Source organism: Arachis stenosperma, chromosome 4, assembly GCF_014773155.1.
Source record: "Arachis stenosperma cultivar V10309 chromosome 4, arast.V10309.gnm1.PFL2, whole genome shotgun sequence".
Taxonomy (NCBI): domain Eukaryota; kingdom Viridiplantae; phylum Streptophyta; class Magnoliopsida; order Fabales; family Fabaceae; genus Arachis; species Arachis stenosperma.
This window is the reverse complement of record NC_080380.1, coordinates 123,130,940-123,203,028: the sequence shown is the minus strand read 5'-3', so window position 1 is coordinate 123,203,028 and position 72,089 is coordinate 123,130,940. Positions and strand designations below refer to the sequence as shown.

Below are 72,089 nucleotides of genomic sequence, written 5' to 3'. Positions count from 1 at the left end.
AAAAGATAAAATAAAGTAAATGATAATTAAAAAATATAAAATAATATAATTTTAGACTGTTTTGTATTGATTTTTTTTCTGCAATATTTTTATATTAATAAGGCAAATTCAAATGTGCTAACTTAAAGCATTAGTGACGCTGGAAGTGTTATAAATATAGAGAGTAAGCTGGGGGGTTGTTTTGTCTCTCTGCAGTCTGCACATTACTACCATAATAATCATAATCAATCTTTGCTTTAGTGCATTAATTAATGTGTTATGAGAGGTCAACGAAGTGCTTGTTGTGTATCGGTGGAAGAGCTATTAACACTCCACATGCATTCATCATATAAAATCTCTTATGTCAGTATCAATTATAATTTATAAAAGAATATTTGGCATTTAGACTGGATTAGAATGTAGATGCTTTCAATATGAAAATACTGATTTTTTTACTACTAATTGACAAAGTAGATCCCATCATAAGTAAAATTGTGACATGGGAGTAAAATTTTATATTCACAAAAGAGTTCATTTACTATTTCATAACAATTATATATTAGATGTATACTAAAATTAGTTATCAAAATTAATTATTAAAATATGTAAAATATATATTAGAATATAAAATATATATAAAAAATATATTAAATTATATATATATTTATATATAAATATATAGTGATTGATTTTGGTAATTGATTTTGATATATAAATATTTTTTTTATTTTATAAATAAATACAGGTGTATATTTTAAAAAGGTTGATGTGAAACTAGCTTTTCTTATTATTATGATTATTTTGAACATCTAAATATAAGATGTAAGAGTGGAATCTATTTATATATCAAGGAATAGAATGATGGATATTCTTTTTCTTTCACATTTTAGTTTCATAGGAGAAAGTTACAGCATAATAATACTTCCTGGCTCCTGCACCCGATTCACTAAATTTTCTGATCTGGATAGGGGAGCACAATCAATGAAGGCTTCATTATTTCAGCCCAAAGAACAAGAGAGAAACATCCATTGTCAATTACAATTCATTCATCATAGCAAGTTTAGTTTTGTTCCTCGTTATCTTGAGCTTTATTGCTATGTACTATGTAATTTCTTAATCGTTTATCTTTTATATTTCTTATAAAAATGTAAACTCTCCAAATAAAGCGAAGAATGCAGAGAAATAACCCGTTACAAGTTAAAACCATTCATAACATGCATTTGCAACAGCTGAAGGTGTCAAATAAGCGAGGGAACGAGTTCGACGGGATTGGTTACAAATGGCGAGTCAAAATTAAGAAAACGAGTTGGTTTCTATACTAAATGAGTTAAAAATATGTCAACCTGATGACTTAGTTAGAGTGAACGAATTAAAGAGTCAACTTATTCATATATTTTTATTATAAATTATCTAAAGTCTAAAAAATTGGTTAACAAAAAAAAATTGTATATCAAAAAAGACTTTATATACCAAAAAAAAGTTAGACAAATCAACTCGTGTCTACTATTCGATCTTATTTAATTGACAAATTATACCCCATGCTAAATTGACCCGCTTCTGAACGAATTATGATTTTATTGACTTAACTCGCTGTGTTTACTACCTATCCGAGCCGACTTGCGAGTCACGACTTGTTTTGACGGCTCTAGCAAACCCAAAAACACAGACAAACCCCTCCCAAAATAATAAATAAGAAATAAATAAATAAGCAAAAAATCAGTAGCCTAGTATATTTTGGTGTAAATTTTGGCACAGGGTACCTTTAAAAATTTGTTGGAGCAGCTTATGAAACATCTTCAATAATTATCATTTGAGTACTTGCTTAATAAGAGTCAAGAGATCATTCCAACGTTCAAGCCGAACACATAGAAGAGTGAAAACTACAGATAAGGGGAATTACATTGATCTTCCTTCTAATTTGGTAATATTACACGTAATACTCTCTAATTTTTCTAATAAAGAAGTGATACAATATTTTATAAAATACAAAATTATTCAATATCATAACTTACATCTCAAAAGAGATCAATGTGGACATTTACAAATAAAAAGGTCTAAGTAATATCGTTTATCTTTGAAGGAGGCCTCTATAATTTATCTACGAGAAATGCTAGAAAACCAGTAATTTTTGTGATTTGTAGTTATCAATTAGCTATCATTAGTATTTTTAATAGTGTGAGATTTCATCAAATGGTATGGGATTATTTACTTTTCTTTTGCTGGTTAAACACTGGCCAGGTTTTAATAAAAGTGCTGCCCCTTAAACTTTCTCTTTATCCATACATTTTTTATCTACGATGTTTGAATGACTATCAAACAATGAAAAATCAAATTTAGCTAAGATAATAAAAAAATAGAGTTAAAAAAAAAAAGAGAAATATTTGAGAACCACAAGAAATTATTATTTTTTTGCAATTATTTTTAGCCATTCATCCAAATTCAATCCTTTTAATCTAGTAATCCAATAACATACTTTAACCAATATTTTTAAATATAGATAGCTAATTGATTACCAAAAATAATAAATTCTGATAACCTCTAACATTTCTATAAAAAAAAATAAATTATGCATGCTCAACTATTTTACCTACCAACAAAATAAGAGCATCTGAGCAAAAACACTTTGTTTACTACACTGATTGGCAACTTTGTCATTAAGTCCATACTGCAGAACTGATTTGATATCTAACGAACTCTCTTTATGACTAAGGAGAAAATAAACAAAAAGAAGTTCAACCGTAATTGCTTTAACTAGATATCTTCAATGCAAAGACACACTAACCCCACCATGAATATGTCATAACGTCTATGACTATGATATCTCCACTAGATCCAGATTTCAAGTCATGTATGTATATCAATAAAGGTGAATGAAATAACTTTTACTAACAGAAACCTAAAACAAAAGTTAATCAATTCAGCCATCATATATGTAGCATCTAGATCCTCTCTAGTGATGTTTCATCTTGCAAGGGTTACCATTTACCAAAAATTAAGAATCGCATTTTCTTAAGTTACTGTTAAACAGATAATAAACAAAGATTATTCTCTGTTCAAGGATTACCATTTACCATAGCATAAGCTCGAATGAAATTCCATGTTTTCCACTAACTAATGCCATCAAAAGAATTTTAATTGATCACAAATCATTAGGTTTTAATGTTTTAGCATATATGCCCCGACCAAGTATGAAGGAATTGTATGAATAGCTAAATCGAAAATATGAAACAAACAAGCTAGATAGTACACTACCAAAAATGAGAATTAAGTTACTCTCAGACCTTGATTGAATTTATGAATTGGGTGATTCCGAGATGAATTTCACATCATCAGACACTGGAAAAATGGGTGGAACGTGCATATATCCGAGCTTTCAAATCATATATGAATTCTACAAGAAGTAGAAATTATCATCCAACAATAATATTGAATATCTAGGTACATTGACACAAGCGTGGTACATATCAACAGTTCACCAATTGTGAGTTTGCAAGTTGCAACTTCCTAGAGCCTATGATTAACCCAATATACCATTTTGCACCCAAAGTCTGATCCTTCTCCCCCAATTCCAACCACCAAAGTGCAAATGCCAACCCAGTGCAACCGAATTGCCTAAAACAGAACAGGTCAGGTTAAACCTGATCATGCCATGCAAAGAGAGAAACTCTATATGTTAATTCATTATAAATCAACTTGCATCACTAGAATTTTCATGAAGAATTTTTGAAGTCAAAATGGTCAAAAAAGAAGCAAAGTTTTAGTTGAATACAATAATCATCAATTTGCTAGATATTGCTAGAAGCTAACATATTGGAAGCTTGAAGATTTTTGAAGAACATTCAAGAGAATAATACACCTACAACATTCTACAACATTGAAGAAATTCAAAATCAAATTGAGTTGAAATTGGAAGTCAAGCAAATTAGAAGATTATGGAAACTACATGAATACAAGTTTAAAGAAGATTCATGAAGCCAACTCATAAAATAGTAGTTATTACAAAATTTATTTGTGATTCATAAATTATTATTTTACTAGGAAGCATTGCCTATATAAAGGCACATATGCCTTGTGTATTAAATGTGTGTTCTATAATGAAATGTGTATGTTTTGAAATGTAAAAATTCTCTCCTTTGTTTTATGAGTGTTAGTGAGTTTGAGAGATGAAAAATATCATAGCGTCATTTATATGAGTGAGTGATCCTAGCCAATTTAGTGTAGGTATTTTACTTACACTATATCACTTGGGAAACTTCGGTCTAACCAAGTTAAAACTAAGACATCAAGTTAACAGATTTCTTGTCTAATAAGTAATAAACTCTTCACTTCTTGGAATAATTTTTAGTACTCCTCACACTTGCTACTCGATAATCTCCCTTTGTGAGCCACCCCACATCAACTCCCATTTTTCTAGTTTCTCAACCACATTTGAGTATTCTTCCATCATTCCTCTGCGCCACTCCATGGAACATGCTGCCCAGACCACCCCATACTTCATATTCCTCACGCTTGCTACTCACCCAGTACTTCATATTCCTCTGTTTGGTATTAATGTATTATGACATATATTCCGCACTGAATAATGCTACACATCCAAGTCTTTTTGTTAACTAAGTCCAACCAAGTTAGTTTAACATAACAAAAATTAGTTATGACTAGCATTATTCCAAATCTTTTTGTTTAACTTAATTAGACTTGGTTCATAAAAAGATTTGGATGTGTAACATTACTCATTGGACTGACACAAAGTTGTTGCATTTGGAATCAAATACAAAGTTCTGCAAATTGTTGCTTTTCAAGTATTGGTGAAGAGAATGCTATCTTCTTTTTTTTTTTTGGGTCAGTAAGAGAATGCTATCTTCAATGCTTTCTTATGCAATATGATTTATGGGTTTTGGCATTGTGTGCCTTTTTTTTTTATTTTGGTCTAGATATTCTAGAGCAGTTTGAGCAGGCATTCTTTTTCCTTTTAATGTCTTAAATGTTATATAGAAACCAGAGAAATTTTGACCATCATACTTGGAATTTAGTGAATTTTTGTAATGTATTGTTGACGTGTTGCTGCTAATTTTTATCTAATTTTTTGTTGCTGATGTTATTGAATATTGATGCTAATTTCTATAAACCTGTACTTCCGATATAGTGTTTTTGAATTTGTGCAAAGCTTGGAACACCTCATTTGAAGCCTTTTGTCAATAGTACCCTGTTTGTTCCATAATTCTTGCTTTTTATTGTTGATAAGTTGTGAGTTTCATCTTGACATCATTGATGGCTCGAAGGTAATAGCTTCCTTCTAGATTCTATAGTTATCTAATCTAATCGTTAGGATTTACTCTATTTAACTCTTTCAGTTTGTTCAGCTCTAAAATCTACATAAATTTAATAACACTTCTCTCTTAAAATTCCGAATTAATTATTGATTTCAAGATGATATATATAAATATGATTAACTTACAAAATGATGATGTATGCACTGTTCCTGCCTGGTTAAGTTGCATGCCACTTAAAAAAATGATTTGATTGAGGCCAAACGCATGCATGAACAGTTTGCTTAATGGTTGCAAGCATAGTTGAAAAAAACCGGACTGACCAGGGAGATCAGACCGAAAAACCGGTGACCTTGGCTGATTCGGGTTGAGAATTGGACTGCACAAAGAACAAAATCGATGAGAAGTTGAGAACAGATTGGACTCGGCGGATTTTGTAAAAATCGGTGAACCAACAGATTTGAAAACTCGAACCGGTTCGTTTTTTTTTTTTTTTTTTTAAATTCTCCACCCTAAACAATGTCGTTTGACGTTTTCTTTAAAAAAAATCCTAGTTGAACGAAGTCCCACCGCGACCGCACCCTAGCTCTCTCACTCACTCACACTCTCTACTAGTCTCTAAACGGCACACCATAGACAAAGAGATAGAGCTAGGAGTTCACCGCCACCGCATGCTCGATGCCGTCATTGCTCTTCTCGCGGGATCTTCCATGTCGTGTGCTCGCGTCTGGCCTCTCTCCTGAGGTCGGTCGGCTGCTCGCGCCTTCTCGCCTCCACGTATGCTCGAGCGGTGTTTCCTGCTCGTGTCGTCACTGCGCCTCCCTCGCCTCTCTCCCTCCTTGCGTCTGTACTCGAACTTTATCGTCTCTCGTGTGCTCGTCGCCGGCGATCTTGGTCCTTATCCCTCATGTTCTGCTAGTTCTTCCTGTTGTAAACATAAGGAGGAGGACTACCGCAATGCCGCTAGCTTATCCGCGTCACATTCTTGCTCCTTCTCTTTCATGCTCTACTCGTTGAAAGACCACCGAAGGTAACTTAAATTTTCTTACTTATTTTTTTCGGTTTTAATTTGTTGTTTATAAAAAATGTGATTTGGCTAATTTAGTTTTTAATGTGTTTAAAATGTTTTAGTTAAAAACAATTAGTTAATTTTATGAGTTTGTGAAATCTGATCTCTTATGTATGTATGTAATGTAAATATGTAATTGACTAATTGTTTTGTTATGAATGTATGATGAGACTTGAATTTGTCCATTTTGTTTTAGTTTTTCATGATATCTTTCGATACTTACTTAAACGGATTAGTAAGCTAACTATTAGACCAACTTAACTTGATTGAATTTGTCAATTTGATGAAAGGTAGACTTGAATTTATTGAATAAAAAGTTTACTAATTACTAATTTAGTTATCTTGCTGGTATCTGATTTTGTATTGGTTTGCTAATTTTGAATTTAGAAAGAAAATGTTTGGAGATTGTTATTTAGTTATTTAGTTTTATTTTGTAGTTATGATATTAAGATTCTGCTAATAAATTTTGTTGTTACAATGTAATTGTTAATTGTCTAATTAGAATTGATTGTTAATTGCCTAATTGATTGTCACTGTGATAGGGTGATTAGAATTACATCATAGGCTCTATTAGAGTTGATTGTTAATTGCTAATAGACTATTAGAATTGATTGTTAATTGCCTAATTGATTAATTGTCAATTGTTAATAGGCTTTGTTATTGTAGTGTGATTGTTAATTGTTTAAGTGGAATTGATTGCTAATTGCCTAATTAATTAATTGTCAATTGTTAATAGGCTTTTGTAGTGTAATTGTTAACAGTTATGTTATACATGATTTATAAGTCCTATAAGTTGGACCAAATTCAACAAAAATTACTCTCACCCAACTCAAGTGTGTTAAACACACGCATTACTCAACCGGTTTTCTAAAGCCCGCTATGTACTATTATGAACGATCATTCTTTTTCTTCCTCAATCAAAACCGCAACAGTCGAGATTCAAGGCACATTCGAAAACTCTAAAGAAACTTTCAAACTCCTCGTCAACAGTCGACAAAATCAACAAGCAAACATTAAAATCTCCATAAAAAAGCACACAAAAAAAAGAAATATTATTTAAGGTACTGTTTCACTAATCTTCTAGGTTTTTCAGATTTCTCTTTCTAATTTTAAAAATGAAGCATTATATTGTCGTACTTCTCTTTTATTAAGTAGATTCATTATATGTTCTTGGTTTAAATTAGATATTAAGGTTTTGGTGAAATTGTTCAAGTCAGTTATACTATTTTACGTACTTTTAGTGAATGGTTTAACGTGGTTTTTCATCTATTTTTGTACATGTTTACATTTTTGGAAGTGAGTTTGTATACATATAAATTTTGTACTGTATTTCAAGTGAACTCATATTTGGGTGTATATAGCCAATTTTTTTGTGTATATCATCGAATTCGAATGTGACTGGTGCTTCTAGTAAAATTTTAAACTTAAATATCGTTTTGAACTCATAATGTTATGTAATTCAAAAACAATACAGGTGTGTGTCTACTATATATATCAAAAGTATTCGAGTGTAACTGTTGCTGTTGTACTTGTGCTTGAGCTTGTAGTGTCATTGTATGCATGTTTAGTTGATTTGAATATCATTTTGAACTCATATAATGTCGTGTAATCGAAAAATAATAAATGTGTATAGGACTGGATTTGTGTGTGTGGGGCTGGTATTTGGGTGTATCTGGTAGTTATTTGGGTGTATATGGCTGCTATTGGGTGTATATGACTGTTATTTGGCTGGTATTTTTATCTATTGACAATATTTTTTATTCCTTACAGTAAAAATGACAAGAGTTAAGGTGAAAAAAAAATACAATGTAAGCACATATATATATCTTAGAATAAGTCAATTTTTCATATTATAAATATAGGTTATTTAAATAATTCTTATTTTGCTTTGTTTGCAGCAAACCAAGGATTTGAGATGTTCTACGCGACTATTAATGAAAAGTTTGAAAAAATGAGTGAGGCAAATAAGGCCATCGTTTGCGAATTAGGATTTGGTGGTCTCATGCACATCCGGCCGATGAATGTGCCACACAAACTCTTGAAGGAGTTGGTTAATTCCTTTAATTTGGACAAAAATAAATTAGACACAAGGCACGGTTCGTTGAAAATTAAACCCAAAAAAATAGGAGCTACCCTTGGTCTCAATGCATCAGATAACTGATTATAGAAAATCTTTATACTTGTATTTTGTAATATCTTAGTCTGATCTCATGTAATCAAGAAACAAATTTAGTTGTATATGATTGGTATTTGGGTGTATTTCAAGTGATTTGCAGTGTAATTTATTTTCTTTTTAACAGGAGACCTATTTTCCGATAAAGTAAGTTTTAAGAAACTTTCTGAGGAGAACAAATATAGATTTCTAGAAAGTTCTAAGGGAAAACATTAAAGAATCTGACCGATCAAATGATGAATATCGGTGTTGATAACGATCAAGATTGCCTAATGTTTAAGAGGACTTTCATCCTCTATATTCAAATGGCGTTTTTGTTGCTAACTACGATAAACAAAGTATCTCCTGTTCACCTGGCTCCAACTTTTCGAATAGACAACATAACGAAGTGCAATTGGGGCAGCCATGTTCTCAATTTTATCGTCAAAGGCATAACCAATTACCGTTTGAGAAAGAAAAAATCGATTGATGGCTGCCTCTATGCCTTAATGATAGTTGGTGCATGAAATTGTGATCATCAATGGCGCCATCAACATGGTACGCTCAATTGCAATCTCAACTCTTTATCACAACTTCGCACAACTAACCAGCAAGTGCACTGGGTCGTCCAAGTAATAAACCTTACGCGAGTAAGGGTCGATCCCACGGAGATTGTTGGTATGAAGCAAGCTATGGTCATCTTGTAAATCTTAGTCAGGCAGATTCAAATGGTTATGAATGATATATGAATAAAGCATAAAGATAGAGATACTTATGTAATTCATTGGTGAGAATTTCAGATAAGCAAATGGAGATGCTTTGTCCCTTCCGTCTCTCTGCTTTCCTACTGTCTTCATCCAATCCTTCTTACTCCTTTCCATGGCAAGCTGTATGTTGGGCATCACCGTTGTCAGTGGCTACAGTCCCGTCCTCTCAGTGAAAATGTTCAACACACCCTGTCACGGCACGGCTAATCATCTGTCGGTTCTCAATCAGGTTGGAATAGAATCCATTGATTCTTTTGCGTCTGTCACTAACGCCCAGCCTTCAGGAGTTTGAAGCTCGTCACAGTCATTCAATCATTGAATCCTACTCAGAATACCACAGACAAGGTTTAGACCTTCCGGATTCTCTTGAATGCCGCCATCAATTCTAGCTTATACCACGAAGATTCTGATTAAGGAATCCAAGAGATATCCACTCAATCTAAGATAGAACGGAGGTGGTTGTCAGGCACACGTTCATAGGTGAGAATGATGATGAGTGTCACGGATCATCACATTCATCATGTTGAGGAACAAGTGATATCTTAGAACAAGAACAAGCTGAATTGAATAGAAGAACAATAGTAATTGCATTAATACTCGAGGTACAGCAGAGCTCCACACCTTAATCTATGGTGTGTAGAAACTCCACCGTTGAAAACACATAAGAACAAGGTCTAGGCATGGCCGTGAGGCCAGCCCCATGATCTAAGATAGCATAAAACTACTCAAAGATAGCTACCCAGATGAAAATACAATAGTAAAAGGTCCTATTTGTAGAGAACTAGTAGCCTAGGGTTTACAGAAATGAGTAAATGACATAAAAATCCACTTCCGGGCTCACTTGGTGTGTGCTTGGGCTGAGCATTGAAGCATTTTCGTGTAGAGACTTCTCTTGGAGTTAAACGCCAGCTTTTGTGCCAGTTTGGGTGTTTAACTCCCATTATTGTGCCAGTTCCGGCGTTTAACGCCGGGCAGTTTTGAGCTGATTTGGAACACCAGTTTGGGCCATCAAATCTCAAGCAAAGTATGGACTATTATACATTACTGGAAAGCCCAGGATGTCTACTTTCCAACGCCGTTGAAAGCGCGCCAATTGGGCTTCTGTAGCTCCAGAAAATTCACTTCGAGTGCAGGGACGTCAGAATCCAACAGCATCTGCAGTCCTTTTCAGTCTCTGAATCAGATTTTTGCTCAGGTCCCTCAATTTCAGCCAGAAAATACCTGAAATCACAGAAAAACACACAAACTCATAGTAAAGTCCAGAAAAGTGAATTTTAACTAAAAACTAATAAAAATATAATAAAAACTAACTAAAACATACTAAAAACATACTAAAAAAATGCCAAAAAGCGTATACATTATCCACTCATCACAACACCAAACTTAAATTGTTGCTTGTCCCCAAGCAACTGAAAATCAAATAAGATAAGGAGAAGAGAATATGCAATGAATTCCAAAAACATCTATGAAGATCAGTATTAATTAGATGAGCGGGGCTTTTAGCTTTTTGCCTCTGAACAGTTTTGGCATCTCACTCTATCCTTTGAAATTCAGAATGATTGGCTTCTATAGGAACTCAGAATCCAGATAATGTTATTGATTCTCCTAGTTAAGTATGATGATTCTGGAACACAGCCACTTTATGAGTCTTGGCCGTGGCCCAAAGCACTCTGTCTTCCAGTATTACCACCGGATACATACATGCCACAGACACATAATTGGGTGAACCTTTTCAAATTGTGACTCAGCTTTGCTGGAGTCCCCAATTAGAGGTGTCCAGGGTTCTTAAGAACACTCTTTTTGCCTTGGATCACAATTTTATTTTTTTTCTCTTTTTTTTTTTCGTTTTTCTCCTTTTTTTTTCCTTTTTTTTTCGTTTTTCTCCCTTTTTTTTGTATTCACTGCTTTTTCTTGCTTCAAGAATCATTTTTATGATTTTTCAGATCCTCAGTAACATGTCTCCTTTTTCATCATTCTTTCTAGAGCCAACATTCATGAACCACAAATTCAAAAGACATATGCACTGTTCAAGCATACATTCAGAAAATAAAAGTATTGCCACCACATCAAAATAATTAATCTGTTATAAAATTTAAAATTCATGCAATTATTCTCTTTTTCAATTAAGAACATTTTTCATTCAAGAAAGGTGATGGATTCATAGGACATTCATAACTTTAAGGCATAGACACTAAGACACTAATGATCATGTAATAAGACACAAATATGGATAAACATAAGCATAAAATTCGAAAAACAAGAAAATAAAGAACAAGGAAATTAAAGAACGGGTCCACCTTAGTGATGGCGGCTTGTTCTTCCTCTTGAAGATCTTATGGAGTGCTTAAGCTCCTCAATGTCTCTTCCTTGCCTTTATTGCTCCTCTCTCATGATTCTTTGATCTTCTCTAATTTCATGGAGGAGGATGGAATGTTCTTGGTGCTCCACCCTTAGTTGTCCCATGTTGGAACTCAATTCTCCTAGGGAGGTGTTGATTTGCTCCCAATAGTTTTGTGGAGGAAAGTGCATCCCTTGAGGCATCTCAGGGATTTCATGATGAGTGGGATCCCTTGTTTGCTCCATCCTTTTCTTAGTGATGGGCTTGTCCTCATCAATGGGGATGTCTCCCTCTATGTCAACTCCAACTGAATAACAGAGGTGACAAATGAGATGAGGAAAGGCTAACCTTGCCAAGGTAGAGGACTTGTCCGCTACCTTATAAATTTCTTGGGCTATAACCTCATGAACTTCTACTTCCTCTCCAATCATGATGCTATGAATCATGATGGCCCGGTCTATAGTAACTTCGGACCGGTTGCTAGTGGGAATGATTCAGCGTTGGATAAACTCCAACCATCCCCTAGCCACGGGCTTGAGGTCATGCCTTCTCAGTTGAACTGACTTCCCTCTTGAATCTCTCTTCCATTGGGCGCCCTCTTCACAGATGTCTGTGAGGACTTGGTCCAACCTTTGATCAAAGTTGACCCTTCTAGTGTAAGGGTGTTCATCTCCTTGCATCATGGGCAAGTTGAATGCCAACCTTACATTTTCTGGACTAAAATCTAAGCATTTTCCCCGAACCATTGTAAGCCAATTCTTTGAGTCCGGGTTCACACTTTGATCATGGTTCTTGGTGATCCATGCATTAGCATAGAACTCTTGAACCATTAAGATTCCGACTTGTTGAATAGGGTTGGTAAGAACTTCACAACCTCTTCTTCGGATCTCATGTCGGATCTCCGGGTATTCACTCTTTTTGAGTTTGAAAGGGACCTCAGGGATCACCTTCTTCAAGGCCACAACTTCATAGAAGTGGTCTTGATGCACCCTTGAGATGAATCTCTCCATCTCCCATGACTTGGAGGTGAAAGCTTTTGCCTTTCCTTTCCTCTTTCTAGAGGTTTCTCCGGCCTTGGATGCCATAAATGTTTATGGAAAAACAAAAAGCAATGCTTTTACCACACCAAACTTAAAAGGTTTGCTCATCCTCGAGCAAAAGAAGAAAGAAGAGAGTAGAAGAAGAAGAAATAGAGGAGATGGGGATGACTTTGTGGTTCGGCCAAAGGGGGAGAAGTAGTGTTTAGGGTGTGTGAAAATGAAGGAGTGAAGATGGGTTTATATAGGGGTGGAGGGAGGGGTAGGGTTCGGCTAATGGGAGGGTGGGTTTGGGAGGGAAAGTGGTTTGAATTTGAATGGTGAGGTAGGTGGGGTTTTATGAAGGATGGATGTGAGTGGTGAAGAGAAAGATGGGATTTGATAGGTGAAGGGTTTTTGGGGAAGAGGTGTTGAGGTGATTGGTGAATGGGTGAAGAAGAGAGAGAGTGGTGGGGTAGGTGGGGATCCTGTGGGGTCCACAGATCCTGAGGTGTCAAGGAAAAGTCATCCCTGCACCAAGTGGCGAGCAAAAATGCTCTCTATGCTAATTCTGGCGTTAAACGCCGGGCTGGTGCCCATTTCTAGCGTTTAACGCCAACTTCTTGCCTTTTCCTGGCGTTTAACGCCAGTCTGGTGCCCCTTTCTGGCGTTAAACGCCCAGAATGGTGCCAGACTGGGCGTTAAATGCCCATTTGCTACCCTTACTGGCGTTTAAACGCCAGCAAGGTCTTCCTCCAGGGTGTGCTATTTTTCTTTCTGTTTTTCATTCTATTTTTGCTTTTTCAATTGATTTTGTGACTTCTCATGATCATCAACCTACAGAAAACATAAAATAACAAAGGAAAATAGATAAAATATAACATTGGGTTGCCTCCCAACAAGCGCTTCTTTAATGTCAGTAGCTTGACAGTGGGCTCTCATGGAGCCTCAGAGATGCTCAGAGCCATGTTGGAACCTCCCAACACTAAACTTAGAGTTTGAATGTGGGGGTTCAACACCAAACTTAGAATTTGGTTGTGGCCTCCCAACACCAAACTTAGAGTTTGACTGTGGGGACTTTGTTTGACTCTGTTTTGAGAGAAGCGCTTCATGCTTCCTCTCCATGGTAACAGAGGGATATCCTTGAGCCTTAAACAAAAAGGATTCTTCATTCACTTGAATGATCAATTCTCCTCTGTCAACATCAATCACAGCCTTTGCTGTGGCTAGGAAGGGTCTGCCAAGGATGATGGATTCATCCATGCACTTCCCAGTCTCTAGGACTATGAAATCAGCAGGAATGTAATGGTCTTCAATCTTTACCAGAATATCCTCTACAAGTCCATAAGCTTGTTTTCTTGAATTGTCTACCATCTCTAGTGAGATTCTTGCAGCTTGTACCTCAAAGATCCCTAGCTTCTCCATTACAGAGAGAGGCATGAGGTTTATACTTGATCCTAGGTCACACAGAGCCTTCTTAAAGGTCATGATGCCTATGGTACAAGGTATTGAGAACTTCCCAGAATCTTGTCTCTTTTGAGGTAATTTCTGCCTAGACAAGTCATCCAGTTCTTTGGTGAGCGAAGGAGGTTCGTTCTCCCAAGTCTCATTACCAAATAACTTGTCATTTAGCTTCATGATTGCTCCAAGGTATTTAGCAACTTGCTCTTCAGTGACATACTCATCCTCTTCAGAGGAAGAATACTCATCAGAGCTCATGAATGGCAGAAGTAAATCTAATGGAATCTCTATGGTCTCAGTGTGAGCCTCAGATTCCCATGGTTCCTCATTGGGAAACTCATTGGAGGCCAGTGGACGTCCAATGAGGTCTTCCTCAGTGGCGTTCACTGCCTCTTCCTCCTCTCCTAGTTCGGCCATGTGGATCATGTTAATGGCCTTGCATTCTCCTTTTGGATTCTCTTCTGTATTGCTTGAAAGAGTACTAGGAGGAAGTTCAGTAATTTTCTTGCTCAGCTGTCCCACTTGTGCCTCCAAGTTTCTGATGGAGGACCTTGTTTCAGTCATGAAACTTTGAGTGGTTTTGATTAGATCAGAGACCATGGTTGCTAAGTCAGAGTGGTTCTGCTTAGAATTCTCTGTCTGTTGCTGAGAAGATGATGGAAAAGGCTTGCCATTGCTAAACCTGTTCCTTCCACCATTATTGTTGTTGAAACCTTGTTGAGGTCTCTGTTGATCCTTCCATGAGAGATTTGGATGATTTATCCATGAAGAATTATAGGTGTTTCCATAGGGTTCTCCCATGTAATTCACCTCTTCCATTGAAGGGTTCTCAGGATCATAAGCTTCTTCTTCAGATGAAGCGTCCTTAGTACTGCCTGGTGCAGCTTGCATTCTAGACAGACTTTGAGAAATCAAATTGACTTGCTGAGTCAATGTTTTGTTCTGAGCCAATATGGCATTCAGAGTATCAATCTCAAGAACTCCTTTCTTCTGATTTGTCCCATTGTTCACAGGATTCCTTTCAGAAGTGTACATGAATTGGTTATTTGCAACCATTTCAATTAGTTCTTGAGCTTCTGTAGGCGTCTTCTTCAGATGAAGAGATCCTCCAGCAGAGCTATCCAAAGACATCTTGGACAGTTCAGACAGACCATCATAGAAGATACCTATGATGCTCCATTCAGAAAGCATGTCAGAAGGACACTTTCTGATCAATTGTTTGTATCTTTCCCAAGCTTCATAGAGGGATTCACCTTCCTTCTGTCTGAAGGTTTGGACTTCCACTCTAAGCTTACTCAATTTTTGAGGTGGAAAGAACTTTGCCAAGAAGGCATTGACTAGCTTTTCCCAAGAGTCCAAGCTTTCTTTAGGTTGTGAATCCAACCATATCCTAGCTCTGTCTCTTACAGCAAAAGGGAATAGCATAAGTCTGTAGACCTCAGGGTCAACCCCATTGGTCTTGACAGTGTCACAGATTTGCAAGAATTCAGCTAAAAACTGATGAGGATCTTCCAATGGAAGTCCATGGAACTTGCAATTCTGTTGCATTAGAGAAACTAATTGAGGCTTAAGCTCAAAGTTGTTTGCTCCAATGACAGGGATAGAGATGCTTCTCCCATAGAAGTCGGGAGTAGGTGCAGTAAAGTCACCAAGCACCTTCCTTGCATTGTTGGCATTGTTGTTGTTTTTGGCTGCCATGTCTTCTTCTTTGAAGATTTCTGTTAGATCCTCTATAGAGAGTTGTGCCTTAGCTTCTCTTAGCTTTCGCTTCAAGGTCCTTTCAGGTTCAGGGTCAGCCTCAACAAAAATGCTTTTGTCTTTGCTCCTGCTCATATGAAAGAGAAGAGAACAAGAAAGTATGGAATCCTCTATGTCACAGTATAGAGACTCCTTGAGGTGTCAGAGGAAAAGAAAAATAAAAGGAAGAAGTAGAAGAATTCGAACTTATCAAGAAATATGGAGTTCGAATTGTGCATTAAGGAGGAGTGTTAGTCCATAAATAGAAGGATGTGAGAAGATGGGAAGAAATTTTCGAAAATTAAGTAAGAGTTTTTAAAAACATTTTGAAAAAATACTAATTGATTTTCAAAAACTAAGAGTGGGAAAGAAATAAAGTGATTTTGAAAAAGATTTGAAATTAGAAATCAAAAAGATATGATTGAAAAATTAATTTTGAAAAAGATGTGATTAAAAAGATATGATTGAAAAGTTATGGTTTTAAAAAGATGTGATTGAAAAGATATGATTTGAAAAACAATTTAAAAAGATTTGATTTTAAAAATAAATGACTTGGCTAACAAGAAAAGATATGATTCAAACATTAAACCTTTCTCAACAGAAAAGGCAACATACTTGAATTGTTGAATTAAATCATTAATTGTTAGCAAGTATTTTTGAAAATAGAAAGAAATTGATTTTGAAAAAGATTTGATTGAAAAGATATGATTTGAAAAAGATTTGATTTTGAAAACTTGAAAAAAAATTTGAATTAAAAACAGAATCTTCTCTCTTATGCCATCCTGGCGTTAAACGCCTAGAATGGTGCACATTGTGGCGTTTAACGCCCAAAGCACTACCCTTTTGGGCGTTAAACGCCCAGCCAGGCACCCTGGTTGGCGTTTAAACGCCAGTTTGCCTTCTTCACTGGGCGTTTTGAACGCCCAGCTTTTTCTGTGTAATTCCTCTGAGGTATGTTCTGAATCTTCAATTCTCTGTATTATTGACTTGAAAAGACACAAATTAAAAATATTTTTGGATTTTTAATAATGAGGAATAATCAAAATGCAACTAAAATCAAATAACAATGCATGCAAGACACCAAACTTAGAAGTTTGTATACCACTGACACTAACAAAATGAGAATGCATATAACAAAACACTCAAGTCAAGAGAATTCAAAGATCAGAGCAAGGAAATAATCAAGAACATCTTGAAGATCACTTAAGACACATGAATGAATGCAAGAAGAACAGAAACATGCAATTGACACTAAACTTAAAATGAGACACTAGACTCAAACAAGAAACATGAGAATATTTTTGGTTTTTAGGATTTTGTAATTTTTTGGATTTTTTCGAAAATTAAGTGGGAAAGAAAATAAAGGTATCAAAATTCTTAATGAGAATTCCAGGAATCATGCAATGTTAGTCTAAAGTTTCAGTCTAAAGAAATTAGACATGGCTAGCCAAGCTTCAGCAGGACATTACATTCAAGAGCTAAATTGATGAGAATCAATCAGCTTTGGTGATGATAAGAACATCACCTTGAAACACTAGAATTCATTCTTAAGAACTCTGAAAAATACCTAATCTAAGCAACAAGATGAACCGTCAGTTGTCCGAACTCAAACAATCCCCGGCAACGGCGCCAAAAACTTGGTGCACGAAATTGTGATCATCAATGGCGCCTTCAACATGGTACGCTCAATTGCAATCTCAACTCTTTATCACAACTTCGCACAACTAACCAGCAAGTGCACTGGGTCGTCCAAGTAATAAACCTTACGCGAGTAAGGGTCGATCCCACGGAGATTGTTGGTATGAAGCAAGCTATGGTCATCTTGTAAATCTTAGTCAGGCAGATTCAAATGGTTATGAATGATATATGAATAAAGCATAAAGATAGAGATACTTATGTAATTCATTGGTGAGAATTTCAGATAAGCAAATGGAGATGCTTTGTCCCTTCCGTCTCTCTGCTTTCCTACTGTCTTCATCCAATCCTTCTTACTCCTTTCCATGGCAAGCTGTATGTTGGGCATCACCGTTGTCAGTGGCTACAGTCCCGTCCTCTCAGTGAAAATGTTCAACGCACCCTATCACGGCATGGCTAATCATCTGTCGGTTCTCAATCAGGTTGGAATAGAATCCATTGATTCTTTTGCGTCTGTCACTAACGCCCAGCCTTCAGGAGTTTGAAGCTCGTCACAGTCATTCAATCATTGAATCCTACTCAAAATACCACAGACAAGGTTTAGACCTTCCGGATTCTCTTGAATGCCGCCATCAATTCTATCTTATACCACGAAGATTCTGATTAAGGAATCCAAGAGATATCCACTCAATCTAAGGTAGAACGGAAGTGGTTGTCAGGCACACGTTCATAGGTGAGAATGATGATGAGTGTCACGGATCATCACATTCATCAAGTTGAGAAACAAGTGATATCTTAGAACAAGAACAAGCTGAATTGAATAGAAGAACAATAGTAATTGCATTAATACTCGAGGTACAGCAAAGCTCCACACCTTAATCTATGGTGTGTAGAAACTCCACCATTGAAAACACATAAGAACAAGGTCTAGGCATGGCCGTGAGGCCAGCCCCATGATCTAAGATAGCATAAAACTACTCAAAGATAGCTACCCAGATGAAAATACAATAGTAAAAGGTCCTATTTGTAGAGAACTAGTAGCCTAGGGTTTACAGAAATGAGTAAATGACATAAAAATCCACTTCCGGGCCCACTTGGTGTGTGCTTGGGCTGAGCATTGAAGCATTTTCGTGTAGAGACTTCTCTTGGAGTTAAACGCCAGCTTTTGTGCCAGTTTGGGCGTTTAACTCCCATTCTTGTGCCAGTTCCGGCGTTTAACGCCGGGCAGTTTTGAGCTAATTTGGAACGCCAGTTTGGGCCATCAAATCTCGGGCAAAGTATGAACTATTATACATTGCTGGAAAGCCCAGGATGTCTACTTTCCAATGCCGTTGAGAGAGCGCCAATTGGGCTTCTGTAGCTCCAGAAAATTCACTTCGAGTGCAGGGACGTCAGAATCCAACAGCATCTGCAGTCCTTTTCGGTCTCTGAATCAGATTTTTGCTCAGGTCCCTCAATTTCAGCCAGAAAATACCTGAAATCACAGAAAAACACACAAACTCATAGTAAAGTCCAGAAAAGTAAATTTTAACTAAAAACTAATAAAAATATAATAAAAACTAACTAAAACATACTAAAAACATACTAAAAACAATGCCAAAAAGCGTATAAATTATCCGCTCATCAATAGTCTATTTTCATCTAACAAAATACACAGACAAGAAATAAGAAGCAATCCCTGGACTGTCCTGGGTTAGCCATTGTAATAGGGAGAGCTACTGGTTGCAAGGATCAGAGTAGAGATTGATGGTCATATAGTAACTGAACAGAATTCATTCTCTAATTTGGGTGTATTTATTTATGTAGATGGTGTAAACTAACGTTTCGACTGTTTCAGAGCATTGTCAAGAGGGCAAAAGTGAAAAAGAAATTGAAGGAAATGAAAGAAAAAAGAAAAGAAAGAAAAAAGAAAAAGACAAAAAAGAAGAAGGTAAGTTCATCCGATAGTGATTTATCGGAGAGTGAACTTGCTTTTTCCTCAAATTCAAAGGAAGCAACAAAAAGAAGGAACCAACCCACCAAGACAATAAAAAGTAAGTAATAATTTTGGGTGTATTTTGTCATTTTTAGGGTGTTTTTTTTCTAATGATTGTTTGCTCTCATAAATGGTATCCAGAAAAAGAAAACATATTTTGGAAGATTCTACTTCAAAAAGTGAAAGTGAATCTGATAATAGTAAGATTCTGAAATTGTCATTGCACTGCTTTTTTTTTCTATTTATTATCAAAATTTGATGTAGTAACAGAGTGTTTTTCATTTAATTTCAAAAGTAAAGAATCGTCACCAATAATAAAACAAAAATCAAAGAAAAAAAATTCAAACTCCACCCAAAAAGTATGCACTGCTTTTGAGAGTATTTTATCATCAATTTTGTTGTATTTGTTTGATCCATAATTTTTTGATTTCCAGAACGCAATCCAAAAAAAAGCACATTGTTGAGGATTCGTCTTCTAAAGAACAAATTGAATCCTATGATGTGTAAGATACTTTGTAAAGCTATCTTATCCTTTATCATCAAAGTTTTTTTGTTAGCATGTTCTTTTGCATATACTGTCAGAACTGATATAAGAACTAAAGAAATAGAAGAATTCTTCAGAGAATAAAAAAAACAATGAAAAGGCTGCACATGGGTATGTTGAATTTGGGTGTATATTGTCGATTTTAAGGTGTTTTTTGTTGCTGACAATTGTTTTTGCTTTTCTAAGATGAAGGAAGCTGGGCTCCCATTGACGGAAGGTCACCATGACTCATCTGAAACGTAAAATCATTTATTTGATAGAATTTTGAGATCCTAATTTAATTAAATAAAATTTTTACTGAATGATGTTTATTCTGTTCTTAGAATGCCAGAGGTGAACTTAGGAAGCGAAAAGATTCTGTGTTTCAAACACAAACGGATCAAAGCAGCGTAAACAAATCCACGGATAGCATGTAATTTCTGTTTCTAATACCATTTGCTTAATTCTTATGTTACAATCTGCTTCTAATTCTGTATATATTTTTTTTTAGAAAAAAAGTCCTTTAATGTTTTTTTTAAGAAAAAAAAGCAGGAAAAAAAAGAAAAATTTACAACTATGAAAGTTCTCAATAAAACAGAGCATGTGTTTCTTTTCAATGCTTCAGATGTAGGTCTGGAAGAAGAATCGGTCAGTGACCTAGCTCAACAGAAGATGATCATTGTTCAGATGGAGACACATTCACAATCTGAACTGCTTGATATGTGCATTTTACAAGTAAATTTCAACCTTTTAATCATCTATTTTAAGGGAGTTTTTTAACTTTTTTATTTTTGTCTTGTTTAGAGTTCCGATTCAAGTATGCAATAAACTCACATAAGATCAAAATAAACTCACATATTAGCAAAACTTTTAAACAAAAAAATAAACTCAATTACCCCCTGTTTAAAGAACATCACTTTTACCTCGCTTTGAGCTTTCGTTTTCATTTTCTTTGAGACATTTGCAATATATTTGTCCAACTCTGAACCTAGTATATTTTTGGGACGTCCTCTTGTTCTCACCCTTGGAGGGCTTTGAAGCTCGTTAACGGAGTCCAAGTTAGCATCTTCGTGAGATAACGAACATGTCTCATTCATTTTGGCCTTTTGTTCTTACATCTCAACCACGACGTTATCATAGGCACGGTGCAGAATGACGGTGAGTTCCTCGATTTCTGATGTAAATTTGAATATATTTTGTGAACGAAACACCAATTTGTTAAACCTCTTGCTTCTTGGCTCCAACAATGGCTCATCGTGATTGCTCTTGATGTGTGTGTGTCTCCTCTTTACGTTCTTGCTCTATCGTTTCGATATGTATCTCGGTGACACTTTGTTTACTCGTTCAAAGCTAAACACACTTAGGCGTCACGACATAATATCCCTCTTGACTCGAATAATAAGCATTGCATTTCACTTGGGCTGCTACCGAGTCGTATGTAACCGCAAACTTGTTAAATGTTGAGTTGGAAACTTGTTTTACAACTTCGTATACCGAATATTCTAGAGCAGAGTTCGTTGATCTTGTGATGCAATTCACCTTTCCTCTGAATTGTGTTTAGACTTTCTTGAACTTCTGGTGAGTGTACACTTGTTGAAATTGAGCTTCTATTGAGGATTTTGTTGCACACGGTATGATGGTGTAAAAATCTGCAGCGTCCGATTTTCTCTCTCTTTGCTCTCTGCTTCCGAGGCAATTATCATATTGTTTGACGAATTGGATAAGTGAGCTATTCCGCATAATGAACTTGTTAAAAAAGGCATGCATGTTCTCGCTCCTTTATGTGTTTCTCATCTCGGCCCAGAAGTGGTGATCGAAATAAATTAGAATCCATATATTACGATCTTCGTAAAGCTCCACAAAAAATACCTAAATCAAACTATAATACACCCAAAAACATGCAATTTACACCTCTGCTACAAATTTTAAAAGACATTACCTGAAAGCCACTTGTTGTCCACAAGACTATACTTCATCAAAAAATCATTCCAATTCCTATCAAATGATTCTTTGGTATGAGAGTTCCAAACAACATGGCTCATTTCTTGTTCGATTTCTAGGTGTCTTTTATAGCCGTTTAATTTTCTTGGAATCTTTTTCAAGATGTGCGAAATACAACAACGATGAATTGTTGTGGGCATACAATCCTCGATGGCCCTTTGCATTGATGCGCATTGATCGGTGAGAATATCTTTCAGAGCATTTCATCCCATGCAATGAAGCCAACGTTCAAATAACTATTTGAATGATTGAATATCTTCGTTTTTCATCAAAGTGCATCCCAGAAGTATTGACTGGTCATGGTTATTTTCACTAACAAAAGAACCAAAAACCATATTATACCTGAAACAGATTAGACAAAACAGAATTAAAATCGTTAAATTCACCAAAATAATAACCATCTACACCAAAAAACACCCAATATACACTTCTGTAGCAGATTTATAAGATAACATTAATTCAACATCATAAACCAGAACAACATATTACCTGTTTATATTGTAGGTGGTGTCGAATGAAATAACATCTCTGAAATACTCAATGGCAGCCCTGCTCCTTGCGTCCGCCCAAAAAGCAAGCTTAATCGACTGATCGTCCTCGAATTCAAGCTCGAAAAATAAATTGATTCTTCTCTTTCATTCTTAATAAGTATTTCCTGAATTCTTTTGTATCGTCTAGTTCCGAAACATTCCGCACTTCTCTCTTGATGTAATTTCTCACGTCTTTTTCGATAAAATTTAACTCGTGGTGACCCGCGACTGCCACCACAAATTATTGGTAAGTTTTGCTTGGTATGATACCGGCTTCCTTCTTATTCTCTATTGTACGATGCACGGACATGCTTAGTTCCCTGTGCTGTTTAAGCATCTCTGCTTGATTTGCACAACAAAGATGTGAATGATGCAATGCAAGCTTAGAAATGATCCAACCACTGATGTCCTTCAATATGTGTATATAAATTCTTGCGGAAAAATTTAATCCTGCTGAGGAGTTTGTCTTCTCCGTCGGATATATTTTCAATTTCGATTTTTATTTCCCCTCTCTGTTACATGTAATTAATTGATTCTTAATTTCGTTTTCCTTCTTATTTGTGCTCCGAACGCTTGTAGAAAAACCTGCAGCTTTCGAATAATTTTTGTAGAATTTTACAGCATCTTCAAGGGTTTTAAAAGTCATCCCAATCTTGAGAATAAATTGCTCATCAACATCACAGAGGAACTGCAAAATACACCCAAAAAAGTCCAAAATACACCATATTAAACAAGCATAAACTATAAAATGCAAATACAACTATAAAACCATCATCAAAATTAACAAAAATCAGATTCATGAATCATCATCAAACAAAAACTAAAATAATTCAACTAAAAGAATAAGACAATTCATCCTCAGTCAGATGAAAAGTCATAAGCTGTAAATACACCCAAACTTTCCTAAGGTACACCCAAATATTCTTGATCTATACTTGAAAGTCTGATATAAAATGCAGAAAGTTCAATAGAACTAGTACATTACATTCAATTCAAACAACGAAATAATGAACAACAAATTTCACAGGCAAGGTTCACAACATTATTCAACTCTACAATCATAAACTGCTAACAAAAATATTAACTGGAATTAAACCACACCTCAAGAGCTTCATTGGGTTCAAATTCAAAATCCATTTCACTCTGGTTCAACTGACAATCTGAAGTTGAATCATCCATTATCTTCAAAACGATTTCAGAGCTTGATTTCAGAAACAATAGAAATCTAGAAAAATGAAGAAAAAGAACACAAAGAGAAACACATGTAAATAGCGAAGAAGAACGCAAAGAGAAATGCACGAAAGAGATTGAAGAGAGAAAGCAAGAAAACACAAAAAAAAAATTCAAAAAAGGAAACGAAATCCTTTCAAAAAAGGAAGTTATATATTTTCTCGCGCGTTAATTGAAGAATCTGTTAAGAAGCGCGTGGACTAGACGTGCCAGAAGAGGCGCATTTTAGGTATAAGTGAGTATATGGACTTGTAAGACTTGTATAGCAAAAATATTTGTATGTAGAGATTAATTCTTTAAAACTAATCATTCAGAAGGATCAATTTCAAGAACTAAACTTCCAACCTCGTTAGAACTAAATTGGGGATCAAATCGATAAAATTATTAGATTTTTGGATCATTAGTTTAACTGATAAATTACTGGTTAAATTGGCTGATCCAGCATTACTTAAATGAAAATATAAAATAATTACTTTAAAATTAAATTTGAAATATGTATCTTCATCAACACTTTAACAACAATTAAATCTCACTTTCTAAAATAACTAATACGAAAATAGATATATTGTTAGTTAATACTACAACCATATTTTAGTTTGACACAATAATAGCGACAATCAATTAGACAATTAAACAATTAACAATTAACAATTGAATTAATATCCACATACAAGTATTTTTTCTATACAAGTATTACAAGTCCATATACTCACTTAACAGATTTTTCAATCAACGCGCGAGAATATATATTTCTTTTTCGAATTTTTTCTACTTTTTCTTGCTTTTTCTTTTTTATCTCTTTCGTGCGTTTCTCTCTGTGTTCTCCTTCGTTGTTTACGTGCATTTCTCTTTGTGTTCTCTTTCTTCATTTTTTTGGATTCTATTATTTCTGAAATCAAGCTCTGAAATCGTTTTGAAGATAATTGATGATTCAACTTTAGATTATCAGCTAAACTAGAGTGAAGTGGATTTTGAATTTGAATCCAATGAAGTTCTTGAGGTGTGGTTTAATTCCAGTTAATATTTTTGTTAGTAGTTTATGATTGTGGAGTTGAATAATGTTATGAACCTTGCCTGTGAAATTTGCTATTCATCATTCGTTATTTGAATTGAATATAATGTACTAGTTCTGTTGAATTTTTTGCATTTTATATCAGACTTTTGGGTGTAAATCAGGAATATTTGAGTGTACCTGAGGAAAGTTTGGGTGTATTTACAGTTTATGACTTTTTATCTTAATGAGGGTGAATTGTCTTATTCTTTTAATTGAATTGTTTTAGTTTCTGTTTGATGATGATTCATGAATCTGAGTTTTGTTATCTTTTATGATAGTTTTATAGTTGTATTTGCATTCTATAGTTTCTGCTTGTTTTAATATGATGTATTTTGGACTTTTTTGGGTGTATTTTGCAGCCCCTGTCTGATGTTGATGAGCAGTTTGTTCCGAAAGTTAGGATGACTTTTAACACCCTTGAAGATATTGTAAAATTCTACAAGAATTATTCGAAAGCTGCAGGTTTTTCTACAAGAATTCAGAGCACAAGTAAGAAGGAAAACGAAATTAAAAATCAATTGATTACATGTAGCAGAGAGGGGAAATAGAAATCAAAACCGAAAATATCTCCGACAGAGAAGACAAACCCCTCAGCAGGATTAAACTTTTCTGCAAGAATTTATATACACATATTGAAGGACATCGGTGTTTGGATCATTTCCAAGGTTGCGTTGCATCATTCACATCCTTGCTGTGCAAATCAAGCAGAGATGCTTAAACAGCACAAGGAATTAAGCATGTCCGTACATCGTACAATAGAGAATAACAAGGAAGCCAGTATCAGACCATGCAAAACTTACCAATCATTTGTGGCTGCAACCGGGGGTCACCGCGCGTTAAATTTTATCAAAAAAGACGTGAGAAATTACATCACGAGAGAAATGCAGAATGTTTCAAAACTAATGCAAAAGAATTCAGGAAATACTTATTAAGAATGAAAGACAAGAATCAAAATTTCTTTTTTGAGCTCGAACTCGAGGATAATCAGTCGATTAAGCTTGCTTTTTGGGCGGACGCAAGGAGCAGGGCTACCTGTGAGTATTTCGGAGATGTTATTTCATTCGACGCCACCTACAATTCAAACAGGTAATATGCTGTTCAGGTTTATGATGTTGAATTAATGTTGTTTTATAAATTTGCTTCAGAGGTGTATATTGGATATTTTTGGGTGTAGATGGTTATTATTTGGGTGTATTTAACGAATTTAATTCTGTTTTGTCAAAATCTGTTTCAGGTATAATCTGGTTTTTAGTTCTTTTGTTAGGGAGAATCACCACGGCCAGTCAACACTTCTGGGATGCGCTTTAATGAAAAACGAAGATATTCAATCATTCAAATTGTTATTTGAATGTTGGCTTCGTTGCATGGGATGAAATGCTTCGAAAGAGATTCTCACCTATCAATGCGCATCAATGCAAAGGGCTATCGAGGCTTGTATCCCCACAATAATTCACTGTTGGTGTATTTGGCACATCTTGAAAAAGATTCCAAACAAATTAAATGGCTATAAGGGATACCTAGCAATCGAACAAGAAATGAGACATGTTGTTTAGAACTTGATGATTAGATTTTTGACGGTTTAGAATCTCGCTAATGAAATCTCGTTGTAAAGTATAGTTTCTAAACCAAACAATAATCCTTTCATGCAAAACTTTGTTTGTCACAAGTACAAACCCCTAAAATCTATAAACCGAAGTATTTAAACCTCGGGTCGTCCTCCCTAGGATTTACAATAAAGTGTCTTGTTATTGGTTATGAGTTATTTTTGGGGTTTTGATGAGAGGCATGAAAGATAAATGGCAAGAAAGTAAACTAATGGCTAAAAAGGTCTTGGCAAGGGTTGGTGGTCAAGGAGCTCTATCCTAATCACTAACCGCAATATGAGAATTGGCAAGGATTAATCTCATTAAATCATCCTCTAACTAGTAGTAAAGGAAAGTCAAATGAGCTATATCAATCCTAGTCCATAAGTCCTAACTCTCCACTAATTCAATTAGTGAGAACTAGAGTCAATGGCTCCCAATCATCAATTACTTGGACATTAGTAACTCAAGAGTTCCTAAGTTACCTTTCCAAGCCAAGAGTATAAAATTCTACTCTAAAATCCAACCAAGCATTTCATCAAACACTTGGAAGGCACAATAGAAAAGCATAGTAAATTGACAACAAGAATGAATTCTAACTACAATTGAATACAAAGAATTAACAACAACAATCAAGGAAATCACAATTATCATGAATTACCTCAAATTGTATTATTGAAAGAAAACAAATGAACAACAATCTATCCAAAACAAAATGAAGAATTACAATTATTAAAGCATATAACTAGAAAGAGGAAGAGGAGAATATTAAGACTTGATAAGGGAAGAGTGAATTAAAGCATGGATTAAACCTAGATCTAAGGAGAGAGATTAACATAAACCTAATCCTAATTCTAGAGAGAAGTGAGAGCTTCTCTCTCTAAAACTATCCTAAACTAATCCTAATTATGCTATGTGATAGAATGATCATCTTCCCCTCAATCCTTGATCCTTTTATTCCTTGCTCTCATTAATTGGCGCCAAAATGGGTTCAAAAACCCTTCCAAATCGCCAGGCACGTGTTGCTTTAATGAAGTCATGTGGGGCTTCGACGCGTGCGCGCACGGTACGCGTGCGCGTCCCTGGCCGATTCTGCAATGTGCGCGCGGGCGCCTTGTGCGCGTGCGTGTGCTTGGCCGAGATCAATTCTTTGTCTTTTGTGCTTCTCTCCACTTGCATGCTTCCTTCCTTGCTCCTTTGATCCATGTCTAGCCTATTTCAACCTGAGATTACTAGCAAGCACATCAAGGCATCTTATGGAATCAAAGAGGAATTAGAATTCATCAAAACAAGGCTTAAGAGGCATGTTTTTACACTTAAGCACAAATACGGGAGAGATTACAAAACCATGCTGATTCATAGGTTAAATGCGAGAAAAGGTTATCAAAATACTCTAAATTCAATATAAGATAAACCCTAAAAATGGGGTTTATCAGAACTCTCATACCAAAGAATCATTTGATAGGAATCAGAAAGATTTTCTGATGAATTATGGTCTTGTGGAGAACAAGTGACTTTCAGGTAATGTCTTTTAAAATCTGTAGCAGAAGTGTAAATTGCATATTTTTGGGTGCATTATAGTTTGATTTAGGTATTTTTTATGGAGCTTTACGAAGACCATCATATATCGATTCTAATTTATCTCAATCACTACTTTTGGGCCGGAATGAGAAGCACACAAAGGAGCGAGAGCATGCATACCTTTTTTAACAAGTTCATTACACGGAATAGCTCACTTATCCAATTTGTCAAATAATATGAGAGAGAGAATCGGATGCTGCAGATTTTTACACCGTCATTCCGTGTACAATAAAATCATCAATAGAAGCTCAATTTCAACAGGTGTACACTCACCAGAAGTTCGGAAAAGTCCAAGCACAATTCAGAGGAAAGGTGAATTGCATCACAAGATAAACGAACTCTGCTCTAGACTATTCGGTATACGAAGTTGTAGAACAAGTTTACAACTCAACATTCAACAAGTTTGCAGTTACATACGATTTGGTAGCAGCGCAAGTGAAATGCAGTGCTTATTATTCAAGTCAAGAAGGATATTGTGCCGTGGCGCCCTAAGCGTGTTAAGCTTTGAACGAGTAAACAAAGTATCACCGAGATACATATTGGAACGATAAAGCAAGAATGTAAAGAGGAGACACACGCACATCAAGAGCAGTCACAACGAGCCACTGTTGGAACCAAGAAGCAAGTGGTTTGATGAATTGGTGCTTCGTTCACAAACTATATGCAAATTTGCATTAGAAACCGAGGAGCTCGCCGTCATTCTACACCGCGCCTATGATAACGTCGTGGTTGATATGCAAGAGCTGAAAGCCAAAAGGAAGGGGACATGTTCGTTATCTTACGAAGATATTAACTTGGAATCCTTAACGAGCTTCAAAGCCCTCTAAGGGTGAGAACAAGAGGACGTCTCAAAAATATACTAGGTTCAGAGTTGGACAAACAGATTGCAAATGTCTTAAAGAAAAAGAAAACGAAAGCTCTAAACGAGGTAAAAGTGAAGTTCTTTAAACAGGGGGTAATTGAGTTAATTTTTTTTGTTAATAGTTTTGCTAATATGTTAGTTTATTGCATACTTAAATCGGAACTCTAAACAAGACAAAAATAAAAATTTAAAAAACTCCCTTAAAAGAGATGATCAGAGGGTTGAAATTTAGTTGTAAAACTCACATATCAAGCGGTTCAGATTGTGAATGTGTCTGTTGAGCTGGGTCACTGACCGATTCTTCTTCCAGAACCAACCTGAAATCTACCAAAATAATGTCAAAATACACTTGAAGCATTGAAAAGAAACACATGCTCTATTTTTTGAGAACTTAAGTAGTTGCAGATTTTTCTTTTTTTTTTCATGCCTTTTTTTTAATAAAACATTAAAGGGCCTTTTTTTTCTAAAAAAATATATACAGAATTAGAAGCAGATGGTAATAAAGAATTAAGCAAATGGTATTAGAAACGGAAATTATATGCTATCCGTGGGTTTGTTTACGCTACTTTGATCTGTTTGTGTTTAAAATACAGGATCATTTTCGCTTCCTAAGTTCACCTCTAGTTTTCTAAGCACAGAATAAACATCATTTAGTAAAAATACTATTTAATTAAATCAGGATATCAAAATTCTATCAAATAAAGGATCTTACGTTTCGAATGAGTCATAGTGACCTTTTGTCGATGGAAGCCCAGCTTCCTTAATCCTGGAAAAGCAAAATCAATTATCAACAACAAAAAACACCTTAAAATTGGCAATATACACCAAAATTTAACATACCTTTGTGCTGCCTTTTATTGGTTTTTTTCTTTTTTGATTCTCTGAAAAATTCTTCTATTTCTTCAGTTCTTACATCAGTTCTGATAGTACATGTAAAAGAATATCTTAACAAATAAAATTTTGATGATAAAGGGTAAGATAGCTTTACAAAGCATCTTACACATCATAGGATTCAATTTGTTTTTTAGAAGACGAATCCTCAACAATGTGTTTTCTTTTTTTGGATTGTATCCTGGAAATAAAAAACTATGAATCAGACAAACACAACAAAATTGATGATAAAATACTCTCGAAAGCAGTGCATACTTTTTGGATAGAGTCTGATTTTTTTCTTTGATTTTTTTATTATTGGTGACGATTCTTCACTTCTGAAATTAAATAAGAAACACTCTGTTAATACATCAAATTTTGATAATAAATAAAAAAGAAAGCAATGCAATGACAATTTCAGAATCTTACTTATCATTGGATTCACTTTCACTTTCTGAAGTGAAATCTTCCAAAATATGTTTGCTTTTTTTGGATACCATTTTGGAGAGCACACAATCATTAGCAAAAAATACCCTAAAAATGACAAAATATACCCAAAATTATTACTTACTTTTTAGTTATTCTGGTCGGTTGTTTCCTTCTTTTTGTTGCTTCCTCTGAGTCTTGTTTAGACTCAGACTCAGAGGAAAAAGCAAGTTCACTCTCCAATGAATCACTCTCGGATGAACTTATCTTCTTCTTTTTTGTCTTTTCCTTTTTTTTCTTTTCTTTCTCTTTCATTTCCTTCAATTTCTTTTTCACTTTCGCCCTCTTGACAATGTCCTAAAACAGTTAAAATGTTAGTTTACACCATTTACATAAATAAAATACACCCAAACTAGAGAAGGTATTCTGTTCAGTTACCATATGTCCATCAATTTCTGCTCTGATCCTTGCAACCAGTAGCTCCCTATTCCAATGGCTAACCCAAGGCAGTCCAGAGATTGCTTCTCCTTTCTTGTTTGTGTGTTTTGTTAGATGAAAATTGACTATCATCAAGACATAGAGGCAGCCATCAATCGGTTTTTTCTTTTTCAAACGATAATTGATTATGCCTTTGATGATGAAATTGAAGACATGGCTGCCCTAATTGCACTCCGTTATGTTGTCCATTCAAAAAATTGGAGCCAGGTGGACAAAAGATACTTTGTTTATCGTAGTTGGCAACAAAAATACTATTTGAAAATAGAGGATGAAAATCCTCTTAAACATTAGGCGATCTTTGATCGTTGTCAACACCGATATCCATAATCTGATCGGTCATATTCTTTAATGTTTTTTCCTGGAACCTTCTAAAAATCTCTTTTTTTCTCCTTAGAAAGTTCCTTAAAACTCACTTTATCAGAAAATAGGTCTCATATAAAAAAGAAAACAAATTACACTCCAAATTACATGAAATACACTCAAATACCAGCCATATACACCTAAATTTATTTCTTGATTACATGAGATCAGAATAAAATATTACATAATGCAAGTATCAAGGTTTTCTATAATCAATTACCTGATGCATTGAGGCTAGGGCAACTACTATTTTTTTTGTGCTTAATTTTCAATGAACCGTGCCTTGTGTCCAATTTTTTTTGTCCAAATGAAAGGAATTAGCCAACTCCTTCAACAGTTTGTGTGGCACATTCATGGGCGGGATGTACATGAGACCACCAAATCCTAATTCGCAAACGATGACCTTCTTTGCCTCGCTCATTTTTTCAAACTTTTTATTCAATAGTCGCGTAAAACATCTAAAATTCTTGGTTTGTTGTAAACAAAGCAAAATGAGAGTCATTTCAATAACCTATATTTATACTAGAAAAAATTGACTTATTCTAAGAGATATATGTGTGTGTGTGTGTGTGTGTGCTTACATTGTATTTTTTTCATCTTGGCTCTTGCTTGTCATTTTTATTGTAAGGAATAAAAAATATTGTCAATAGATAAAAATGCCAGCCAAATAACAGTCACATACAACCCAAATACCAGCCACATACATTCAAATACCAACAATATACCCCCAAATACCCGCCCACACACCCAAATCCAATCCTATACACATTTATTATTTTTTCGATTATACGATATTATATGAGTTCAAAATGATATTCAAGTCAATTAAACATGCATACAATTACATTACAAGCTCAAGCACAAGTACAACAGCACTAATTACACTTGAATACTCTTGATATATATACTAGACATATATACCTGTATTTTTTTTAATTACATAACATTATATGAGTTCAAAATGATATTTAAGTTCAAAATTTCACTAGAAGCACCAGTCACATTCGAATTTGATGATATACACCCAAAAATTGGCCATATACGCCCAAATATGAGTTCACCTGAAATACAGTACAAAGTTTATATGTATACAAATTCACTTCTAAACATGTAAACATACACAAAAACAGATGAAAAAGCACGTTAAACCATTCACTAAAAGTACGTAAAATAGTATAACTGACTTGAACAGTTTCACCAGAACCTTAATATCTACTTTAAACCAAAAACATATAATGAATATACTTAATAAAAGAGAAATACGACGATATAATGCTTCGTTTTTAAAATCAGAAAGAGAAATCTGAAAAACCTAAAAAATTAGTGAAACAGTACCTTGAATAATGTTTTTTCTTTCTTTTTGGAGTTTTTTGATGGAGATTTTGATGTTTGCTTGTTGATTTCGTCGACTGTTGGTGAGGAGTTTGAAAGTTTCTTCAGAGTTTTCGAATGTGCCTTGAATATCGACGGTTACGGTTTTGATTGAGAAAGAAGAAGAAGAGTCGTTCATAATGGCGAGTAGCGCATTTTGGAAATGGTTGAGTAAGGCGCGTGTTTAATACCGTTGAGTTTGGTGAGAGTAATTTTTGTTGAATTTAGCCGAACTTGTAAGACTTGTAAGCTAAAAAGGCTTGTATATATAATATAACTGAATTTTAAAATACAGAAAATGGGATTTCATTAATTAAGTGTTTTTATGTTTTAATAACTTTTAAACCTGTACTTCATTAATTGAGTGTTTTTATGATGAATGAATATCTATCTGCTGGCACAATATGACAGTACCTTTTTTAACAGGAAAGAATAAATCACAATATACATGTGTTAATAGGTTAGGCAAAAAAGATTAAAAAAACCTTATTTATAGATGTAAACCGGTTTCATAATGATAAAAAAAAGTTTAAACTGGTTTTTTTAGTGTCAAAATTGCTTTAAAAGTTAAAATTGATTTTATATATTTAAATTTGGTTTTTACTTTTAAGACCAATTTAAGATCGGTTTTTTTGGTGAATGAAATAAATTAAATAAAGAAAAACAAAACAAACAAAATAAAAAACTGCTTAAATAGGGGGACAGTTCCGTTTAAGACTACTCTTAAACTGCTCCCAAGATGAAAGAAGCTCCACATGCAAAAGTTGTAACTTCATCGCCATCTTTGTCATAGTATCTGCCACCGTGTTTGCATCTCTCATAATCAAACGAAAGTCAACATGCTAATTCCAATGCATGATATCTCTTATTTTGAGCACCAATAGATCACTAAACCCAAAACCATCTTGTGTAACAAGATTAAATACTTCTACACAATCCGTCTCACAAATAACATCTCGTTGACCCACATCCCAAGCTAAAAGATATCCTCTCCAAATAGCAAACAATTCTCCTTGAAGAATACTATTACTCTCAATCATTCCCAAATACCCCATTTGCCAGCTTTCAGTACAATCTCTAATAACACATGCAAAACCAATACTATCACTCGAACCAAAATAACTAGCATCACAATTAATCTTAAAAGTACCAATGGATGAGGGATTCCAAAAACCATTTAGAGTAGAGAGAAGAGACATACATTGTAATTCAAAAATATTTCTAAACTCATTTTTTGAAGTTAATGACAGACACTTTTTCCGGAAGAATTTAAGACCGGTTTATTACTTTAGTAAATAATTAATAACCATTTTGTTTTTTTAAAACTAGTTTGATTTACAACCGAATTTATAGTTAACTTAAATCAGATTTAGTTTTTTACTTTTTTTTATTAACCTCATCTATAGACGGTCCTTGGTGGTATGGTTAACCAGCGAGGCTTATTGCTTGCTTAAAGAAAACAAAGAAAAACAAAACCTAACGACTAACGTCGCATCTCTTGTTTGTTCTCCATTGTTGGACAGCCTCACCGTCTCCACTGCAGCTGCCAGCGCCTCTCGGCTCTGCTGTTCTGCGCTTCTGTTTCTCCTCTCTCTAGCCGCCGGTCTCCGTTTTCTCCTCCCTCAATTGAGTCCAAAGTCCTAGAGCTGACCCTAAACCCTTCAACTTAATTTTAGTCTACAGCCTTAAAATTACAATAACACATTTTATAAGGTGTGCTGTGCGGCTGTGCCATCGTCTTCGTCTTTGTCTGATTCGTCGAAGTTGCGGTGGTTGCTCCTCCTCCCTGACGTGGTGGACGACGCGGTGGCTCCTCCTCCTTCCTGACGCGGTGGCTCCTCCTGCTCCCTGACGCGATGGATGACGCAGTGGCTCCTCCTCCTTCCTGATGCGGTGGCTGCTCCTCCTCCCTAACGCAGTGGCTGCTCCTCCTCCCTGACGCGGTGGATGACGCAGTGTATGCTCCTCCTCCTTGTTCTCCTTCTTCCATTTTGCTTTTTGGTATCCACACTTTCCCTTCTTTCATTTTATCTCTCTGTTTGCTTGCTTATTGTTTCTAAATCCAATTTGTTAGTTTCAACTTCTTCTTGTTCTGTTTTTTTTTTATATATTTTTTTGTTCTGTTTTGCTTCTTGTGATCTCTTGTTGAATCTTGTTATCCTAATCCTAATTTTGTATAATGCAAGTAGTTAAGCTTTTACATCATAGTCATAGATGGCTCTGTCATGTTATAGTCCCTTTTTGGAGAGTAATAATCAGATTTTTGAAGAGTTAAGTCCAAATTCAGTATGCAATCTCTGTAATGTGAAAAAATGAACAATATGCTAATAACATTATAACAACCCCCAAGTATAGACAATCACAGACTTCAATTGAAAATATTATACCACCAGAGCAGTTATAATATACCACATTTATTATAGTGTATCCTATTTAGGACACATTAGTTTTGAAGTTGATAAATAAAGAATCTCCTATGTGTATATATTTCACAGAAGATTAATTATGCAGGGTGCCAAAACTTATTAAGTATTGTATTCATATGTATATAGATTTCACAGAGACATTCTATACTTTATTAAGTATTGTATTTGTGTTAGTTATTACTTGATTTGTTGAATTTTGGTTGATCAAGCTAAAATTCGAGCTAGGGTGCTAGTTGTATGTGGGTCTAGTTAATCTCCACCAAGTTTTAATAAGTTTTATATGTGTTGTTGAGATAGAGAGAAATGTAAAAAAAAAAAAAGGATTAGGTGGCCCGCGGGTTGGCCCTAGGGCTTTTGGTCCTGTGGGCTTTTTGAAAATTTGAGTATTTGACCCTATTAGTTGTAGGGCCTTTTGTTCTTTTGGCCCTATAAAGTAGGGCCAAGCATATTGACACCACTACTGCAAGGTACTGATCCTTCTGCCTCCCCCCCCCCCCCCCCCCCCCTCTTTTACTTTCATTACCTAATAGTGTCATTGATGCTATAGCTCCATAAGTGTTTTTGTTGCTGCTGCTGCTGCCATGCTATGGTGAAAATTCTCAATCTGTGTATTGGTGTTGAGTTTTAATAAGTTCTGTTTGGGTGAGGTTGACACATGACCTATTAGGAAGCCCTGGTTTGATTGTATGGTATGGATGAGTTCTGAGGTTTGTTACTATTGTCAACAGGAAAATGCTTCAGGTCCCTGAGCACCAAGTAGCTGGCCTGGCCATAATGTGAAAGACATTAAACTGGATAACTTATGCCTATGAAGGTCTTGTGCCTTTGAGTTTCTTGTTCTTGATTTCTCTTATTATAATGTCATCAATTTATTGAAGGTCTTGGTTTCGTGCTATCCAGGATTCAGATTATATGGAGATTTTCTTCTTTCCATGCACCTATGTATAAACCATTCTTGCACGAATGTTCTCAAGATTATAGCTCATTTGAAGTTGTGCTTCTTCATTGTTGAGGCTTGAGTAAAACAATACTAGAAGCAACAGAGCAGATAACTCTTATTATTAATTTAAGTTTGCATCAATGAATGAAGAGGTTGCACTCTCTCATTCATACCTCATCTATCAGTTTTCTTGCAGCACAAGCAGCCCATTCCCAAGCAATCAAGCTAGGAACCATATCTTGTCTCTACACTACTAATAACATCATAAGTGCTTATACAAAATGTAGAAAGTTAGATCTTGCCCACCAATTGTTCGACGAAATGTCCCACAGAGACATTGTCTCTTGGAATACCTTGATTTCCGGTTATGTGAACTTTGGTGATCTCGAGGCCTCATGGGGTGTCTTCACTTCCATGAGAAGGTGTGGACTTGCATTTGATGGCCACACATTTGGAAGCATGCTCAAAGGTGTTGCTTGTGATTGTGAGCTTGAGCTAGGGCGACAACTGCATTCTATTGTGATCAAGATGGGGTTTTCCGGGAATTTGTTCTCCGGTAGTGCCCTTCTTGACATGTATGCCAAGTGTGGGAGCATCAATGATGCACATGTTGTGTTCCAATGGATGCCAGAGCGAAACCATGTCTCGTGGAATGCATTGATTGCAGGTTATTCACAAGTTGGTGATCATGATATGTCATTTTGGGTGCTAAGGTGTATGGAACTTGAGGGTGTTGGGATTGATGATGGTACAATATCTCCTCTTTTGACATTGCTTGATGGTTTTGAGTTTTACAGTTTAGCTATGCAATTGCATGGTAAGATTGTAAAACATCGGCTGGAATCATTTAACACTGTTTGCAATGCCACTATCACGGCATACGCAGAGTGTGGTTCTTTACTAGATGCTAAGAAAGTATTTGATGCTGCTACTGTGTGTCGTGATCTGGTTACTTGGAATTCTATGATTGCTGCTTACATGAAGCATGAGAAAGAAGATCTTGCTTTCAAAGTTTTCACTGATATGCAAAATTTTGGTTTTGTGCCTGATGTTTATACCTACACCGAGATTGTCAGTGCTTGTTCTGCACAAAATATCAAAAGCCATGGAAAATGTTTACATGGCTTGGTAATAAAACGAGGCTTTGAAAAATCTGTTCCAGTTTCAAATGCTTTAATTACCATGTATATTAGGATAAATAGCAGGTGCATGGAAGATGCCACTAAAATATTCTTTTCCATGGACCTAAAAGATTGTTGCACATGGAACTCCATTTTGGCAGGGTACTCACAGGTTGGTTCGAGTGAAGATGTCTTGAGGTTATTTGTACAGATGAGATTTCTGGCTATACAGATTGACGACTATACTTTTTCTGCTGTTATCAGATCATGTTCAGATTTAGCTACTCTACAGTTAGGTCAACAAGTCCATGTCTTAGCTGTTAAAGTTGGTTTTGATACCAATAAATATGTTGCTAGTTCATTGATTTTCATGTATTCTAAATGTGGGGTCATAGAAGATGCTAGGAAATCCTTTGATGCTACCTCCAAAGACAATGCTATAGTCTGGAATTCAATCATATTCGGGCATGCACAGCATGGACAAGGCAGCGTTGCGCTTGATCTCTTTTACTTAATGAGAGAGAGAAAAGTGAAACCTGATCATATAACATTTGTTGCAGTTCTAACTGCATGTAGTCATAGTGCACTGGTAGAAGAAGGCCAGAGCTTTATAAAGTCAATGGAGTTTGATTTTGGTATTCCACCACAAATGGAGCACTATGCTTGTGCAGTGGATCTCTATGGCCGAGCCAGGCATCTAGAGAAGGCAAAATCTCTGGTTGAATCGATGCCCTTTGAACCCGATGCCATGGTTTTGAAGACTTTATTAGGTGCATGCAGAATTTGTGGGGATATCGAATTAGCTATTGATGTTGCAAAAATTTTACTAGAGCTGGAGCCTGAGGATCATTGTACTTATGTTCTGCTTTCTGACATATATGGGAGACTAAAGATGTGGGATGAAAAAGCTAGTATGACTAGGCTGATGAGAGAAAGGGGAGTGAAAAAGGTTCCTGGTTGGAGTTGGATAGAAGTAAAAAATAAAGTGCATGCTTTCAATTCTGAAGATCACTCCCACCCCCAGTGTGATGAGGTATACTTATTGCTACATCAATTAAAGGAGGAAACTAAGTTGTTCAATGATTTGGACAATCAAACTGTGTTAGTTCCATGTTTAACATCACAAATTCTATAACTATTTTGAGAGAAAATTTTCACTAATAATAACTAGCCATTCGCTTGTCCAAAAAATCCATATATATAACGATTTCTTATCACACCCCTAATAACTTTGGTAAATAGGTGAGTTTGCCAACACTTCCGATCTAATCTTGACTTTGGAGACCTTACCAAGTTCCTTTGCTTCTTGTATAATCGTAGCACATTGTAACAAATCTTTGAAGTGCAACAAGGTAGCTTCATGCGTCTAAACCTTTTTTTTTGGTTGTGGATACTTCAGGGTTAATGTAGTCTTGTATCCTGACTAAATTTTCATTTTGGTCATCCTTTGACTTTTTCCGGCGATGACTAGACAAATAGAGTGTTGAGATGGCACCTTTCTTGCCACGCTGGATGATGAGTAAACGATGTCGTTTACCCTTGACGTCCAAACAAGTCAGAAACGTCGTCCAAGTAGACAACACTGAAGCCTCAAAAGTCTGACTTGTTTAAAAGAGTTGTCTACTTAACGACGTTTCTGACTTGTTTGGGCGCCAAAAGTAAACAGCGTCGTTTACTCATCATCCAGCGTGGCAGGAGGGGTGCCATCTCAGCACTCCGTTTGTCTAGCCATCATCGAAAATCGTTTAAAAGAGTTGTCTACTTGACCAAGTTTCTGACTTGTTTGGGTGCCAAAAGTAAACAGCGTTGTTTACTTATCATTCAGCGTGGCAGGAGGGTGCCATCTCAGCACTTTATTTGTTTAGCCATCGTCGAAAAGAGTCGAAAGATCACATTGGTGTCCGAACTTAAATCTAGAAGACTAGTATAAATAATTTTAAATTTTGGAGACCAAAAATGAATAATCACGTTAGAAACTAAAATGGAGATTTAGTCCTTGTATGCTTGTGTATAACTTCAACAATAATTGTTTCCCAGTCAAACTAGTTCGGTGGTACAGATGGAAGATTTTGAAAGTTCAGTGGATCTCTCTAGGGAACGGATCCTCTCCAATGGAGGAAAAAATTGACACTGTCCAGTGGAAGATCCCAACCTTTAATAAAATCAACGGTCCTAATTATAACTATAATTATAATTTTATTTTATTTTTTTAGTATTCTCACGTTCCAGCTTCTTTCATTTTTATTATCTTTCCGCGCTTCTTTTCGCCATCTTCTCTGAAAAATTAAACTTTTGAACTTCTATTATATTCTTCTTTTCAAGTAGTTTATTTTTAATAATGTCTTGTGATGCTAATAGAAGGCCATTACAAACTCATTTTGAGGATAACGATTCTTCTCCTTTAACATTGAGGTTTTGTGCTTTTATTCTTATTCTCATTCTCTTTTATCTAATTCTCTTACTCAAGTCTTCTTTTCCAATCATGTGATAATACGTTTAGTTTGACATTAATTTTTTTTCAAGCTATAAGTTTTTTGATTGAAAATTAACAAATTGTGCTATATGAGTACTTTTGTTTTTTTAATGTTCATGTTCTTGTAATTGAATCTTTAAATTAGTTTTTCTGTTAACAATTAAAAAAACGTACTTTTTAAATATTTTTTCTTTTCATTCTTGTTTTTATTTTAGGATGTGCAACGATTCTTGAATGCCCAAAATATGGATGTAGAATTTGATTGGCTACCTAAATTGGGCAAAACTTTTAACACTGTCAATAGGCATGGCAATTTTGGATTGACTATGGTGGGAGGATGGGATTTGGTGTCCGCAAGCAATATTCTAACAAAAATGCAGATGGAAAAATTCTAAGTCTTAGGTTCGTCTGTGCCAAAGAAGGTGTTCGTAAATCAGACAAAAGAGATTCTTTGACGGTCATTCCTAGACTTGAAACAAGGACTAATTGTGGTGTAAAATTAGGAATCAGATATATTAAAGGCATTGAAAAATATGAGATTCATGATTTTTTCAATGAGCATAATCATCCTGTGCATCTTCCACATACAACTCACATATTAGCATGTCAACGGAAAATATCTCAGGTTCAAGTTCAAGAAATTGAAATGGCAGATGACTCAGGAATCACACAACGGGCTTCATTTGAATTGATGAGTAGACAAGTTGGTGGAAGAGAAAATATTGGTTATACCCGTTTAGACCAAAAAAATTATCTTCGTACCAAAAGAATGAAAAGCATGGCATACGGGGAGGCAGGCAGCTTGTTAGCATATTTTCAACAAGAATCTCTAGAAAATCCATCATTCAGTCATGCTATTCAATTAGATTTGGAAGAACAAATAACGAATATTTTTTGGGCTGATGCAAAAATGATCATGGATTATGAATATTTTGGTGATGTGGTTACTCTTGACACTACATATAGTACTAATAATGCTTGTAGGCCTTTGGCTATATTTGCAGGATTTAATCACTTTAGAGTGGTAGTGATATTTGGAGCTGCACTTCTTTATGACGAGAGTTTAGATTCATTTGAATGGCTGTTTAGAGAGTTTTTGAAGACACACAAAAAAAAAAGAAGCCTCGAACTATTTTCACAGATCAAGCTGCTGCAATGGCTAATGGTTTGGCTAAGGTAATGCCTGAAACATATCATGCTTTATGTTCTTGGCATTTGATGCAAAATGGCATAAAACATCTTGGTAATTTGATGAAGAATGGTTCTTATTTTCTGCGAGACTTTAAAGCATGTATGTATGAATATGTAGATGAAACTAATTTCAAAGAAGCATGGGATAAATTATTAGATGACTATGATCTTAAGGAAAATAAGTGGTTGATGAACTTGTATAAATTAAAGGAGAAGTGGGCAAGATGCTATATGAACAATGCATTTACTATTGGCATGCGGAGTACACAGCTTAGTGAAAGTTTGAATGCAGATCTCAAAAATTGTATGAAACCAAACCTAAACATCATTCAATTTTTCAATCACTTTGAAAGAGTTGTCAATGATAAGAGATACAATGAGCTACAAGGAAAATTTCAATCCAGACAGAAGTTACCCAGGTTGAAGATGGTAAGTTCACCACTATTGCAACAAGTTTCTGAAGTATATACCTTGCCATTGTTTGATCTTTTTCAAGAGGAGTATGACAAATATTCTGCAGCTTGCATAAGAGAAGTAAATGATAGAGGCTTTGTTTATGAATATGTGGTTGCATTGTGCAATGAGAATAAAGAGTTTAAAGTAACATTTGATCCTTCCTTGAGCTCAATTTCATGTAATTGTAGAAAGTTTGAGACTTTTAGCATTTTGTGTTGTCATGCAATCAAAGTTTTAGATGTTAAAGATATTAAATTACTGCCTGACCAGTATATTTTGAAGAGGTGGACAAGAGGAGCAATGAGGGGATTAGCAAAAGATATGCATGGAAGAATAGTTGAAGAAGATACTTGTCTTACTAGCACACAATGGTTTAAGCAAACTTGTCCTAAGTTAGTAAGAACAGTCACACAAGCCTCTGATTGTAAAGAAGCACGTGTCTTTGTGGAAAAAGCTGTGGAGGAGTTAAGTAAAAAGGTTGATGATATCTGCAAACTAAATTTGGGATTATAAATCAACGATACTGATTCTTCCCTCCCAATTCAATGTACAAACCTTCAACCCTTAGAAGTCAGAGGTTTGAAAAGAAGAAATGGCGTGAGAAATTTTAGAAGACATCCAAAAAGTTGGGTTGAAAAACAACCCAAAAATAAGAAGAGTCAAATTAGCAACACTTCACAACAACAACAACAACAAGACAAGGTAGAATTATAAATTACGTAGTAAAATAGAGTAGGTGATATGAGTACAATGTTGAGTACTTTAAATTTCTATGTTTTTTTATAAATTGTTATCTTTATCATGTTATACAGGTCATTAAGCTTAATGGTTCAATATCTCAATTAGATGAGCATGGTTTTAATAGGCTATTAATGCTAAGTTTTCTTAATTATTTGTAAAATGATATTTATATATTGTTTAACCTGATGAATTTTTTTTATTGGTGTTTAACATTACTATGATTTATAACTAATAGGAACCGTTGGATGTATTTCTTCAACCAAATAAATTTGTGAACCATCAAGAAAGTTTATAAAATTTAAGGTAATTTTTAGTTATAAAATATCTCAATAAATAATTACTTAGATTATTGTAAACAAATTAGCATAGTAATACTTTATTTACTTATTTCACTTAATAACGATTTTATATTATTTTTTTTTGTAGAATCTTGGATGCATACTAACAGAGCTTTTTGATGCCAAATATGCCAAATATGCTTGGATTACTATTGATTTTAGAAGATATTTGACTGAATTATTGAAATAGAGTTGTAATATATCTCACAAAAACAGAATAGTGTAAAAGAGAAGAAGAACCTATCATTTATAATTTGTTTTTTGGGATATATTTCTTAACATTTCATATTGTAATTTTACTATTTTGATTGATTTGCCTGATTGGATTTTCGCTAACTCATTTGTTCTGGCAATAATCTACAAAATTGACAATTATATGCAGAATTTGAAAATTACAGAACTCAGATCCTGTCATACCAATTAAAAGCAGTGGATATTTTGCATAACAAAATAATATAATCAAAATTCAATCATCACCACTAAATATGATTAAGGTCTAAATAATGAAAACAGGGTACTACTTGAATGACCAACATTACAGATAAGTAAAGTCCTCAAATTTTTTATAAATTAAATTCTTAAACCATAAGATGATTGTAAGAATAATAAAATTGTTTATCTTCTGCAAAACTTACAACACATATCATTCAGAACCTCATTGCTCTTTTTTACTAACTTACAATACATATCATTTAGAACTTCACTGCTCTCCTTTACTTATTTTAAAGTGACACCAAATGCCTAATTCAAAAAACAGAATATTAAAAATAATTTTGTTTGAAAAAAAAAAGACAACATTTTTAGAAGTAAACACAAATAAAAAAAAAATCAAACGAATTGAGTAAAATTGTGTAGAATAGCAAACACAAACTATTGCAATTCAAAGAAAAAGAAAACTATTTTTTTTTTATTTTGTCACCCACATCGGTAATAAGACCATTTATATCTCAAATGACCAACCACACAAATTCAAACCAATTATTATCAATAAGAATTATTAATTTAGGAATTTAGCGATTGACAGAGAGAAAGAAAAACGTGAAAAGGTATTCAAATCTTAAATTGTACTCGCAAAACTGTTGAAGCAGGAAAAAAAACGACGAATGTAGGTTCTTCTTCTTGTTGTGTTACTGCTGGGGAAGAGAATAGAACGAGTAGACTGTGGAAGTGAAGATAAGAAGAAGAGTTTATAAAATTTGAGAAGAGAGAGCTTTTTCTTGGTGCTATTACTGCGAGAAAAGAATAGACTCGTGAAAAGTGAAATTGAAGAGAAGAAGGGTTTGCAAAATTTGGGAAAGTAATAGTCATAATTATAGTTATAATTAGGGTATTATTAGTAGATCCTAATATCCTATTGTTCTTATCTTTGTCGGGGAGAAAGAGAGGTCTTCTATTTTACTATAATTTGTTTATGTTATTTTTGTTTAATTTATTGGATTTAGCTATCATGTGGGGATACACATTAAGATTATTATAAGTAAAAAATTTTAAATTTTTATTTTAATAAATATATTAAAAATTTAAATTTTATATATTTTCTATAAAATTTTTTTATTAAAATACATGTTAGTTAAATCTTAATTTGTTTTAGAAAAAAATGTATTTTTTAAAGAGAAAATTTGAAAAATCAATATACATAGCTCAATATATTTAAAAATAAAAATATTATTTATACATTAAAATTAGCTACTAAAATTAGTGTGTATAAATATATGTGTGATTTAATTTATTTTCAATATGTATTTATATTTTAACATATATTTACTGATTTTAGTAGCTAATTTTAATATATACATTATAGTTGATTTAAAAAAAATAATTAATTTAAAAACCAGTTAAATATAAATACAATATTATCTTTTCTTCAACTCTTCTCTTTGTCTTCCTCTTCTCTTTCTTCTTAATTTTCTCTCTTCTTCCTTTCTTTCTTTTTTCCTCCCATTCCATTCTCTTTTTTATAGTTTTCTCTTCTTCTATAACCTCTCTCTTCTTCCCTTTCTTCTCTCTTCTCTCTCTTCTTTCTTTCTGCCCTTGTTTCTGGGGATCTCCTTTCATAATCTTCCTTGTTGTTGGAGGAGTCGTTGTCGTCTTGTTCAGTCAAAATTAGTGTTGTCGCTATTACCAGTCACCCTTTCTCCTTTTTTGATCTGTTTTAGATGTTTATAGAGTTGAATGTTCTTTTTATTTTATATTTTGAATATTTTTTTGGGTAAATACTCTTTCCGGTTCCTGAACATTTTAAAGTGGGACATATCGCACTTTTATCATTCAAAAACTTCAAGCGGGTCCTCAACCAATGACATAAGTGAATGAATCGACCCCTGCGACCGGTTGCTAACAGGTTGCGTAGATGACGTGTCAGGTGGAGACTGAGTTGTCAACTCCAGGTGCCACGTGTAAGTAGAAGTTGTTGCAGGGACTCAAAACCCCCCTCCCTGCAACTGAAACGGCGTAGTTGCATTGGGTGGCTCCTCCCTTCCGTTTTGCCGGCTTCCTCCCTCTCTTTCGCGGCCTCTTCTCTGGCTCAACGGCCTCCTTCACCACAGAAGCTTCCAAATCCGAATGATCCATATCTCCGCCTCCGCTACCACCGGACTTCACATTGGAAGCCGGCAAGATCACGCTGGAAGTAAAAGACAGTATTCCATCCTCAATGCTGCTCCGCGAAGTAGGGGATCTCCACTTCTTGTTCTCATCGGAGACAAACTGCGACTGAGACTGAACAGAGAACAAATTGTTTTTACCGTTATTACTGTTTACACCATAAGAACCTTTCTTATTCTCTCCGAAACTCAGAATCTCACCAGATTCCGGCTTCAACGAGCTCGAGAAATTCAATTCCTTCAGCACAAATCCCTGATTCTGTTGCGGATTCTTCGGAGCTTCGGTTACCACGCTGGAGGAGCCAGGATTGGATGCAACCGGCACCGTTTTGTTGTTGGCAACCATCGTAGTCGCAACCGTATTAACAGAATCTCGAATTTCGATCCCACCAGCCGAAGAAGAAGGGTCGTTGAGCCACAACGAAGAAGGATCGTTCTCTCCTTGATCTGCAGAACTCAAGGGCCGGGATCCAGAATCTTCTTCGCCTTTGTAGTAACCGTTGCACCAACCTAAGAGTGTGAGGCCGTTGGAGTAGTCATAGTAGCACTACCAGAAGATTGCGTAGGTCCAGCTCTCTCTTGCGCCTTCGATTAGGGCTTGGAGTCGGTGCTGAAGGGTTTCCTGGTTGAACGGCGGCGGAGGAGGTGGTTGTTGTTGCTGTGGTGGTGGTGCTGCGGAGGTGGAGGTGGAGGCGGCGGATTGTGGCGGATGGAGCCAGAGAGAGGAGAGGTCGGAGGAGCTCATGAAGGCTTCCATGACGGAGGAGTTTTCATCGTTCCAGAGATTCATCGTTTCAGAGAGAGAGAGATTGGGTCGGGGAGTAGGTTGCATTTGAGTTAACCCAATGCAATGACGCCGTTTCAGTTGCAGGGAAGGGGATTTTGAGTCCCTGCAACAACTTCTACTTATACGTGGCACCTGGAGTTGACAACTCAGCCTCCACCTGACACGTCATCCAGGCAACCTGTTAGCAACCGGTCACAGGGATCGATTCGTTCACTTATGTCGTTGGTTGAGGACCCGCTTGAGGTTTCTGAATGATAAAGGTGCGATATGTCCCACTTTAAAATGTTCAGGGACCAGAAAGGGTATTTACCCTATTTTTTTCTGATTTTTAGATAAATGATAAATGATAAATGAATTTGACATGTTTTTATTTCAATTTCTAATTTTTTTTTAGATTTGATTTTTGTAAAATGTGATTTTGAATGTTTATTTGGATATTATTATGAGTTAAAAAATGCATTTTAAAAATATTAATAGATATTAACCGAAAAATAATTGGTTTTTTAGTTGGCCTCAATTGAATTTTTATAAAAAAAATATTTGGAGTAGGATAAAAACAAATTGTATTCAATTAGATAGAAAAAATATTATATAGTTAGGGTGTGTTTGGCAATTTTTTTTCTTTCTAAACGCAGAAACGATTCTGCCTTTGAACCCACGTTGAGAAGAAGCTAAAATATGTAGCTTCTGCGTTTCACGTTCATGGTTGCTTATTACCTTTAGAAAATTAGGTGATATTTGTTTTTTACCAACCTTACCCTTCGTTTTCTTCTATAAAAAGGATACCAATAACTATAAGCTTCACATTAGTTTTCTATAGTTCTTCCTACTTTTTCATAGTTCTTCCTTCCATTTTTTTTTTCATCAAAATCGTTCAGATTTGTTTCAATCATTAGTAAGTTGAATATTTTAATTTTTTTTATTTTTAGTACTCATCTTCATATTTTAATTTTTAGTGTTACGATTTCTGATGTTATATTTTTAGTATTACGATTTACTATATTGTATTTATGTTATGTGTGAAATTTTTTTATTTTTTATTTATTTTATTCATATGAATTTTATTTAGTTTTTATTGTATTTTTTTATTCATATGATATATGTTGTTAGTTTTATAAAATTTTTATTATTTTTTATTTGTATGATTTTTTTTCTATTATTTGATGTACTCTATCTTTGTTTTATATTATTTTTTTATTTTTTTTATTTTGACTATGTAAAATTTGTAATTGTAATTATTATATACTATGTTTATTATCAAAATTTTGTATAATATAAACTATGATCCTATAAAAAAGGACAAAATAAATAAAAAATTAATTATAAGTAACAATGGGACCACAAATAATGAAAATTTATAGTCCAAAATAATACTAAATTAAAGAGTACGAGTAATATTAGAAAAATTATAGAATATTTTTTTGTTTAACATTATAAAATTTATAGTACTGAGTTTCATATTTTTTATTGTATTTATTTATTTATATAATAAATATTTTTTATATTATTTTTGTTAGGTTCTGTTTTTGCATGTATATAAAAAAATAATTTAAATGGATGTCTCTTTTACTAATTTTTCATCTAAAAGTGATTTTAAGTAGTATAATCCAAACAATATTTATTTTGCTATAATCAATTTTGATACAAATATTGTCAAACATAAATCACGTTAATCCAAATTTATTTTTCACTAAAATCAATTTTGTAAAATCAATTTTATGCAAACTCAAGTTTGCAAACTGAAATTCAAACACACACTTAATATACTTTTTCAAAAAAAAAAAAAATATTCAGCATGTAAATTATATTTTAATTTTATTTGAAACACATTAAATTAATGATCATGATAAATATTATGAGCCTAAAATATTAGAAAAGGGAAGCATGAAGAGAAAAGTTGTTAATTCTTTTTAAGATGATTAATAGTGTTAGAATATATTAGGATCAATTAGCATTTATTAGAATTATTTAGCATATTTGGATATTTATTATAGATTATTATATTTTTATTATTTCAATTCTCTTAACACCTATAAATACCCTTATATATTATTATATTATTTTTACACAACTTGAATACACACAAATATTTTTTTACTGTTCTATTTTATCTTTTTAATATGGTATTAGAGCTATGGTATCTTCCTTAAAGGAAATAGGTTGTTTTTCTTCCGGTGAAATTACCGTACTTTTCACACTTTTTCTTCATGTCATTTTTTCTTCTCTTTTGTCACTACTTTGATGCTTTCTCATCTCATCGATTAGTTCATTCTCTCTGTCTTGTCTTTTCGAGTTTAATGAGTCAAACACTACTATCATCTACTGCTGACCTATTCTCATAAGAAAACCAAATGCTTTTCGTCGTCTTCCGACAGTTCGTCATTCTCCGGCAGTTTTTCATCTCTCCACAGTTCGCCACTTATTTGGAAGTTTTTTGGCAGTTCGTCATCTTTTCGACAATTTGCCACCTTTTCAGCAGTTTTTTGATACTTTGCCACTTTTTTGACAGTTCACCATCTTTTTAGTATTTTTTTGGCAGTTCATCACTCTTCAGCACTTCCTTCCGACAGTTTCGCCTATGCTTCCTTCCAGCATCTTCATCTGCATTCAATTATAGTAGTTCTATCTGTGCCGGTTCCATCAGTTTTTGCAATTTCTCTTATTTTGTTATTTTAAATAAGTTCCAAACTCAAGTTGCCACTTGAGTTTAAGGGAGATGTTATAATATATTAGGATCATTCAATAGAATTGTTTAACATATCTGAATATTTATTATAGCCTATAGGTTATTATATTTTTATTATTTCGATTTTTTTAGCAATTATAAATACCCTTATATATTATATCATTCTTACACAATTTGAATACACACAAATATATTTTTTATTGCTTTCTTTTACCTTTCTAACAAACAAGTCCCAACTTTTATCTCCTTTTTTTATATTTCTTGATCTGCTCCACTCTTTTGCCCTCAAAGTTGTATTATTGGGGGTGATTATTTTTATTGATAAGTGACGGGCCCAAAGTCCAAAGAAAAAGAAATCTATTGCACTACAATTCTGTTGAACTTCACCTTGCTTGCATCAACAAAAAGGTGATGAAACAAACATGGAGGTGACTATTCCCAAAATTTAATTCCTAATTCATGTTCTTGTCCGATCTTAGTAAGAGTATCATCAGCATAAAAATTTACCTCTGTAGATGTGTCTAATTTCAACACCTTCCATCTTCACCAAAAGCTCTTTGATGGAACGAATGAGGGAGGAGCTACCATGTATTTCTGGTGACATCTTCTAAGTCAGTGTTACAGCGCACCTTGAGTCCCATTCCACCACCAACTTTCTAATCCCTAGCTCAGATTCTAGTTTAACCCCAACATAAACGTCCCATATCTCAGCTATGGTAATACTACAAACTCTAATGTTCATCGAGAAGTCGGCAATAGTGCGACCCGTCCAATCTCTAATGATACCTCCACAAGCGCCTTTACTTTCAAGTTGGGTAACCGACCCATCCACATTTAGTTTGGTCCGACTCCAAATTGGCGCCTCCCAACCAATAAGCTCCTCTTTGGTAAGGCTTAGTAAATTATTGCTTTTTTCCGTAATTTTTATTATGCCATTGTAATTCTTTGTCAATCTTCTTATCATTTGAAGAAGCTGATTATTTGATAGAGTCTCGTTCCTGAAGATGAGGTCATTCCTGCACTTTCAGGTTATGTTGTAAGCTGTGACAAAAATTATGGGTGAAGAAATTTCATAGTGCTTTCGAGAGACTAAGGAAAGATTAGTATTGAGCCAATCTTAAAAAGATTGAGAGAAAAAAATATCCTGTGCGTCTTTATTTACTATGCTAATCCATACCGTACAAATGTAGAGACAATCACGTAAAACATGAAACAAAGTCTCCTTCTCTCTGCCGCATCTTGGACAATCATCATTTTCTTTGAAGTTTCTTAGCTTCCTCTTAATGTTGGTTAACAAAGCTTCATGTGTGAGGTAATTTGATTTTCTAAAGTAATTTGTGTAAGCTGTTGTTATCTTCTTTTATTGAAGGTGATTAATAATAATATTAAAAATGTGAAGAATAACTAGCGAATATTTGGATTAAAGTTTGCACATAAAAATTTGTATCCAATTGATTTTGTAAATTTTATTTTAGTTAAAATTAAGTTAATATTAATCTGATTTATGTTTAGTAATTTACATAGTTATCTTTATAATATTATAGAGATTAATATCTAAAAGTCAACTTAATATTAATCTTATAATGTGATTAGTTTCTCCAAACGGGCGGATCTTACTTATGGAAATGGGGTCATGGCTCCCTCTAAAATATTTAAAAACTATTAGTTGTATATATGGTAGATCAAAAATCTTTATAATTACTTTGGTTAACATACTAGAATTAGATTTTTTTTATGAATTTGTAGGTTTTATTTTTTTTTTAATAATTTTTATAATTATTTTTTAAATTTTATCTTGTAGTATGTAATAACTTGATGACTTGACTAATAAGAGTTATGTTTATAAATATTTTTTAAAAATAAATATTTTTATTAAATATATGAAAATTAAGTTTTAATATTGTTCATATTCTGACTCAAACATGAAGTCAGGCTCAATAAAGATAAAAGGTTCAATCCTGGAAGGTGGCCTCTCATCTCTTATTCGGCCTCTTTAAAGAGGTCAGACACTGACTAAGGAGTCCAGCTCCCCTTATCCAACAGGTCATTGCTTCTAGAGGCAGTACCTAAATCTCTATCTCCTCCAAAAGATAGATCCCAACAATCTCTCAAGATAAAAGATAAGATAAGATGGAACTACCGTCATAAAAGAAGCTATTAAACTCTACTATATATACATTGGCACTTCCAAGTATAAGACACGTTCTAATCTACTAAAAGCCTGCCTAAAACCCTTGCTAATTTAAGTATCAAAGTCTCTTGCAAGTACCACCCCCGACTTCCTCACGAGAAACTCGGACAGATGACACCTCGACAATATCAAATCGGATGCTGCCATACAAAGAGATTTGGATACGCAGATTGATTTGTCTAACAAAATAAAAATTTAAAAATTAATTTGACAAATAATATTTATTTAGAATTAACATGTCTAACTAACACTTTTTAAAAATGATTTAAAGTATCACTCATTTATCACATAAAAAGATTAAAAATATTCTTAACAAAACTTTATTTAATTTTGTTAAAAATCTTTGGTCATTCCAAGAAATTTTCTCAAGCTTCACCACTATCTCCAGTATTATATAAAAAGCTATACGATAGAGGATGTTAGTTCATATAGTCTAAAATCTAATATTGTAAGTTCTATTTGGAGAACAAACTTTATATATTTTATTAAAATTCTAACGAGTTCATAAAACAATTTGTCATATATTATATGGTCGTACGAGAAATTAATATGTCTTGACTCTTGACATAATTTGGTAAGTAACATATAAATAATTCTAGTTAGTCCATTGAATATTTTGCCACATATATTATCATATATGAAAGTAATATCATAAAATAATTCAAATGAGCAAAATATCATACTCATTTAGAATATTTAATTAAAAAATGAAATTTGAAGGCTGAAAAACACCGAGAATTATTTTGTGTATATTCATAAATTAATAAAAATAAAAATAGATGAATTTTATTTATTTTTTATTTACCATATTATTTGAGTATATATATTCTACACTAAAAATGTTATAAAGTCCAAGTAAGTTCATATAGATAGATGGGAAGTACTTCAGATCAATATTTGAAAAAAAAAATGACGATCAAGCATGTGATATTTATCAAGATATGTAAGAATAGTTGTATATAATGTAATTAACCTTTACTAATGCATTTTTATTAAAATTAGACTAAATAATTCTATGAAAAAAAGTTTGGTTACCACATATAATTGTGTGTTTATATATGTCGCTTTACATGCTTTTTTTTCTAAAATAATTAGTCACCAGAATAATTAAACATTTCAAAGCAAAATAATAATTAATCAACATACGATAGCAAAATAATCAAAATATAATGTTCGATATTCAGTATTCTAACAGGAACTTTAGTGTTTTCTTTCTACAAATATTTTATACCTTAACACTCCAATAATTATATTATAAATCTTTAAATTTCTAATTTTTTGAAAATTTATTTGTTTAAAAAAAATTATATTTGTGCATTTAATTTTGATTTAAAATATCATTATATTATTTTTATGTTAAAATCTAGCCCCTCAAAATTCTTTCAAGCTCCTGGTTCGAGCCCCATTTGTCAAGAAGATTAGAAGAAGATATGCTAAACTTCCACATTTACTCGTCTCAAGTCAATATGTCAACTATGAAAATTTCCACTAATACAACAATGGAAGCTGGATTTTAAACAAAAAATTGATAATGATATGTCTGAATTTTCAGAGTTTATTTTCAAATCCATAGATTATCAATTCACATTTAGTGATGTACTTTTCATTCAAGAATCTAAGTTAACGATGGAAATAGTACTATATATATCCCATATGAGATCAAATACTTAGCAGTTAGAACAATATGCAACCTTCTAGCTACCTTGTTTTCTCTCCTTCAAACATGTCATCACATTTGTTATGTCTTTTCTTTCTTCTCTTCACTTCAAACACTGTTGCGTCTGCCTTAGTAAATGAGAGTGACCATCTTGCACTGATCAAATTCAAAGAATCAATATCTAGTGACCCTTTTGGAGTGTTATCCACTTGGAACAGCTCAGCCCACTTTTGCAACTGGCACGGAGTCAAATGTGGCAGAAAACATCAAAGAGTCACGGAGCTGACTTTAGATTCATATAATTTGCAAGGGTCCATATCACCGTATGTTGGCAACCTTTCCTTTCTTAGAGTCTTGAGCCTTCAGCTCAATAACTTCCATGGTCATGTTCCACAAACAATAGGCCGTTTGTTTCGATTGCGGGCACTTGTTTTTAAAAGTAACAATTTAGTTGGGGAGTTTCCCATTGGCGTGACTAACTGTTCTAAATTGCAGGCATTGAAATTATCCTACAATCATTTTAGTGGCCAAATACCAGTGGAGATCGGGTCTCTTGAGAATCTTAAAAGTTTGTCTCTTGTTTATAACACTTTTTCAGGACCAATTCCATTACCAATGGGAAACCTGTCTTCTCTTGTTGTTCTTTATTTGGCTTATAATCATTTGGAGGGAAATATACCAGACGAAATAGGTCATTTGAAGAACTTGGTTAATATTACACTGGGAATTAATAATATGTCTGGTAAGATTCCACACTCACTCTACAATTTGTCATCACTTGCTATGTTAGCACTTGCATACAATCAGTTTGAGGGTTCTCTTCCAAGCAACATGTTCTCCAACCTCCCGAATCTCAACAAGATTGAACTGGGTAGGAACCAATTTTCAGGTCCTATACCAACGTCCATCACAACTGCATTTGGTCTTCAAGTTGTTGACTTTTCTTACAACAATTTTGTTGGACAAGTTCCAAATCTAGGAGGCCTTCAAAATCTTTCAGTTCTATCTTTAGGTGTAAATGATCTTGGAGGGGATTCATTTATTAATGAGTGGGAGTTCATAAAGTCTTTGACAAACTGTAGTAAGCTGCAAGAGTTTAGTTTCGAGTACAATAAGTTTGTAGGCCATTTGCCAAATTTCATAGGAAATTTGTCCACCCAGCTCACCATGCTAGCATTTGATGGAAATCTGATTTCTGGGGAAGTTCCTACAGAGCTAGGCAATCTTGTTAACTTAATTGTCTTGGGAATGCAGAACAACCATCTTACAGAGTTCATTCCAACTTCTATTGGTAACTTTCAAAAGTTGCAACACTTGTTGATGTACAATAACAAATTTTCAGGAGAAATACCAGCTATCATAGGTAACCTAAGCCAATTGTCTAAGCTAGATTTGTCACATAATATGTTAAATGGAAGCATTCCTTCAGCCATTGGAAATTGCAAGAGATTAGAGTATCTAGATTTTTCATATAACAACCTTAGTGGAATCATACCATCACAAGTATTTGAAATTCCATCTTTGTCAATCTTGTTGAACATTTCACACAACTCATTAAGTGGTAGTTTACCGAGTGAAATAGGCCTGCTTAAAAGTATTGGTACACTAGATGTCTCTGAGAATCATCTGTCCAATAAGATTCCGGAAGCAATCGGAGAATGTGAGAGTTCGGAGTACCTTTATTTGCAGGGGAATTCCTTTCATGGAATCATACCACCTTCTCTGGCTTCTCTAAAAGGTCTTCGACACTTAGACCTATCGCGGAATCAGTTGTCCGGAACAATTCCACAAGAATTGCAGAACATTTCTGTTTTGGTATACTTCAATGCTTCTTTTAACATGTTAGAGGGTGAGTGAGGTACCAATGAACGGCGTGTTCCAAAACGCAACTCAAGTTTCATTGAGTGGCAATGGCAAGCTTTGTGGAGGGATCTCAAGCTTAAGGCTTCCACCGTGTCCTTCAAAAGCTACAAAAAAGAGAAAACATCATGGGTTCAAGATTTGGATGATAGTTATCATAACATCTTCAGTTGTGTTTCTTCTTTTGCTTTCATCAATTCTTGCACTCGTTTCTAGAAGAAGAAGACAAAGAAAAGCATCTGTTGATTCAACAAATGAGAAAGTGCCCAGAGTATCATATCAGAACCTATATAATGCAACAAATGGGTTCTCAACAGAGAACTTAATAGGATCCGGTGGTTATGGCTCTGTGTATAAAGCAATACTTGATTCTGCAGAAGAAGTTGTTGCTGTAAAGGTTCTAAACCTTCAAGTGAAAGGAGCTCACAAAAGTTTCACGGCTGAATGCAATGCTTTAAGAAATATCAGGCACAGAAATCTAGTGAAGATTGTAACATGTTGCTCTAGTGTGGATTACAAGGGAAATGATTTTAAGGCTCTGGTTTACGAGTACATGTCGAATGGAAGCTTAGACAAATGGTTGCATGCCAATAGAGAAAGTTCGAACCAACTAAGAATGTTAAACCTGCAGAAGAGATTAGAAGTTATTATGGGCGTTGCTTCCGCAATGCATTATCTTCACTATGAATGTGAGCAGCCAGTAATTCATTGTGATTTGAAGCCGAGCAATGTCCTTCTTGGAGATAACATGGATGCTCAAGTGAGTGATTTCGGTTTAGCAACACTTATCTCAGCAGTTGATGGCAACTCTCAGAACCAAACCAGCACTAGTGGAATCAAAGGAACTATAGGTTATGCTCCTCCAGGTAATTTATTTAAGGAAAAAGTACAATTAATCCCCAGTACATTAGTTTATATGCACCATACATCCTAACTCATTTTCTTCACTAAATATTCATTTATTTTCATCCTCTGTATCTTTTTGTTTTATTCCCTTAAATGCATTGCAGAATATGGAACAAGTTCTCAAGTGTCGATAGAAGGTGATATATATAGCTTTGGCATTCTTGTTTTGGAGATGCTAACCGGGAAAAGACCAACAGAGGAAATGTTCAAAGATGGGTGTAGCCTCCACAACTATGTCCGTGATGCATGTCCAGATAATATCTTGGAGATTGTTGATGCAACTCTGCTGTCATTGATAGGTGAAGAAATTCAAACACCAACAGCTGCAGAAGAAAATAATCATATTGAGAATGCAGGACCTTTGCGGAGTAATGTTGAGAAGTGCTTATTCTCATTGTTCAAGATTGGTCTTGCTTGTTCAGTGGACTCACCAAGAGAAAGGATGAATATGATGGAAGCCAACAGAGAACTCAACATTATAAAAAATAATTTTCATGCTTGAGTGTTCAATGTTAATTATGAATTACTTACTTATGTGACACAATCTGCTGGTTAACAGTTCAGGCAGTTTGTTGAAACTATCCTGAACAATTTAGTATTTCAATATTGTTTTTAATGTTTCAGTCAAACACAATCCTGCGAGTATTGTATGTCATGAATAATTCTTGATTTGTTCAACAAGTCATGCTAGTTTTTTATGCGAGCAAATATGAAAGAGTGCAATTATGAAACAATTTTTGTCTTAATTTTTTCGTAACTATGTTATGTATACATCAAAATCAGTCACCAATATAAAATAAATATTTAGAATATAAATACACATTAAAAATACATTAAACTACATATATTTATATACAAATACATTAGTAGTAATTTTAGTGTACGAATAATATATATATGTGCTAAACTTGACTTAAAACTAAACATGCATATATACATTATATATCATCCCCTGCGCTATGAAGTTTGGAGTCAGAAAATACATTATATATGAATACACCTGCAGTAAATTTCCAATTTAGAATGATTCCCATGTTTCAGATTTTGCACCGGCAATCATAAGCATTCAGTCAATCATAAAATGCTTCTTGTGCAACTGCATTTAAATTATTTCACATTTAATTTTTCTTTTTGAAAAAAAGTTGTTGTTCCGTAATAATAGCGTTAAATAATATCAAATTTTCTTTCGTTTCTAAAAAAATCTAGGAAATTGACTTTATATGTAACCTGTTAAATTTAAAGACATAATAAATCGATTGATAATGATTAAACATTATTATTAGGTTAAAAATTTAATTAAATATATAATTAGTTTGTTAATTGTGCAAAAATTAATAGAAAGTAAAATAGGTCTAATAATAAAGAGTAATTATCCAAATCAGTCTCTGAGAATTTTAAAAACGAACATTTTAATCTCCAAGAAAAATTAATACACAGATTAATCCTCTAAGATTTGTTCCGGCGGACAAATTAGTCCTCATTCCAGTTTCCGGCGTGACTCATCAAGAGAGACTGCTGAGTTGGCACGTTCAGCATCCAACGTGGCCAATAATGTGCACAGGTGTCCGTCACGGACAAATTGGTCCCCATCGTAAAAAGCAAAGTGACGTCGTTTTAGGGTTGGAGAAACGTAATGTTGCAAGAGGATAGTGAAAGTCACGTTTCTTCTCCTCGCTTTCAACCCTTTTCACTGCAAAAAGACCCTAATCCTAAACATTCTACATTTTTTACTTTTTACAGAGCGCACTCTCCACGTTGCCTCATCACAACCCACCTCATCTCCCAACATCACCATCGTGACAGTTGTTGTTCAATTTCATCGATCGACTTTTGTATTCCGTTACCCTTCGCGAGCCGTCTCTCCTGGATGCGTCAGTACCAATTCGCAAGGAAGAGGCACTGAAGTGGATGTGATCACCATTGAAGACTCACATTGAAGAAGGTGAGACTCTGTTTGAATGTGTTTCTTGTAGTTAGAATTGATATATTATTTTGCAGTGTATCTTGTAGTATAGAGCACAGTGCTAGGTGTACAGAGTGTCTTTGATTTTGCATGTATGTTCGTTCACAGTTACTAAATTTGCTGAATGAACAATTTTTTGGTTTGTTTCTTTTAAGAAAATTATGGCAGTAGAGCTAACGTTCTATGAACATTTTTTTGGTTTGTTTCTTTTATTCATATAGGTAGATGGAGGAATTTGGTGATTCCTGTTTTTCACCATGGTGGACATTTTGTGAGGGATAACAAGGGAGTTCTTGTATATATTGAGGAAAAAGTTGAGAAATTTCCTAAGATGGATATTGATCTGATATGTTTTTTTGACCTACAAACTTTGTTCAAATGTTTGGGTTATTTGGATTACAAGGCTATCTACTGGTTTGATTCTATGGCACCTGACTTGGAGAATGGGTTGCACCTTATAAATGGAGACCTTGAGATCAATCAGCTGCGTGAGAATAAACTAAAGAACAAGGACACAAAGGAGTTTTATTTGTATTTTGATCACCCAATAATGGTTACTCCTGTTGAGGATGTCGAGATGGACTTTGATATTAATGCAGATGTTGAAGAGGAGTCCAGTGATGATGGGTATGAAACGATAGAAGATGAACCATACAAACCGCCTCCCCAAGGTTTTGAAGAGGATAGCAATGACTCAGACTGTGTGATTGTGAAGAAACAGAGTAGAAAAGTTCGCAAAAAAAATAGAGAGTGTGGTGGAAAAGAAGAGCTCAAAGATGGTTAGTTTGAAAAAGAAGGCTTCAACAGTTGATAATAAATGTACTGGTGGGCCAAGTTCTAGGCCAATTGTGGGTACCAAAAAATCTGCCAAGGCAAAGAATAATGGACCAATTGGTGCTAGAGGCCCAAAATCTCCTCGGCCTATTGGTGCTGGAGGCCCAAAATTCTCTAGGCCTATTGGTGCTAAGGCCAATTTCAAGATCCAAAAAAATACTGCACAAAAGGGGTGATAGACCTGAAAGATATGTACATCCACTTTTGAAGACTGGAGCAGCTTTAACGACATACCAACACTGCATTCAGCCTGTTAACTCTGAGGAGTATTGGGAGAAAGCAAATTACCTGAATCCAATTCCTCCAAAGCTAAAGAAGCAAATAGGTCGACCAGTAAAGAGGAGGAGAAAAGATCAATCTGAGAAAGAAGCTAGTAGAACCGAAACAATAAGGTTACGAAAACATTTCAAGTTATGTGTAGCAAGTGCGGAGAGACTGGTCACAATTTCAAGACTTGTAAAGGTCCTCCAACAGCAATAACTAGAAAACCAACTAATTCGAACAAAAGAACAACAAAGGTTGGAGCGAACTCTGGAATCCCAACCCAACCAGCAGAAGAGATCCATATCTCCCAGTTAGCACTCCAAGTACAAGTAGTAACCACGACCAAGCATATTGTTGCATATCTCTTGAAAGGACTAAATAGGATTTAGTAATACTCCATAGAGACTACACTGTGTATTTTAAAAATCAATGGGGGCTATATTGTGAATTTTTAAAATAGCTGAAGAACTATTTTGTGTATGTATTTTTTCTGTTTTAGACTGTGGTTGAGCATCCCCTTTCGACTCAGGCAGCAACAAATTCACCTGATTTCATGACTAATGTTGTGAGTGAAAGGATTACTAAGTATTCACATTGTGCTGCTAGTCCGATAGTTATGCTAACATGACTTTGTTTAATCCTTACAGAACACTGTCCCAAATACATTGTATCAAGTTGCAGGTAACTATGGAGCATCTAATCTACCAAGTACAAGGGCCAAGCAACCTATCATTAGGCCTCATCATCCTGCAACAATCTATTCTAGCACACCTCTTCTTTTTCACCACCTGGAACCACTCATGGAGTCTTAGCAGAAACTGTTGCAGCTGCAAGTAAAGGGATTACATCAAGGATGTTCCAGTTTATCCCAAATTCTGGTTTCAAGCATCCGAGAAAGAAATGATGAAAATGTATAGGAAGAAGTGATGAAGAACTGCAAACTAAGGACAAATGATTTGGCTATTTTGATGTCTTAGTTTAATTGTTTTTTGGTTATGAAGAAAACTTGAAAAACTGTTAATGCTCCATTAGATGAGAGATTGTTCCGGACAAAACTCTCTTTTGCTTTTGAATCACGTTTAGACTGGTGTATACATGAATGTTGTCTTTGGTTTAAGTAGCTATTATGTTTTAAAGTTGCTAGAGCAATATATTTGGTATTGCAAGTATTGCTGTTGTTTTATTGTTAATTTCTCTTCCAGTATCTTCAGAGTTTGATATATCCCATCAAATGTGTATATGAATTTATAAACTAAAGTCCAGGAAACAAATCTATGAAAACACCACTTATATTATTTACTAATTGCTTTGGTATTATGTTTTTTATTTGCCAAATAACATACCACCCCACTTTTGTTATTATGCTAGTATAAGAAACTATTAAATACTCTGAGAAATTTGATTGTGACGTGTTGGCAGGGGAGCTTTTACCAAGAAGCATAACAAAGTTAAATAAGTTTTGTTTGTGAAGCAAAGAAGGGAATTGATAGAATTCTAAAAATTAGTTTTCAGCTTCTACAAAGGGCATATCTATTCAAGCAATTTGGTTTCATCTAACTTTGATTCAATTCACAAAGAAAATAAAATGCAAATGTCATTCACACCTTGAATTGAATCCATGCTTATATACTAGTTACAAAGAAGCAATTGCAACTCCCATGACCAAAACCAACAATGCACACACAATAATAACAAACACTACATTAAAACATCTTGTCTTCCACTCAATCTCTGGGACTATATTTTGATGAATTTCTAACATGCCAACTCTACTCTGCAACTCCATCAGTTTATGCTCCAAACCAGTCATGTTAGCAGCGAACATGTGTGAAACATGACCAGCAGTCTCAACCATCCATTGCAGCATCCTCTAAACAATCATAATCTAAATTGATGTCAAATAATTGATCAACCCATGTAAAGAACTTGCAATGCTGCAGTTTTTTCTGTTTATCACACTACGATAATATTAATTACAATTCATAGTACAAGGTAAATTAGTAGAATCCCTAAAATTGATTACCTTATATAGTGGGCATCAAAAAAAAAAAGTCTACCCGGATTCTCTGGAGTGCTTGAAATGGAAATTATTGCATACAAATTGCACAGACATTTCAGGTGTTGCCTTTTCGAAAATTCAACATTTTCTACTTTGCTGTTTTCAGCATGTTTGAGACCACTACCACTAGATCCACCATGTTTTCCTCCTCAGCGACTCCATGAAGAAGAGCTTCCTTTGCTTGTCATCATTACAACTGATATAGGGTTTACAATGGAGCTTATGATTACACAGTTTTAGCAATGAAGAATTTCAAATTTATTTGCAACGAGAAGTTTGGGAGAGGACATCAAAATGACGCCATTCTTCACCAATGTACAGGGACTATTTTGTCCTTCTCGCACACGTGGACACTTAAGTGCCACGTGTGCGTCTAAACGTGCCAACTCTGCAGTCTCCCTTGATGAGTCACGCTGGAAACTGGATTGAGGACTAATTTGTCCGCCAGAACAAATCTTAGAGGATTAATCTGTGTATTAATTTTTCTTAGTGACTAAAATGTCCGTTTTTAAAATCCTTGGGGACTGATTTGGGTAAGTACTCAATAATAAATTTCAGGCCCATAAACTTTAGGATTTTTTATTTTAATAAATAAATTATTTATAATATTACCGAAATAAATAATTTTAAAAATATTTATCGAAATAAATACCCCTCTCTTATCTCGTTTACAGTGTAAACGAGATAATTTTGCATTTATCATAGTTATCTCGTTTACACTATAAACGAGATACATATAGTTTTTTTAAAAAAAAATTAAAAATAATAAAAAATATTAATAATATCAATAATCCAAAATTTTAGCAGGTAATTAGTACATAAAAAGGTAGGTAGGAGAGATTAAAATGGATAAGTTTGATCAAACATATCCATTTTAATCTCTCATACCTACCTTTTTATGTACTAATTACCTGCTAAAATTTTGAATTATTGATATTATTAATATTTTTTATTATTTTTAATTTTTTAAAAAAAATACATGTATTTCATTTACACTGTAAACGAGATATACACATGTTGCATATTTCTCTCTTATCTCGTTTACATGGTAAACAAGATACATGCAAAATTATCTCGTTTACACTGTAAACGAGATAAGAGATGGATATTTATTTCGGTAAATATTTTTAAATTTATTTATTTCGGTAATTATTATAATTAATTAATTTATTAAAATAAAAAATCCATAAACTTTAAGGGAATAGTTGCTAATCATACCAACACTTTTCCATCAGAATAAAAAACAAGCTTAAGGCCAAATTGTTGATCCAACCCCAAGATCATATCACACTCTCATGACTCAAGAAAAAGGTTGCTAACTAAGAAATGAAACTTTATTTCCATCTGAACTAAACCAAAGTCACCGAATCAGTTCTCTCTCTTCTTTCTTCTCTCTTCTCTCTCACCCACGTGAAGCATACCAAAAGAAAATAAGAAAAAGAAAGTCTGATTAAGGTTCAAATCAAAGAAGAAAAAGTGGATTACCAAATTCAATCAACTCAAAAGCTAAAGTTCAAAAAGTTAAGATCAAATTAAGAGATAAATTAAAAATCTTTTTCATCTTTGTGCTTCATTGGTAACTTGTTAAAGATGTTATTCTCCTTCAAGCACCGAATTAAAAAATTGAAGAAAGTAGAGACTATGAAACTCTACTACAAATCAAGGATCAATAATCAAACTTGGAGCCAAAATACACTACTAGAAATAGGGCTTTTTCGGACGAATTTCGAGACGAAATTGAAATAAATTTCGAATAAATTATAGACAAATTTTTTCTTTCAAACAAAATCGGGACGAATTTTTTTTGTTCCAAAAAGCCTTGTTGCTAATTTAAATTTTGTCTGAAATTTCGTCCGAAATTTTTTTCAGACGATTTTGTGACAGATTTCGAATAGGCATTTATCTGCTAGATTTCTAACTATTATGATGTATTTTAGACGAATTTTAGACAGATTAGCTAACATAAAAATAACGTATTTCAGACAAATTTCAAACAAAAAAAATTTACTTTATTTCAGACAAATTTCTATTGAATTTAGTGAAATATAACAAATTTTTTTCGAACAAATTTTAGATAAATCAAATATTTCTTTTCAATTAAATTTCAGACAAATTTAATTTAAAAGAATTTATGTATTTGAAACAAATTTCATACAAAACAACCAATTATTTTCGCACAAATTTTCTACAAATTTAATATAATATTTCAAATAATTTTCATACAAAATAATTTGCTATTTAATAGATAAATATTTTAGAAAATAAATTGTATTCGATTTGTTTTCTATATTAAAATCATCATAATCATTTTTTTTAAATTACATCATCCAAATTATAAACACATAATAAAATCATGAAAAAGTTAATTACCATAAAAGAGTTAAAAAAATATTTATTATTAAAATACTTTTGTCCATAAATGTAATCAAACTAAAATAAGAAAAAAATACTTAAACTAAAACAAAAAAAGCCTTTAAAAAGGTCAAATATCATGAATAAAATAAAATGTACTAATTAATTCACCTAAAATTTCTTAATCTAAATCAAAAGAAACATATACTCCAAATATCAATCACTCATGTTATCATCACTAGAGCTTGTCCCAAGCTCATCTTCCGTAGGATCAGACAAGGTTGAAGGAAGTGGGAGATTCAACTTTTTATACAAAACATGAATTGTCTTTTCAGTAGAACCAATTCTTTTCTGTTGAACTTTTAGTTGACGTCCTTGATCTTTTAACTTGTGCTCAGCATCTTTCAACTTAACCTTTTGCTCTTCATTGATCATTTCTTGCTCCTTTGCTTTTTCTTTCCACATGTGAAGTTCTTGCTCAATATTTAGATTGTCTTTGGATGTCTCTGAACAATTTCTAGAATCCAACTTTGAAGAGAGATCTAAACCAAAAGAACCTAAACCAAAAGTAGCTTTCTTTTTTCCCTTTGTCACAACTTCATTCCAAACAGTATAATCATCTGGTATATCTAGGCCTTCCTTAGATGCCTCAACATCTCCCTCATTATTCAAGGATAAAGCTACTTGAGAAAGTTCTGTCTTTCACTTTTTGAATTCACCCTACAAAATCAATTCATGTTAATCGCAACTAAATATGCCATGAACAAATACTAACATATAGTGAAAATTAGCAGTTGAAAAAAATAAAAAGAAGAACAAATTAGCATCACATACAATGACTTTCTCAGATCTTTCATCAATCCAACTTTTGTCTTTTTTGGTGTGGCATTTAGTATAAACCTCTTCTAGAGAAGGTTTTACTCCCGTAGCTTTCTCCTATAATATAACAGTTTTAATCGATAGGAAAAAAAAAAGAATAAGAGAACATTGCAAAAATAATCAGAACAAGACTATAAATAAACTATTTTTATCTTACCATTCTGCGTGCATGTTCACCCATAGATATGGAACCACCAGTATGCATGGAACTTCCAGCATTTGATGCTCGATTCACAGTATTTACTGCTGACCAGTTCTTAAATTTTGAATCTGTAGCAAAATAATGTAATAGTTGACGCCAAACGGGTTCAGGAATATATTTTGGTACATGGTTAGGGTCTTTTGAATAATTGCGTCTCTCCTGATTCATCAACGATCTTAATCGATCACTCCCTTTAATCTTAAAAATTTGACGAATTCTTGCATTGTATTGAGGTTCCCACATACAATTTTTCTATAAAAGAAAACAAACATATACATTAAATTACCCACTATGTATAATATCAAAATAACAAAAAAAATGATAATAAATACTTACCTTAAATTCAATAAACCACAAATCTCGCATTTGCTCACTAGCATGTCTCCAGGAAGGGCAGAATTCTGAAAATTTGCTTTTAATGGCATTTGTTACATGACAAACAGCAGTACATGGATTAAACCTATAAGAAGTTCAAATAATGAGTAATTACACATGTATTCACAATAAAAACAATATAGAGAGAACGTTAAAACAGAAAACTGATTGTTGTACTTACTCATTGCCAAAAGGCTCTATTTTCAAGAGCCCTTCTTGAGTGACAAGTTCACCTTCTTGAGCAAGAGATTCATCTTGATGATTTTCATCCGATGAGTGAGTATGATGTAAATTTCGTTCATTATTAGGAGCATTATCAAATGACTGAGGTTGGATAGGTGAACAATATGGTGATTCAGCTAGTGATTGTGATGGTGATGGTGTATGATCGGCATGGGAAGATAGTAAATTTCTCTTGAATTTTTGTGGTGGCTGCGAAGAAGTGGGTGGTAATGCTGAAGGCTTTTTAGATATATGTGAAGGAACTGGAGCTCGTGATTTTGTAGGTTTAGAGTGTGAAAGCTTAGTTTTGTGTGCACTAATCACCTCTTTATTACCAGACTTTTGTACTTTAATTGACAAGTGTTTTTTATTTTTTTTGAACCTGATATCTAAAACGACAAAGATTTATAAGATTAGTAAGACATTGCATTTAAATTTCAGTAACATGTACATCATCGAAAGAATTAAAAAAATAACAATGTAAAATAATACTTAGCTGCCAAAATAATCAATGAGGATGTAAAATAAAGTGCTACTATGCTTTAGTACTAAACTACTAATATATATGTACACATGAGCATTTTAACAAGTTCATAGTCATAATTGCAACACAGACATAATCAAACTAAATCCAACCAATAAACTATAATCACAATAATATCAACGACAATTATAATTCATAGTAAAAAACTAAAGTCAATTACATCAAATAATCACATAATACGCCGGGTGTTTTAACATCAAACTTCCAGTCATAAATACGTTTTTACTCCTTTCTTCATAAGAATGCATGATTATGCCGTAGTCTTAACTAAAATATGTGTACGTGTAGCTTGTTACTGACTTCCACTTTTCTAAAAGAAGCCATACAAAAGACACAATCAAAAAGTTTACAAACTTAAACAATTCACGAAGGATTCACAACTCTTGAGAAGCGCCTAGAAGAAACAATTTGAATAAAATGCAACTAATTGACTTTATATAGGTTTAAATATTGTTAAAATTAAGGTCATTTTTTTCTATATATATATATATAATACTTATATTCCACTACTGCTCACAACTACTCCATTGTACAAGTGCAAATTCCATATTGAAGCCAAAGAATAATATAAAATAATGCAATCAGGAACTATTATTGCTCACAACTATATTAGATCATTCTTATCAATATTTATTACTTATATACATAGATAAACTAAGAATAATATGATGAATGCAATCAAGAAAAGAAAGTCTCATATTTATAAAAGACTATAGATTCAAAACCGGATGAATAAAGTATAAAATTATTGTACGAACAACTCATAATTTGTGAATTTAATATGATTTAATAACAAAACTTTTTTTATTATTAATAAATTTAAAGAATTTTTTTATTGAACAACTTAATAATTTATAGTTCTTCTATGTGTTCCTAATATGTTGTTTTCTCTTATAAAAGAAAAAGATAAACACAACTAAAAAGATAAATTCTTCCTAAACTTTTACAGGAAATATTTATCATTTGTACTCTGTCACTCTCTCCATTTCAAACTTCATCTCAATGGATTCTTAAACATTCTTTTTGGCATATAATACTTTTGGCATAAATTATCTCTAACTTGCTCTCCATTTCAATACATTTCAAGACCTTTTGGCATAAATAAAATTATTTGTGAAATCAGCTTCCAAGATGCCAAAAAAACATATTCATTCACCATAAGATACGAAACAAAATAAAATAAAATAAAAATATGTATAGAAAATGCAACGCATGCTTTTATACAAGGACGGTTTCTTATATTACTTTGTTCAACTTGCAATATGATTGCTTAATGATGATCCAGGAATGAATTTGGGAAACAACAGTCATTGCAGTCTTAATAGGAACCATAGCACATACAAAAGCCAACTACAATTATTATTTCACTTATTAATAATAACAATTTCCTTGTTATACAGTTTAACTAACTTCTTGTAAGAATTAACAGCAGCATATAATTTATAAATTACAATAAAGAGTGTGCAGGCCTACGCATTAACCATTTTTAGAGCATTATCTTTTGAATCAAGGTGCTTGTTTCTACTGCTTTGTACTTATACCAAGAAGTACAAACTAAGTAAAACACAAAGTTGAGAACACTCATCACAGCCAATAGCCAATATAAGTAATTAAGGTTGTCTCTGTTCAAGTTATTACTTGCAAGCCACAAACTAAGTAAATCACTGTTTTATATAATCATTTAAACACAATTTGATGAATGACACACAATCTACATAGATGCATCTTCTCAATCTCAGTCTCAGCATATACACACATTGAATTGCTTGGTTACTCGCAAACAAATATTGACAAATTATTAAAATTGACATTAAAAACAGAAAAATCATGCATAAATAAAAAGGAATAAAAAAACACAAATCAAGCTAACAGAGGACGTACAAAAATTAGCAACCAAATTAACAATGAACAATGCTAAGTAACAATCAAATTAACAATGAAGAAAACTAATTAACAATGAACCTGACAGAGTAACAATTACTACTCATAAAAATTAGAACCTGACAGAGGATGCACAGAGAGGAGAAGGAGGCAAAGGTAACCTAGCTAAGCACGAGGGTGGAAGTCGCCTCAGGTACAGTGTCTGAGGCTAGCGGGGATGTGAGTTCTGAGACCGGAAGAGGTGGCCACATGCAGGAGGCAGAACGGTGTGAGCAAAGTAGTGTGAACGACTGGGGTTGTAGCCTTGAGCGCGACACACGAGCGTGGAGGTTGCATGAGGTGTGAGGTCCGAGGCCTGTCTAGCGTTCGTCCCGGAAGATCAGCGGCGGACACAAGCAGGAAGCAGAGCACGCAAAAGAAAGTGACCCTAGCTGTGATATGAGGAGGGAGAAGGCACTCTAAGGCTGGGTTTGGTAAAGCTTTTTCAGGAGGTGCTTGTGCTTTTAAAAAGCACAAGCACGTCATTTTGCGTTTGGTAAATTATAAAGCTCAAGTGCTTGTGCTTGCGGCTTTTAAAAGTTAGGGGTGCTTTTGAAAGCACCTAGGAGGGAGCTTTTCAAAGCTGGCTTATGCTTACCAAATTTTTTTCATTTTCCCGCACATATTTTCCGCTATTATATTGCCATTAAAATCTTCATATATTTCTAACTTCTCTTCCTAACCTTCATAAAATCTAACACAATCTTCATATATTTTTTATTTTTCAACCTAATCTTCACAAATTTCAACACAAATACATCTCTATCACATATTAGGTATGAACTTCTATCTATTTATATTATTTTTTTTGCGTTAATTTTGTATTTTTTCAGTAGATCTATTATCTTTGTTTGTTTTTTTCTGTTCTTTGAAACGGGAAGAGGTTGATGAAAACCAATCATAAAATTTTTTTTGCATGAGCATTAGTCCAAATTATAATAAACAACATGTATATACATATGTAAATATAGATATAATCATAAGAGTAGTTTATTTGAGATATGTGTCCCATTTTTATGATCTGTAAAGGTGAGCCAATATACATAGGTGGGTAATGGACGTACCAGTACTAACATTGGATTACATACAAATTTATGATACTTATATAAAATTTTAAAGTTAAAAAATAGAAGAATTTATTTATTATATTTATGTTTATTATGAATTTTTTATTTTAACATTATTTTATTTTAAAATATTATATAAAATTTTAAAGAATTTGAAAAAAAAAATTATTTTTTTGTTATAAACATGTTTATTATAATTTTTTCAACTTTTAAAAGCTGTTTTACCAAACACAATTATGGTGCTTGTACTTATTAAAAGCCATTTTTAATTTGATTTTACCAAACGTAAGTGCTGCAGCTTATAAAAAGCTGTCTTTTAAAAGACAGCTTTCATAAGCTACTTTTAAAAAGCAAAAGCTTTACCAAACTAAGCCTAAATCTGAAATCCTGGAACCCAAATGGCGGTCTTGATTAAAAATTTTGGATTTTTGGCGCAGGTAAATAAGTAGCTTTAAAATAACTACATATAATAAATTTTAAAATTAATATTATATCTAATTTTTACTATCAATTTTAAAAAAGATAAGATTATAACGAAAACATTTAAAATTAATATTATATCTAATTTTTACTTTCAAATTAAAAAAAAAAGATTATAACGAAAATATCTAAAAATAAGTTATGGAATATTGATTTTTAAAAGATAGATATTTTAAAAAATTATATCTAATATTAATTTTAAAGTATTTGAATTAAATTATGTTTTTAAATTTTTGTTACATAATAATCTTAAAAACTAAATATTTAGAAGATCAACATAATTAAATTCATATTTTATATTAATGGATAAGATAGATAAGAAAAAATAAGATAAGATAATTGTCTCAAATTATATAAAGAGGTGTTTAAGACTCCTCAATTATATTACTCATTCTACACATATATACTTTTTAAATGTATTCTGTGTTGGAATATCTTTATAAGTACCTACCCCATCGTTCCAATAAGACAAATTGTCTTAACTCGCAAATTTTTGATCCATCTCACAATCTGTACATAGGTAAAATTTTTTTTAATATCTATCATTATGTGATTTAATGTTTATTATTATAATTTTTCATTATTAATAATTTTATTATTTACCGATTAGTTCTTTATTTACTTTATCTTGTTTAGTTGAATTAATAATTTTTAAGATAAAAAGTTATTTGTGTCTTTTTATAAAAAAAAGAATAAAGAGTAAAAATTTTTTTAATATCTATCCGAGACAGTTTTTTATACTTTTGTATCCACTCTTTTACGAAGGACAGTGATGGATACGGGATTTAGAAGGATGGGTGTAACACCCTAATATTCAAATCCTTATGCTCGAGTCATAAGTCAATGATATTACGGTGATACGACTCTCAGGTGGATTTTTGATATATAAATATAGGTAATTTCGAAAGGAGTATTAATCGAGAAGCCTGAAAGAGTAGAAATAAAATCGCGAAGACGTATCACTCACGTTTCGACAACGAAAAGTTAAACTGTGAAGTCGAAAGCGATATACGGACAAGGCATAAAGGAGATTAAGAGATAGATAACATATAGATATATATATATAACATAAGTAAATAGCCACTAGTCGCGACCCGCGAAGTTTAGGCCGGCTAGGGTACAGTATGAAAGTAGTTGATAACAGTACATCCTAATCTCTCCCAAAGGAAACATAAGAGCCTCTATAGGCAAGTTCCAAAAGAGTTCAACACATAATATAATCTTTTCAAAACAAAGGTGGAAAGATTCTAAGCAAAACACAAAGTAGAGAAAATAAATATCTTCGCCGTCTCTCAGACGAACCGCAGCTCACTTCTGAGCACTTGAACTTGTATCTGAAAAACAAGAGATATATACAGAATGAGAACCCCGGGCCCATGGGTTCCCAGTACGGTAAAAGTGCCAAATAAATACAATGCACTGCAATAAAAACTCACTAAGCATCCTAAACTCCTTTTCACCAAGTATCCAGCCTAGATTCTCACTAATCCATAAATAGGCATCTGTCGTAAGGGGATACTAAATCTAGTTCATGTTACACATGTTTCCCAACTCGCTGATTCTTCCACGAATCAGACTCAGAATCATAAGCAAAACCATCACCAGTTGTTCTGCCTCAGCAACTCTATATCAATACATCATACCCTCGCTTGGAGCTAGTGGAATCACATCACTGCGTCTACCCAGGGGGCTCAAATTATCTCATTCAAAAATCATCATCATCATGCAATCGTATCATCAATTCATCTCATCAAGAACAGCCCCCAACATCCCCCGACACCAACATGAGGGATCTCTCAGTTGTACAAACACAAGCAATACAGACAAGTAATACACAAATAAGGTACAAGTAGAACAAGTAGCACGTAATCAGGTAACATAGCAAATATGATATAGAAATCCAAAACAAATAGGCAAACCCAAACAATTCAAACATATGCAAATGATGTATGCCTGCCCTATGGCTGATGATATCATCTGTCGGTTATATAGCCAACCCGACATGTCCTGGTAGCTAACCGTTGGACAGAAACACCCCTTGCGGAGCAAGTAGGTTTGAGCTACAACCCCCTTGCTACTACCCGCTCAACCCAGAGCTAGTGGAACAACCACTACTACGGCTACTACCCAGGCGGGTGTTTAAAAGCTCAACCTGGAGCGAGTGGATTCACCACTACTGCCGCTACTACCCAGGCGTCACAATCTCTGACCTGGAGCAAGTGGGACGAACCACAACCCTTACTACTGCCCAGGTATCTTAAGCATTAACCCGGAGCAAGCGGGACGAACCACAACCCTTGCTACTGCCCAGGTATCTCAAACATATATTCATTCAATCTCAATTCATATTATCAATCCTCATTGTTATCAAATCTCAAACATTAACCTGGAGCAAGTGGGACGAACCCCAACCCTTACTACTACCTAGGTATCAGAGTTACATTCATTCAAAACTCCATAATTAACTCATTTATCATAAACATCCTTTTCCGTCTCATACCCGGAGCAAGTGGACAACGCCACTGCCTACTACCCGGGGTTACACATCACATTTCAACATTTTCCATTATTATCCATTTCACATTCATTCATTAATCATATATGCATTTATACTCAGCCATAATCAATAATGGCTTTACCGTGACCCGGCAATAACTCAGCCATCCGGCTCATGGTTCAATCAAGAACCAGCCATTTATCAATAAATATAGCCCTTCGGCTCATGGCATACACGGTACTTCTACCGTCATCCTCCATATCTCATATAATCATCGTTGATCATCATTGATCATAACTTTTCCCCTTGCTTCACTCGCAAGTTACCACATTCCCTAGCTCCCTTCTCATTACTAGGCATATCATAATGATTTAATACATAAGGGGTGATATCGGAGGCTTAGAAGTATGAGATTTGGCTTTTAAAACTCAAAAATTAACTTTGGGATGAAAACAGGGCCACGCGTACGCGTACTCCACGCGCATGCGTGGATGGCCACAAAGCTCATCGACGCGTATGCGTCATACACGCGAACGCGCAGATTGAAACACAGCCAGACGACGCGTACGCGTCAGCCACGCGTACGCGTGGGTGCATTTGCGCCCCAGGCACAAAACTGGCACAACTCTGGCACAACTCTCGGGAAAATGGCTGGGCATTGGGTGCAGCGCATCGACGCGCACGCGCACACCACGCGCACGCGTGGATGGTGCCTTCTCGAAGAACGACGCGTACGCGCCAAGTGCGCCTACGCGTGGAGGGTCATTCTGCTAAAAATTTTCTAAGTTAAAAGCTGTAGAATTCACAAATTCAACCCCCAATCTTCCGACAGACATAACTTTCTCATTTTAAATCGTTTTTCACCCGTTCTTCGAACGGCATGGACATCCCGGATCCAATTGCATTTCTAAACAGATTTGGCATAAAACAGAGATCCGTAGTCCAAGTTATGTCTCGTCAAAGTATGCCTAAAAACTATGTTTTTCATACAAAACCACAAAGTGCCATTTTCAAAACAAGCCATTTTCAACTCTTTTCAAAATCAACCAAAACATGCCAATTTCAACCCTTTTTGAAACCAATCAAAATATACCCAAATCAACATCAAGCCTCCTCAAGTCATACATTAACACTTTACCACGATTCACAAAACCGCATATAACCATCTTTACCCATTTCAAGCAAATGGCTAATTACAAACATATCAACATGTCATACATCCTTCCTCATCTCAATTTCCAACAATACTTTCCAATCAACTATCATTATACATAATCATATCATAATCACTATCACGTGGTTTCACCCACAAATCAACCTTAATCATTCCTCAAGCATATATCACAATATATATACCTCTCATGCATCATACCATCAAGACATCAATAATCATAATCACATATGTGACCACATGATATTTCTCAACCCAAAACCAAACATACCTCATCACATAATTTCACCCAAAATTACCAAATTCCACACTTCAACTCTCAAACCTTATTATTCAACAATCAACCCAGTCATTCGCTATTCATTATCTGAAATTCATCCATCACTTGTGTCATCATAAATGCACACAACTTATTACCTCTTTCCAGCCTCCGGCCCAAATTTACGGCTCCGGCCCAATTTCACAATTTAATGCATAAACCACAAATCAATACTCATTACCCAAAACATCAAATTTTCATACACCAAGCATACAAGCCAGCCTAGGAATTCTCATCACACCACACGGTACTTAAATAAATTTAAACCGTACCTCTTGTA

The 72,089-nt window shown here is 34.1% G+C and overlaps 3 protein-coding genes, 1 long non-coding RNA gene, 1 other non-coding gene and 1 pseudogene across 7 annotated transcripts; 5 read left to right on the top strand and 1 right to left on the bottom strand.

Annotated features, from left to right (window-relative positions):
* The first annotated feature begins 5,499 nt into the window (after positions 1-5,499).
* Positions 5,500-8,566, top strand: LOC130977026 (uncharacterized). Its single transcript, XR_009084810.1, has 4 exons — positions 5,500-5,722; positions 5,801-6,276; positions 8,086-8,123; positions 8,214-8,566. It is a non-coding gene; the product is annotated as an uncharacterized LOC130977026 (long non-coding RNA).
* A 6,668-nt stretch (positions 8,567-15,234) lies between these two features.
* Positions 15,235-15,342, top strand: LOC130977818 (small nucleolar RNA R71). Its single transcript, XR_009085493.1, has one exon. It is a non-coding gene; the product is annotated as a small nucleolar RNA R71 (small nucleolar RNA).
* Positions 15,343-33,728: 18,386 nt separating this feature from the next.
* LOC130973099 (putative pentatricopeptide repeat-containing protein At3g25970) lies at positions 33,729-37,985 on the top strand. 3 transcript variants are annotated; one of them, XM_057897509.1, is made up of 3 exons: positions 33,729-34,242; positions 35,440-35,525; positions 35,612-37,985. In XM_057897509.1, exon 3 carries the CDS (start codon positions 35,796-35,798, stop codon positions 37,905-37,907), a length of 2,112 nt encoding a protein of 703 aa, XP_057753492.1. In that variant the 5' UTR covers positions 33,729-34,242; positions 35,440-35,525; positions 35,612-35,795; the 3' UTR covers positions 37,908-37,985. The 3 variants fall into 3 exon arrangements, with proteins under 3 accessions (XP_057753492.1, XP_057753490.1, XP_057753493.1); XM_057897507.1 differs by having other exon boundaries at positions 33,729-34,286; XM_057897510.1 differs by having other exon boundaries at positions 35,440-37,985.
* A 1,597-nt stretch (positions 37,986-39,582) lies between these two features.
* LOC130975424 (protein FAR1-RELATED SEQUENCE 5-like) lies at positions 39,583-41,405 on the top strand. Its single transcript, XM_057900224.1, has 2 exons — positions 39,583-40,306; positions 40,555-41,405. The coding sequence occupies exons 1-2, from the start codon at positions 39,583-39,585 to the stop codon at positions 41,403-41,405; spliced, it is 1,575 nt and encodes a 524-aa protein (XP_057756207.1).
* A 10,544-nt stretch (positions 41,406-51,949) lies between these two features.
* LOC130976747 (probable LRR receptor-like serine/threonine-protein kinase At3g47570) lies at positions 51,950-55,360 on the top strand (annotated as a pseudogene).
* Positions 55,361-62,349: 6,989 nt separating this feature from the next.
* On the bottom strand, positions 62,350-68,278 carry LOC130975423 (uncharacterized). Its single transcript, XM_057900223.1, has 7 exons — positions 68,274-68,278; positions 64,194-64,200; positions 63,771-63,913; positions 63,551-63,674; positions 63,170-63,466; positions 62,968-63,069; positions 62,350-62,793 (listed from the first exon to the last, which is right to left on the bottom strand). Exons 1-7 carry the CDS (start codon positions 68,276-68,278, stop codon positions 62,350-62,352), a joined length of 1,122 nt encoding a protein of 373 aa, XP_057756206.1.
* Between the last annotated feature and the right edge of the window lie 3,811 nt (positions 68,279-72,089).

What these genes read in the sequence shown, in the direction of transcription:
- LOC130975424 (XM_057900224.1), top strand. Translation starts at nt 39,583, where the DNA reads ATGGGATTTGGTGTCCGCAAGCAATATTCTAACAAAAATGCAGATGGA. An exon ending in TGCACTTCTTTATGACGAGA is followed by an intron (nt 40,307 to 40,554) that starts GTTTAGATTCAT and finishes ATGAATATGTAG; the next exon opens with ATGAAACTAATTTCAAAGAA.
- LOC130975423 (XM_057900223.1), bottom strand. An exon ending in ATAGAGCCTTTTGGCAATGA is followed by an intron (nt 63,675 to 63,770) that starts GTAAGTACAACA and finishes AACTTCTTATAG; the next exon opens with GTTTAATCCATGTACTGCTG. An exon ending in TGTGGTTTATTGAATTTAAG is followed by an intron (nt 63,467 to 63,550) that starts GTAAGTATTTAT and finishes TTTCTTTTATAG; the next exon opens with AAAAATTGTATGTGGGAACC.
- LOC130973099 (XM_057897509.1), top strand. Translation starts at nt 35,796, where the DNA reads ATGAAGAGGTTGCACTCTCTCATTCATACCTCATCTATCAGTTTTCTT.